This window comes from Camellia sinensis, chromosome 2, assembly GCF_055761805.1.
Source record: "Camellia sinensis isolate YWXY chromosome 2, ASM5576180v1, whole genome shotgun sequence".
Lineage (NCBI taxonomy): Eukaryota > Viridiplantae > Streptophyta > Magnoliopsida > Ericales > Theaceae > Camellia > Camellia sinensis.
In genome coordinates this window covers 67,386,741-67,458,829 of record NC_138962.1, presented here as the reverse complement: position 1 = coordinate 67,458,829, position 72,089 = coordinate 67,386,741, and the positions used below count along the sequence as shown (strand labels likewise).

General features: G+C 34.5%; 2 protein-coding genes and 4 long non-coding RNA genes across 6 annotated transcripts; 2 read left to right on the top strand and 4 right to left on the bottom strand.

The window, feature by feature from the left end:
• Positions 1-80: 80 nt before the first annotated feature.
• LOC145819586 (uncharacterized) lies at positions 81-1,841 on the bottom strand. The gene is made up of 2 exons (XR_014360336.1): positions 1,700-1,841; positions 81-562 (listed from the first exon to the last, which is right to left on the bottom strand). It is a non-coding gene; the product is annotated as an uncharacterized LOC145819586 (long non-coding RNA).
• A 13,227-nt stretch (positions 1,842-15,068) lies between these two features.
• LOC145819585 (uncharacterized) lies at positions 15,069-17,696 on the top strand. The gene is made up of 3 exons (XR_014360335.1): positions 15,069-15,210; positions 17,298-17,453; positions 17,573-17,696. It is a non-coding gene; the product is annotated as an uncharacterized LOC145819585 (long non-coding RNA).
• Positions 16,786-17,615, bottom strand: LOC145819584 (uncharacterized). Its single transcript, XR_014360334.1, has 3 exons — positions 17,483-17,615; positions 17,213-17,371; positions 16,786-17,132 (listed from the first exon to the last, which is right to left on the bottom strand). It is a non-coding gene; the product is annotated as an uncharacterized LOC145819584 (long non-coding RNA).
• Positions 17,697-18,515: 819 nt separating the features above from the next.
• LOC114279116 (AP2-like ethylene-responsive transcription factor ANT) lies at positions 18,516-21,850 on the bottom strand. The gene is made up of 9 exons (XM_082910579.1): positions 21,184-21,850; positions 20,354-20,436; positions 20,180-20,188; positions 20,001-20,089; positions 19,843-19,916; positions 19,705-19,755; positions 19,474-19,550; positions 19,156-19,249; positions 18,516-18,600 (listed from the first exon to the last, which is right to left on the bottom strand). Exons 1-9 carry the CDS (start codon positions 21,615-21,617, stop codon positions 18,516-18,518), a joined length of 996 nt encoding a protein of 331 aa, XP_082766705.1. The 5' UTR covers positions 21,618-21,850.
• Positions 21,851-25,529: 3,679 nt separating this feature from the next.
• On the top strand, positions 25,530-27,612 carry LOC145819583 (uncharacterized). The gene is made up of 3 exons (XR_014360333.1): positions 25,530-25,793; positions 26,651-26,710; positions 27,295-27,612. It is a non-coding gene; the product is annotated as an uncharacterized LOC145819583 (long non-coding RNA).
• Positions 27,613-39,101: 11,489 nt separating this feature from the next.
• On the bottom strand, positions 39,102-43,874 carry LOC114302584 (dynamin-related protein 4C). Its single transcript, XM_028247628.2, has 2 exons — positions 43,305-43,874; positions 39,102-40,872 (listed from the first exon to the last, which is right to left on the bottom strand). Exons 1-2 carry the CDS (start codon positions 43,795-43,797, stop codon positions 39,284-39,286), a joined length of 2,082 nt encoding a protein of 693 aa, XP_028103429.2. The 5' UTR covers positions 43,798-43,874; the 3' UTR covers positions 39,102-39,283.
• Between the last annotated feature and the right edge of the window lie 28,215 nt (positions 43,875-72,089).

Here is a 72,089-nt window from a genome sequence, read left to right as displayed (position 1 = left end):
TATTATGGATGTAATGTAATGTTTGAATTAACTCATTTATGGATATATTTTGTTCAAAAGTTGGAGAAATGTTGAATTACTAAAACAGGTACCACTACTGCATGGATATAAAATAAAAATATGTGCATCATCTTTATATGCTTGAATAGACAAGTTTATATGATTCTTGCTATTGTCTCACCAAAAGATTGCAATATGAACTCTGAAACCATGTTGAATTATTGGCCATGAACTCACCAGAAGAGGGAGGCTAATTTATTTTATCCTCAATGGTCCAATTATTCACAAAGTTTTCTACACAGACTCACATTCAATTCCAAAGTATTTTACTTCCCCATCTTGTCCAATATTTTGTGTCCTATAAGCTATAGCAAATCCGAGGTGCTTCGCATATTTTGCATAAAACGAATAAACTTCTTGCTTTGAGTTAAAACACATTCCCTTTCTTAGGTTGTTCAACTTCACCAATCTCATTTAATGATGGATTGTTCTCCGCTTATTCACCTTCCTCAGTCCCATTTAATGAAGGATTGTTTGAATCAATGTCCATTGAAGCATGTAGCTTGAAACCAAAATTCAAACAACATAACCACTAACCACACAACAAATAAAGTATAAATGCATGTAGTGAGATGATAATATAATGCAAATCACATGCAACTTGGGTGATTTTTCATACACAACATTTCAATTTTCCTAAGGTTCTCCAACATAACATAAATATGCTTGACTAAATATGATTGGAGGAGGTGATACAGCCATAGAGGAAGCATTATACTTGACTAAATATGCTCGTTGTGTGCATTTACTTGTATGCAGGGACCACCTAAGGGCATCCAATGCAATGCAAGATAGGTGAGTTAAGATGAACTATTTATTTATTTAGGCTGTTATAACATGCTTGTGTAAAATGTTACTATGGTCTCCAAACTTGTATTACTTATTTCACATGGTTGTTTGTCTGTGCATTTGTATTACTTATTTCACATGATTGCTTGTCTGGGCATTATGATATATGGGTAGGAAAGTTTTACCAAAGTTTGTTTCAGGGTGATTATTTTCTCTTTCCTTTCTTTCTTTTTCTTTCCCCCTCTTCTTTTAATTTTTCTAACAGATCATAACATCACATAATTAAGATTACAACATGTAATTTGACAATGTTTACAGAAGAATTACAACATGTAATAAAATCACAGAAGAATTATGGATGTAATTTGACAGTGGTTGTCTTTTCTCTTCAATTAAATTACATAATTAAATTTCATTTTATGGACATGTTGAATGCTTACGGTTCTCCCTCCATAATTTAATTAATTGAAGGTTTGCCCATCAATTTCATCTCAGGAACAATGATTGTCTTTCTCTTCAACTCATAACGTAAAATAAGGATAATTTCTCTATGGGGACTTTCATCAAACAATTGGCATGCATGACTACAATGGAAGATGTTTAACTGAGCCTCATTCTAGAACAACCAAAAAAAAATAATTACAAACATCACACAGTTGCCTCTTACAAATGAATTTTAGATCAACCAAAAAAAAAAAAAAAAAACAATCAAGGGATACAGACAAAGAGTTCAGAAAACCTATTGAATCATTCTAACCAATAGAGTTCTATATATCAGCAAATGTCAAAATTGTCTGCGATACAGAGATAAATAAATGGAAACATCAACACAAATACACAACTAACTTACCTAATATTTTACTTGAGGACGTCGGTGAACACCAGGTCGGTGGTCGTTGAGGTCGTCAATAAACAACCCAAGTCGGGGGTCTTCTGGTTCCCTCTCTCTTTCTCTCTTATCTCCTCTCTTTTCTGTGTTTGTTTTATTTTTCATTTTCATTTTCATTTGTTTGATATCCAAACCAGAACACGTGGGTTCCATGTGCATCACATTTTGGGAGGGGGGGGGGGAAACATCTTTTGAGCCATTCGAGCCACAACCCATACAGGCTCCGTAGCGAAACTGATGATGAAATTTTAGGATCGGCAGTGATTCGTAGCTCGAATCTTGTTGCTCGAGAGTGGCTCGATTTTTTTTTTCAGCAGGAGAAGGAGGAGCGAGGAGGGAGGAGGAGGAGGAGGAGGAGGGAGGGGAGGGGGCCATAAAAATGGTTGGATGAGGAGTCGAGGCCGGAGGCGGGGTTGCGCAGGGCTGCGACGAGTTGCGGTGGGCGAAGGCGGCAGAGGCGACGAGCTCCTCGCGATGAGGACGGCGGGCGGAGGCGGCGGAGGCTCCCTCTCTCCTCTTCCCCTCTGTTCTTCTTCTGGTTTCAACGAAGAAGAAAAAGAAGAAAAGGAAGAAAGAAAAAGAAAAAAAAAATCAAATTGCAAAACGACGTCGTTTTGCAATTCGAGCCGATTTCGAGCCACGATTTTCGAGCTACCAGTCTTTATCCTTTTAGGATTTCGTATAGTGTTTTTATTTTAAGATAAGAAATTGTATTCTAGTAAATTGTGCCACACAGTTAAAAAATAGATAAATTGGATGAGAGAGGAGCCTTCATAATTTTTTATAAGTAATGCTAGATATCATGAAAAAATATTATGAAAATGATCATGAAAGATTCTTCACCGTTAGATTACACATATAAAAAAAACTACACACTAATCAAAAGATGAAAAAACTTTATGAAACGTTTCATAATATTTTTTTCATGATCCCTAATATTATTGTTTTTTTATTGAGAAACATTAGTGATTGTCAAAAATATATGTTTATAAAAAAAATTAAATATTATAAATATTAATAATTAAAATTTTAAACTTTTAAGGATTAAATATTAATTTCTCCCGTTTTAGGTGGCTAGTGGTTGAATAATCAGCTGGAAAATACATCAATTATGACAATGTGATGTTTTGAAAAATTGATAAAAAGTTGATTTTTTTGATTTTTTTAATATATTTTATCTTTTTATAAATAAAAAATATAAAAGATGATGGGATCTAAAATAGATGAAAAAAATTTCGCTTTCCAAAACGCCTTAATGTCATTCATTTGGTGGTCTCCACTTCTGTTACTTCATCACATGAAAGTAAATGCACCAGAGACCTTAGGGGTTGTTTAGCAGGATGAATATAAATATATTTATTTAGATAAATATATTTATTTGAGTCATATTATTTATTTATATATATATATATATATATTTAATAAAAATTTTTAAAAAATATTTATTTAAATCATTCTAAATAATCTCTTAGTATACAGCTCTATTCAGCTAGTTTGTTGAGTTTTCTAAAACTTTTATTTTTTGTATTTTTTATTTTACAGAATTTTTTAAATATTTTAAGTAATTTTTTAATATTTTAAATACACCTAACATAAATATATTAAAAAAATATAATATTTTTTTAAAAAAATTAAAAATTCACTAAATACCAAAATTATAAATAAAAAAATCAATACATTTTTCATATTTTTGTGTATTTATTAATTTTTTAAAATATTTTTTTTATAAATATTTTACTGTTTAGATAACTCTAAATAAGATGCATCTAAAAAAATAAAAGAAATAAGATGCATCTACAATTTTAAAAATTAAATTCAAAAAATTAAAACAAAAAAGACACCTCGTCATTCTTTCTTCTATTGCCATAGTTATTTCAAACCCATGTGCACAAAACCAAAACTTTCCTCCCTCGAAATAAATCATTAATCACATTTGTATATCATTTTTCATCTAGGAAAATGCCTCGTAGCTCGATTTTTAAGGCTCGAGTTTGGCTCGACAGCCCAAAACGACGTCGTTTTTGGCTGTCTTTTTTTCTTTTTCTTTTTTTTTTCTTTTTCTTCTTTATTTCTTTCCCCTCCATTCGAACACAGAGACGGAGAGGGAAGAGAAGAAGGTCGCCCAGCCCGTCGCCCAGCTCCGATCATCGCAGCAGCCTCCTCCTCCTCTTTCCTCCTTCCTCCTCCTCTTCCTCCTTCGCCCTGCCTCTGCCTCCTCCTCTCCCTCTGAATATGCCCCCTCCAGTCCTCCTCCTTCCTCCTCCTCCTCCTCCTCCTCCCTCTCTTCTCCTTCTCTTCTCCACTCTTCTTCGAGCCACAGATTCAAGCTACGAATCGAAACCGTTTCATCTATTATCTTGTATGTTATTATTATATTAATTTAAGGAATACGGCCTCATATTTATTATGAATATGATAGTAACATATCACATCATAAATATAGGGGAGAAAGAAAAAGAAAAAAAGTAAATTAGAAATACACTATTGAGGTTTGTTTAAAATATAGATTAATTTCTTTGATTTGAAAAATTATAAATACCCCCTTATTAAAAAAATTTATTTAACAAAATTAATTGAAAAAATAAAATTCATAATTTCTTTCCTATACAATAATTAAATTACCGAAATTATTAATTGAAACATATTTTTAACATCATTAAAAATTGTTAATTGACTGAATGATTTATTAATAGAAGGCGCAATTTGTTATGAAATTAAAAATATCAAGGGATGGGATGTAAGTTTCAAAACCATAGGGACAATTCATATTTTAATAAAACATCAGGGGTATATTTGTGATTTACTCAAAGAAAATATATATTTTACTTCATTATATGATTTGAGGCCAAAATACCTAATCCCCTATGATTTAAATATATTAAAAAAAAAATTGTGATTTTGAATTAAAGTATCACTATTAATTTTTTCTTCCAAACTAACAGAAGAAGTATCACGCATACCATTTTTAGGGTGAGCTTGATTTTTTGAAAAAATTAAGTGAAATTAACATAATAAAAAGACAATTTTACTCCAAACCTCTCTAAACCTAAAATTATATTAAGATATTAATTAAAATAAAATTAACATATAAATAATAAGTGATTTAAAATATAAAATAATTAAAAATTAAGAATTGAACTAAGCTTAATTAAACTAAAATTAGATTAAGATGTTAGGAATTACAATAAATAATCAATAATTTATGATTAATTGTGATCTAAAATGTAATTAAATTAAAATTTTAGGAATTACAATAAATAATTACAGATTTAGGATTAATTGTAATTTAAAATATAATTATATTAAAAAATTAATAATTAAAATAAATAATTAAGAATTTAGAATTAATTGTGATTTAATTGATTTAATGTTAGAAATTATAAATGATGTGGATGAGAAAGAAGAGAGAAAGAAAATAGGGGAAATTCCACTAACCCCCTTCAACTTTTGTCTTATATCAATTACCCTTCTCAATTAAAAATTATAACAACTAAACCCTGTCATCTACTAATTGTTTTCAATTTGGACCTTTATGCTAAAATGTCCTTTTATCAGTTGGATAAATTACACTTTTCCCCCATTGAGTAACTATCACCTCATATTACTTTACCCCTTTCAACTATCACCTAATATCACTTTCAATGTGGACTTTCTTATATTTTTCATTTCATCACTAAATTATTTTTTAGTTTTTAAAAAAAAAATTAAAATTGGAAAACCAAACAACGAAAATATTTATGAAAAATTCTAAAAAAATGTTTACTAAAGACAAGAAATATAAAAAATAAAATAAAATAACCAATTTTTTTGTTTGTTTAGTGATTTTTTTAAAAAATTCTTCACAAATATTTAAATTTTAGATGCATTTAAAATTTTAAAATTTCTTACTACAATATGAAAAATATTACTAATAATAAAAAATACAAAAAAATATTATAAAAAAAACTTAAATTTTGTATTTTAAATTAAAAATCAAATATTGTTTTTAATTGAGAGGGTAGAGTGATATTGAGTAATAATTTAAGAGTGTAAAATGTAATTTACTCTTATAGTTAAAAGAGAGTTAAGGTTACACTTTAGTCCAAAATTAAAAGAGTCGTTTTTGTTATATTTGAATTAAATGGGATAAAGTGATCGGACGTCAAACCATAAGGATTAAAATGAATTTTATCCATAAATAAAATGTAATATGTAAATATAATAATGAATAACATTATTACAAAAATAAGTGAAGCGGTTAACAGCAACAAATAATCTCTCCAAAACTTGTTCTTGTCACTAAGGCCTGTTTGTTTGGGCGAATTGGATTAAGTTGAATTAGCATTTCCGTAATTAATAGTCTTAAGATTACGAATGTCTTTGGATTGTGTATCATATCCTATGTTTGGGTTGAGTTAAGATTATAAGGAGGGACTAATAGTTCGGACTTTGACTTAATCCTCCAATTTATATCCCACCTCCCTCTGTGGGATGGAATAGTCCATCATATATGAGATACCATATCCAGATGAATTATTAATCCATACTTCAATTGTTTAACTAATTATTATATTAATAATTTTATTAAACTATTAATTCAAATTTAAACCCACCCAAAAAAACTTGTAGGCCCCTCTTGTGGACTATTTAGGTTCATGGTTTGAAAACTAACGTTGTATCAAGACTTGGAAAAAGTAAGTCCACCTAAATAATGACTTGGAAAAAGTAAGTCCACCCATAGAAGCTCACGAAGGAGTAGTTGGTCGAGCAAGGATCCCTGCTTAATTTCTTACTTGATGGGTCATTGGGTTAATTTTTTAGTCGAATTTTAATGATGCGAATTGTTCACATTTTAAAATTTATCATGTATATCATATCTGTAAAAAATCAAATCGATCGGATATCAAAAACCACGTGAACTAAAAGTTTTATTAAACATAAAAATATTTATTAAATTTTTTTAATAAACGGTTTTTAGTTCTTTCGATATTTGATCAATTTGATTTTTTTTACAGATATGATGTACATGACAAATTCTAAAATGTGAACGGTTCGGATCATCGAAATTAGGCCCAAAAGTGGATCCAATGTCCCATCAAGTAGGGAGTCAAGTAGGAAAGTCAAGGAGGGGATCTTTACTCGTAGTTGGTCACCTAATTTGTGGTAGTGTTGAAACCAAGTTAAGCAAACATGAAGTCTAATATAAACATCGCCTGGGCAAAATCTCACTTAATTTGTTAAAATCGTTTAATTCATATCAATTTGCGTGTTGATCGTGGATTGATTTAATTTGCGGTTTAAAATTTATGATCTACTTTCAAAATCACTCCGTCATATCATAGTTAATATACATATATTATTTATAAAATATTAAAGTAAAAATCAATATAAGAGAGAAATGAGATACAGAATTTAGTGCAAATTAGGGTTATAATTACAAGACAAAAAAGGGTTTCCTCGGGTAAAAGTCACAAAACATTGAGAAAAGCTTTTTCGACATGTTTGCCCGCATTTGTCACAAATCCTGACAAAAACAATGTCAACAATGTCCCTAGCGTACGTTTAATGAATGCCGGGAAAGATCCTGGTGTTTTATTTGTGGTATTTAATAAATTTTGGTAATATGTTTGCCAACAGCAAGCTTACCATGGGTGTAATTCGTGACATTTTTCCAAAAACGCCAATAATAGTATTGGGGGGGGGTCATTAAACGCCGAGTATAATTATTTCTTTTACTAGTGTTTATTAATAAACGCCGCAGACAATAAATTCTTCGATGGGGTTTTTAAACTTAAACATTGATAAAGTATATTTGTTATTAAAGGCGTTTTATCATAAACGCCACTTTCAATTTTTTTATGTATTCTATTTATTTTTATAATTTTTCATTTGGATAAGTTAGCCGAACTGACATCTCCCATTAAAACGACATCGTATTACTAATTTAGATTAGTGGCATTTTCCCTAAACGACAAGAAAAATTATAACAAAAATGAGATTTATTAAAAAAAATGGAATGAATAATATTAAATGGAGGGGATTCAATAAACGCCACGAAAAAAATGCTAGGAAATCTCTTATTAAAGTTTTATTATGAGGAGGCTTTGACCAAATCCTCCTTTTTCTTGTACTATATATATAAAATATTATGTAGGTTAGTATTATATATTATATAAATGTTTGATAATTGTTTATGATTATTCATCAATTAACTAATAGGTTAAAACCGTCCAAACAGCCCAAACTACAGTTTGATTACGGATATCAAATTTGTTAATCTACCATCCAACGGTTTGGTTTTATTTTTTTTCAAACCTCATCCCGCCCACCTATAGAGCAAGAAAAATTATGTTTGATTAATTCAACTCAACTTACTATAATAAATTTAAATTTAAGAGATAAAATCACTTTATAAAAATGATGTGTTTGAGTTGCTAAGAATATTATTATTATATTTTTACCAACGAAATTAGTTATTTAGTGATAAATTACTATTATTTTAGGATCAAATTTTTCGTCTTAAAAAATGAACACTTGGCACCATATTGTTTTGTCTCTTGAAATGCATTTATTAATAACATTTTTTAAATTTTGTTGCTAAGGATTTTATTTTACTTTTTACTTTTTAAAATAAATTTTTAATAAATCTTCAAATATTTTTGGGTAAATTACACTTTGCACCCCTGCACTTTACATCAAATCCCACTTTGACTCTTACACATCAAATTGTGACATTTAATCCCTTGCACTTATGGTCAAGTGTCACTTTGGCCCTTCTGTTAGCCTCATTGTTAACAAAGGTTAGTCACATGAAAAACATATGAGGATAAATTACACTTTGCACCCCTGCCCTTTACACAAAATCTCACTTTAGTCCATACACATCAAAATTGTAACACTTAGCTCCCTAAAGGATAACTTCTGTTAGCCTCACTATTAACAGAATAGCCAATGTAACACTGGACCAAAAGTGCAAGAGGTTCAGTGTCACAATTTGATGTGTAGGGACTAAAGTGAGATTTTAAGTAAAGTGCAGAGGTGCAAAGTGTAATTTATCCAATATTTTTTGTGACAAACATTTTACTAAGGATAAAAAATTTAGTCCAAAAAATCTTTATATGTTGTTGTAACTTATAAGACTTGGGAGCCAATAGAAGATTACAATATAAAACCATTAATTTTGAACAACAAAGGATTGTTTTAGGAGTAGGTTAAAAGTTAATTTTTTTTGACTTTTTTTAAACTTTTTTTATAAAAAAAAAAAACGTATAAAAAAATAGAGAAATAATATGACTCAAAAAAGATTACAAATAGAAGATTACAAATATAAAACCATTAATTTTGAACAACAAAGGATTGTTTTAGGAGCCACTACAACATTTTCTTAATTTAGTGACATTTGAAAGTGTCACAAAACTATTGGTTTAATGACATTTTTTAGTCTTGTGGCATTTTGAACAAGTGCCATTTGTATCCGTGCCACGGTAGATACTAGTGCCACAGTAGATACTTGCAAGTGCCACTACACCATCATGGCTAAAAACTTTCAATGACATTTTGATGTCATGGTAGATATTATTTGTGGCACTATCAAGCGCCATTAAAAAAAGAGTTAGTAACACTTATAAGTGTCATTACAACATCAAGACTAAAACCTTTCAGTGACACTTTAATGTCATGGTAAGCACTATTTGTGACGCTATCAAGTGCCATTCGTGACAATAATTCATTGTAGAACAATTTGATCCGCTCTTGCGGAGACTCGAACCGCCAACCTCCCGCTCCATAAACCTTATACACCACACTCTTCCCACTACATCTCTATAGCACCACACACTACAAGAATTTACACATTTGGCGACCACTTTTGCCGACCAAAAAATTTTTGGTCGCAAAAAAATGACATTTGCCGACCAAAATATTAATTAGTCGCGAATGATCAATATTTTTGGCGACCAAAATGAGTTAGTCGCAGAAGGTCACATTTTGGCGACCAAAAATGAGTTAGTCGCAGAAATTGGTATACTTTTGGCGACCAACTTCAAATTTGGTCGCGGAAGGTTACATTTTGGCGACCAAAAAAATTTAGTCGCTAAATTTGTACTTTTAGCGACTAATATTTTAGTCGCCATTGATTGAGATTTAGCGACTAAAAAAATTTGTTGCCGAAGGTAGCTTTTTTGCGACTAATATGGTGTTTTGGTCGCCAAAAGTGTTTGGGAGGGAAATTTCAAACAGGGAGGGGGGAAATGAAATTTTTTGGCCACAAAAAAAATTTGGTCGCCAAAGTAAAAACGACGTCGTTTTGTTCCTGGAAAAAAAAAATTAAAAGAAGGCCCCGATCTCCTCTGTCTCCTACTCTCCCTCTCTCTGTGTTCTCTCTCTCAATCGGCTTGCAACTGCTCAAGAATTGCAGCCAATTCCAGTCCAGATTCCAACATTTCTTCCTCAATCTTCTCTCTCGTCTCCTGATCCTCGACCCTGGCTAGACGAGTACACCACACAATCTTCAATCGGTTCTGCAACAAACACTTAACAAGGCTGAAATTATCGAATTGGAGATGACCCAAAAGCTTGGTCTCAACTTTAAGATCATCATCATCAAAACCATTCTGTTCTTCTTCCTCGTCAAACACAACAGTAAAACCCATTCTCTTCCTCCTGTTCTTCTTCCTCGTCAAACACAACAGTAAAACCCACATTATCATCAATCATAACATTGTCTTCTTCTTCTTGGAAATCAGTGATTAGGTTCCCAAAGGAAACCATCTGATCGAAATCATGATTCGACATAGGGTTCAACAATTTCTCAATCTCCTCCCTCTTGTTGGGGTTATTGTTCTTCAAAACACCCAAAACCTCATCAGCGGCGGCGGCGACTGTTCCGGGAGGCTGACCACCGCCCAATTGCTGCTGTACGAGGCTAAGCATGGCCTCATAGGGAACCCTAGTTTTCTTCGTCTTGGGCTCGTAAAAAAAGGCCCAAATTTGATTCTACTGATTATGGCTCTGCAATAATACCATGGGTTTCCTAGTCTTTCCTTCTAAATTCTACCATGCGTGTATGCTATCATGGTTCTCGGACCCTTGGTTCTCTTGTTTCTTTCTACGATGATGTTACTGGTAAGGCCTTACCTTGGAACTTTTCTGGTCATTGTTTAAAGGAAACTCACTTGTAGGGTGACATTGTTCTGAGGGCTTTTCATCCCACTAACAAGCTACTGGTTAATTACTTGGTTTTCAATTTTTATGTGTAGTCTATCACCATCCAGTGTCTGGAGGCACTTCAATTCTTGCATGGTCTTGGTCTCATACACTATGATCTGAAACCTGAGAATATTTTGGTGAAGAGCTACAGTAGATGTCAAGTGAAGGTCATTGATCTTGGAAGCAGTTGCTTTGAAACAGATCATCTCTGCTCATATCATTGAAGGTCATCATGATATGTCATTGAAGGCAAAGTTGGACATTATCTTCCTTTCCCACTGTTCATTAGAAATTTATTATAGTATGTTCATAGTTTTTTCAATGTAGAGAAACCTTTACATGCTCTAGAAGATTAAATGTAATGTTTATACTTGATACCATTAAATGGATATTTCAATATTTGATCCATTCCTTGACATTGAAATTAAAATATTCATATACTTGAGTGGTTTCATTTTATGTACAACATGTATTACTGGTTGCAGTTCAATATCTATCATTTTTCTGTCAAATGAAGATGTTTCTCAAATTTTTCTAGAAGCAATATTTGAAGTAGTGGGATGCTTACTAATTCTAATTTTAGGTATATTGCATGTGATTTTATGTAAACCTCTATGATCACTGATCAAGTGAGATGTCCCCAACATAAGGTATGAACATGTATGATGAAGAGCCCTAATTTCTTACTTATTAAACAACACGGTTCTGTGAATGCAGTGAATTATGATGGAAGTGTGTACCTACTAATTATTAGTCCAGATTTTTGTGTCCATCTTTTTTGTTGTGCAGTTATTACAGACATCAATCATTTTTGTGTCCACCTCATGGCTAGAATTGCCAATGTGTCCTATAATCTGAAGGTGTTTTTTTGGTGGTGTTGTTTACGTAGCATAACTTGGTGGCAAAGTAGTTGATCATTACGATGCCTTGGCCACCACTTTTGTTAAAGGTTACGACATGACTTATTTTCATTTTGTTTTGTTTTTCCTCAAATTTTCATTTTGTTTTTTTGTTTTTCCTCAGCAATCAAACAGAGGGTTATATTGTCTTAAGGTTCTTGGGAAATTCTTGATTTATCAATTGTTTATGTTGTTTTATTTTATTATTGTTGCTGGTGAACAACATCTTTCACTTGGTAAATTGTTTAGAAACAGCAGGTAGAGTGTTGTTTTTGTATTTAATGGACAAATTCATGATAGAGCCTAGCCTTGGCAGATTATACATCTAGAAAGTAGAATTAGTGGGAAGGTGCTTAGTGCTCACAATTCGGTCATTAGCCAACTGCGATTTCTTTTTATATGTTGTGTAGGTTCATAGAGATGAATTTTTTTACCTTGTTCTTTAGTGTAGTTAACAGTGTTGTTGGCTCCTCATATTGATGCACTTTATGGATGATTCATTAATTAAACAGGCTTATATAACAATCTTAACTCATGACATCACGAGCTTTGAGGAGAAGACTCCACCATGGGGATGTCGATGGGAAAAGGCATGAACATTTGGAGACATCGGGGCTAGATGGCTTAAGGTGAGTTTTTTGGGAACCTTTACTTGGGAATCATGATTATGATGAGACATGCTCAGAGGTGAGTTTTTTTGTTTCTGTCTTCCTTCTTTAGTCTTTTAATCCTTTTATCCCTCTGTATTTTCTACCTGGTTTTTGGTTAACTAGGATGGAAGTATTGTGAATAAAAATGTTGTTTTATATGATTGATAGCTATCTATATTATAGGGATCCACACTTGCAGATATTTCGGACGATGAACGAAAGAGGGAACACCACCATTGGACACTTATTGTTTTCCCAGTTAATTGCACAGTGGGCACAATGGTTAGGTATGTGATTGTCTTATAGTTTCTCAGCTAACACATTAATGTTTTTTTACCCTATCCATTGAAAAGGAGGCTAGATCAATTAGTTGAACTCTCCTGGAATTACACAATAGCATATAAATAGATCATAAATTTTATCAGCTAATCAGCTTCCCTTTTATTTTATATTATCTGGTTCGAGGATCATTACCATGCAACTCTGTTGCTAAACTATATTTTTATATGACATGCAAAGACATTGAATTGAAGGGGGATTAATAATTGTCTTTAGTGTGGAGTGATATTTATAGTGCCATTAAATGAAATGAAAAATATATATATATATATATATTTATTTATAGTGTGCTATTCATTTTTCAAGTAGTTTGGGTATGGTTGCATCCTCAACAATTAAGGCGTAGAATTAAGTCTTTCGTCATTTCATGTACTTTTGATAACTGTATCTGGGAGAAAATCTATTTTTCCCTTTTCATATTTTGATAATGGGTATGTGGATTTCAACCAACCAAATCATACTTGAAGTTTTGAGTTTTGTTTTGTTTTGTTCTGTTTTGTTTGTTTGTTTGTTCGTTTTTTTTTTTAAAAAAAAAAAAACTCTTGTTCATATAGATATGTGTATTTCAACCAACCAAATCATACTCGAAGTTTTAATTCCTTTTTTTTTTTAAACTCTTGTTCATATAGATGTGTATGTATTTATTGGAAGAACCTTTATATAGGACATGTCATATGTAGTTATATATGACAAATTCTTTTCTGTTAGATAACTACATATTTCATATCCTTTTCTGTTAGATAACTACATTGGAAGAATCTTCATATATGACATGAGTTGATTGACAAATTCTTATAGGTCTCAGATAACCTTTAGGTGGTGTGGGGTGTTTGAAGACCTGCAAATGTGTTGATTGACAATTTCATTTGATTTTAATAGCAAATCTTGTAGTTGGATCTGGAACGCTTATTGGACGACTTTTGCCCTTTCCTTCTGCCACTCAAAATGGACAAACCAAGAAGCTTCTTGTACCATCACTTAGTCCTTTACAGGTAAAACATAAAGACTACCACTGTTTCAGTTGACTGCAAATTTTTGTTTCATTGTGATTTCAAGTTATTGGAAATGAAATGAATGCTTAATACCATATATGTTTGTAATAATGCAACACCAAGTTTTGGTGAAGCTCCTTATTTTAAACTGTCACATTTTTTATACGTCAAAAATACTCCCTGAAAAAAAAAATATGCAGCAACTACACATCACTTTACTGTAGTTTCAGGCAATCAAGGTCATGTCAATCCAAAGTGCATGAATCACAACTGATAAGAATCCCTACATCTAGGATGTCACTTTGCTTTCCTTTCCTCATGACTATGGATTTCAAAATGTTCTATACAGTTAGCCTTAGTGGTGATGCCCTATACCAATAAAAGACTTCCTACTTTCTTTTTATATTATTCCCCTCCACTTCCCTCCCTTTTCTCATACATCCTTTTGTTTATGCACTACCTTATAGCTGTAAAATGCCTCTTCCCACAAAGATTTGAAAATGGTTGAACATGCTTTTTGTTATTCTTGCTCCTTTTAAACTAAAGTTGCTAGCAATACAATAATTAGATATTTAATATATATATTTTTTCTGCGTTTATTTTCTTTTGCTGTTTGTCTCTTTCTCTCTCTGTTTCTCGCTCACTCCCTCTCTAGCCTTTGCCCTCGGTCTCTCTCTGTCCAAGAAACTGAGAAGTTTGAGACTCTGGCTATAGAATTGGAAAACGTGAAGGTTTAGCTCGTCACATATTTTTCCCCTTTCTTTTTCTTTCTTGTTGGTTGCCTTAAGCGCTACCTTTTTCAAGTGTGTCATCATTTCTTTGCACACCAATGAAGAGAAGCTGAGAAATTGATATCCCAGAGGGAGTGAAATTGAAAAACGAAAAGTTATAGAAAGCGATAAAGACTAAAGAATTTGAGGTCAACTGTAAATTATTTTTTTTGTAAATATAAACAAATTTGAGTTAATTTTTTCCATGTAATCTCATGGAATAGGGATTCATATGTTTGAGAGGTTCCATTCCAGTAGAAGATTCCTACAAGTAAGGTTGAACGATCATTTTGGGAAATGAGATTGTTTTATTTGCACAATGAGTTTTCTGTTTTAGCTTGTCCATTTTGTTGGCATGTCTCTTGTTACATACACAAATCTTCTCCTTCTTCTTATTGTTAATATTTATTCAGTATTATTTTTTAGTTTATGAAACCTTGTCTAGCTTCTTCCAATTCTATTTCCTTAATATTTACCCTGGTTTTATGTTGCTTAGGCTTTATTGCAATCGGAGAAACAACGAGCCGATGATTCTGAAAGAAAATGTGCAGAAGCCCTCAAATCAAATGAAGAAATGCGTAAGAAGTTGGAAGAAACTGAAAGAAGAGTTCATCAACTTCAGGAACCTTTGAACAGGTAGCATTAGTGCATAAACTCTTTAGGTTGATATATATTCACAGTTTTGAAGCTTTGAAATTGGATATACAATTCATCAAAGTGCACATGAGCAAGATACATCAAAATGTTAGGTCAAATTAGGTACTTTGTTGGTTACCATCAAGGATTCTGCCTTTATGTGGTTAAAATGACATTATTTTCTTCTTTGATCTGATATCTATGAGATCCAAATGCTTCAAAATTTCTTTTGAGGTCTGTTTGAGCGACTGTATCCCTTCCATTCTTCTTCAGACTTTACAAAAGGGAAGGTATATTTTTTTTTTCTCTACGTGAGGAGTATTGTTGGTTGTTGAGATTTCAAGTTTTATGGTTGTAAGTTGCTTGGTATATGTAATTGTAATCATAGTGGCAATATTGAATAGACTTAGTTTCCTGTGGCTGGAGTTCACATTTTGATTCATTGGTAATGGAAATACCCTAGCATTTTTTCTGTTCTTGTACTGATGTAAGATCAACCACCTAATTTACATATACCTGAAAGGTCAATGCAGAACTTGCTAACATTATTTAAGAAAATAGCAATTACAAGTTCTAAAAACACCAGAGGACAGTTCAGCTTTCCGCAGTTCTCATGCTGGGGGGAGTTCTTAGAGTGGATTTGAGGTGGGAGCAATCCAAGAAGCTTCCTTATGAATCTCCCATTTGTAGATGAGATTATTGCAATTTATGGATTTAGATGGGCCAAGTGACACATTGAAGGTGTATCTTTTTGTGTTTTCAGATGGTGTTTTTGTAACGTGTAAATGTTAGAAAGAGTGAGTTGATTCCAAGAGTGGAACCGACAAGTTTGGCAAGTCCTTTTTTGCTCTCTATTTGGAGAGGGATGAGGGAGGAAATTAGAATTATTTGATAGATCGGGAAGTGTTGTGTCGTACGTATCACATACATGAACACTTGACCAACACTAACACGCTAACACGTCAATTTTCAAAAGTGCAGGACACTACATCTGGGACATTTTAAAAATTTATATTTTTATAAATATATTATGTGTAAATATGTGAATAGTTTATTTTCATAAATATGCTATGGCTTCCGACCACCTTAGCTATGATACCTTGTGACATAATACAATGTAAAGAGGGAAAGATGCCATATTATTGTATATTATCCTCAACACCTACAATACGAAAATAATTAACAAATTAATGCTAATTAAATAGAGAGGAACCCTAATGACTAAAAATAACAAAAGTACAAAAATATTTCTAAACAAAATATGACATATGAAAACATCCAAGAGAATCTTTTTCACAAGTTCTGCTAAGTATTTTTTGGTAATCTGATAACTGCAAGGTCTGAGGTTCTACTTTTGGCAACAAGATGGTAAAATGGCAGATTTGTTTTTGTATTTTCTAACACTCGACAGATTAGTGCATTGAATTTCATCTATTAGTCAAATTAATTCATATGAAGTGGACTTTGGTGGGATTGTTGCAAGGAAATTCTAGCAATGAAGTTGTGCTTCTACATAGATAGGTTTCAAATTAACAATCATGCACTGCTAGTAACTTGGTGGCATGTCAAAAAATATGTCTCTCTGTATGTCTTGTGGGGTTATGGGAACATAACCTTTTTAAAGCAAATTTAGTGTCCTTGGGATAGCAATAGTGCAATTTCAGTGAAACCTTTTCTTTGATCTCTTTATCTTTTGCTTGTGGTCTTTTGTTTCCCCATACTTCTAAATTTTATCATTGCTTTTGTTGATGAAGAAATCAATAATTGCACATTTTCATAACGAAAAGTTCAAATTGTATATCTCCTCAAGTTCAAATTGTATATCTATTGCATATCTCCTCGAGTTCAAATTGTTTCTTAACGAAAAGTTCTTTCATCTTGCTTGCTTTCAATTGATCCAATCTCTTAACTTCAGCCTCCACCTTGAAACATTTTGAAACGACATCAAATCTTGCTTGTGATGATGATGCTCTTGAGAATTATTGATTACATATGTACTAACCTGCTGGATTATATCAAGGGTGAGGCTTCCAGGAGAGGATATTTCAACCGATGAAGCTGATCATAATAAATTAGTAATGTGACAGAACAATTGACGGTCTTCGAAAGGCGTATCCATAAGGTTCCACAAGTTTGTCAATGCTTTACCAAGATGGTGAAGCTGCAAAGTCCACACAAAATCCACGGAGAAGACAATTCATTATGTCGATGCTTCCTCTGAGCAACAGACAAGTCAGAGGATGGTGAGTAAAACAGCTTGAATAAGTTTTACCTTCTCTAGTCGCTTGTGTTTTTCTTCTTCAAGAGACTCTACTGTGCTGTTTAGTTTAACCAAAATACCGTCACTTATGTTCTTTGACAGTCCAGACAATTCATTCAGGCTTGGACTTCAGAAACAATTAAAATCATAATAAGATGCTAGGCTGCCTGAATTTTGTATCTTGCACTTCAGAAACATCTACTGGATAGGCTACCTGAAAAAGGTACAGATGAAAATATTAGCAGCTAGTATGAATACTTTCTGATCCATACAACACACCTTAACTATATTTTTAAATCTACTATCAGCTATTCATTATGGGACTTGTGAGCTCTAGAAATGTTCAAATAAAAGCAGGGGATTTTGTTGGGTTCTCAAGATGTACCTTAATCTTCTTATCAGTTGATGGGTTCTATTTGTATACCATTTGCATTAAGATTTCATGACGCACTGCTGGAAATTAGAGTTTTAGAGGCGTTTAAAAAACGCCGCTATAACTCTTAAAAACGCCGTTAAATCCTTGTGCGGCGTTTATCACCAAACGTCGAAGATGTGGCCGTCGCTATAACTCTATGGCGCTTTAGAAACGTCGCTATATTACTATAGGCGGTGTTTTTGAAAGTTCTCCTAACGGTAACATGACATCACCGTTCTATTTAGCGACGTTTTAAAAATGCCGCCGTATCTGTTTTTCAAAACTCCAACTGTTGGTATGCTATTTAGCGACGTTTTTAAAAACGCCGTGATAGCCCCTTTCTTTTTTTTTAAATTGTGCTAATTTTATGTTATTGAACTAAAGAAATACCTATAAAAAAACTAAAAAATAGCGATAAATTTTTCGTAGTCAGCCATATTCGATATAAGCACAGGCCCACAAGAACCAAATTGTAGATGGAAACAACCAAAGTGTCCATTTGCCACTGGCTGACAATACCAAACCAGTGGCTTAAAACCCATCTTTAAGCAAGCATTGGTGTCTACAGGTCTATTTATGGTTCTATCCACAGGTCTATCTATGGTTCTATCCACTTCCACTACAAAAACATTAGAGACTGTATGCTCTTCTTGAACTCATAAAGAGTTGTAGTTCACAACTGACACGAGTCAACTGCTCAGGATACATACTATTCCTGCAAAAACAGATCAAACCAATTTCAATTATAGAGATCATATGTAACATACCTAAAGCTGTTATAGAAAATAGATTTAACAAAAGTCAACCCTTCCTGATTCAACACAGTTCTTCATCCAACAAATCAAATTTAGTTGGTGAATGAAGCAACTTGTGATTCTACTATATTTTAGGTAAGCATCAAGATTTTTCTTTTAATATTTCTCGTAAAAAAAAAATCCATTAATATACAGCAGCCTCTGGGCCTTGAGTTGAGGACAAATCAATGGTGACCACAGTTCAATTTTCATGTGGGATGATTGAAATCCTGTATTGTGGTTTGGGTTCTTGACCAATTTAATGGGTATGTTTGATGAGGGAAAGAGCCATTAGGCTGAAATACCCGGAATTTACAACCAATTTTAGAAAAAAACATCACAATAGATAAAAGAAATTGATTTTACAAGTTTCTATACACATATCTTTTGACAAGAGACTATCCATGTTAAATTCCAACCTTGGATTCACAGAAGCTAACTTCATTGATAGAAACTACAAAATACAAAATGAATACACAATACCCATTAAGTCAAAGTTAGTGACAGCACTAACCCCGTGAAATTTTATTGCTGCTATGTCATAGGCCTCAGCAGCTTCCTCTTGGGTGCCTGAAAATTGCAGTTAAATCAGAACCAGATCGAAATGAAATCAAAACCAGTACAAGAACAGAAAGCCACATATTGCATTTAAATAGTTGCATATTTTTAGCAAATTATGTAGCAAAACCACTAATGTCTTGGCAGAATTTGAAATGAGAAGATTTTTTAGCAATTAGATGTCTACGGGAAAAAGTTTTTGCCCAAATAAATTGAGAAGATGCAAAGGAACTCACTGAATGTCCCTAGATAAAGGTCCTTGTTTCCTGCAACTCTGCCTATCCGAGCTTGCCAGCGTCCATGTTGATGATGTCTGTTGAAGATTACATCAGAATTAGAGACCCATAAAGAAGGGCAGGGTCTGGGAACGACGAGATGTACATCAAATATACTTCTACTTATAATTAAAGGAAGTGTGCCAATAAAAATTATAGATTAACAGATGTATGTGCAAAAAATAGTAAGACCTTGTGACTCCTCTGTACATTGAAGCACCCCTTGAGAAGCCACTGCTTTTTCTGCAAAGATCAATATATTAGAGATAAAAACACATCAAACAAAGAAAACAAACATTGTTGTCTAATATACAAGGGGATAGACTATACCTTCTTAAGTGAGCAACATATTCTTGTCTGGTCATGTTCTTCATATGTTCAAGTTCTTGTTGATAGTTTTCCAGCTAAATCATCAATATACAGAGTCCCATGTCAGTTACAAAACAATTGTTAGATGAAATAAGCTGATGAGAGGGTCAGAGAACCACCGGAAAATTGATATGGGTCGAAGGGCCCCAATACTTGAGTGCAGCTAAATCATAAGCTCTTGCAGCCTTTGCTTCCATATCATAACCCCCTGAAAATTAGTATTTGGCAATGATGATGCTATGAGAATTGAAGGAAAGAACATGCTTATTACTCAATCATTGTCAATAACAAGACTTACCCAAATAAACTGATAGTCATTATTGGTATCACCCAGCAATGAAGAACATGAGAAATGAGGAAAGAATAGTATATTAGTCACTTGAACAACAAAAGATGGCCAACAATGCAGGGCCTGGCAAAGTAAAAATCTGAAGGAGGCAATGTGGATGGATTATATGTTTCCTTCACTAACCTTGCCTTCCTTTCCTGCTTTGTCCCTCTTTCTTACAACTGTTGTCCCATAGATGGGCTTCATATCTACCAGTCCATCTATGCCTGATGGATGATAATCCACAGAGAGAAAATCAAAGTACTAAACATGAAAACAAGGGAAACACGACTTATAAAAATAAATAAAGGGTGATCCAGTACACTAGATTCCCGTTAATGCAGGGTTTGAAGAGATTAAAATGTACAAAGTCTTATCCCGTTTTTGGAGAGGTTGTTGCAGTGACTTGAACACATACCACCAGAGATGTCAACAGCAAACTTATCGTTAGGCCAAGCCACCCTTAACTCACAAGAATGAATGAGAGAGAAATTGAAAAAATGCAAACACAGCAAGATCATGAAGCAATATATTGCTTTTGGGGAAGTACTAGATAGGGAGCCATTTGATACTGAATTTGGAGTAAGGGTATTTTTGGTATTTATGCATTTGTGATACATTGCTCTAATTATATGCATGTGGTTGCGAGGGGCACCTATCTCTATATATTTTGTGTAATCTTTTTTATTCAGTGCAACTGCAGCGATCATGAATTTTTGGATCGTTTTTGGGTAATTTATGTAAATCTTGTATTATTGTATATGCATGTGATTTATAATTCTTATGCATTTATTCTTTTCTGTTTTTCTGTGAGCCAATCCTGGTTAGGTGTGACTAATTCCTAACAGGATAATGAGTGATGTAGGAAGAAAGGTATGCATTTTGTATAATAAAATAAAAAGATAGACAGATGCAATAACAAAGAACATCTAGCATATTACAGAAAAGAGATGGAAGGAGATTAAAGAACTAACCTTGTGACACCTCTATACTGTGAAGTCCTCTGTCCAAATGTATCAATGGACTTCCTATGGACAACCTGCTTCTGATTAAGCTTCTTAGACCCTCTTTTCTTTCCCTCCATGGCTACACACTCAGTAACAGTGGGTGAGATCTGCTGTGAACCAGTAACACAGCTTGATTGGGAGCCAGGGCTCATGGACAAGCTCAGTGACTGCAAATCCCTATACCCCAATGCACTCACAGACCCAGATTCAACCCCATTGTCCAATGCATGACTTGCAGGGTAATAATGCCTTGAAACCCAGTTCTTCATCACAGAGAAATCATCTTCTGCCATGTTTGGGAGCTGGAGATTGCAATCTGAAACCTGGGCCTCCTTAGTCCCCTCCTTGAACAGTGTTTGGTACACCTCATGGCCTCTAAATGCATAGTAAATCCAGCTCATCAATTAGTCTTGAAGGGACAAAGATACCATTTCCATGCACATGTCAGACATTCAAATACTCATGTACAAAAATTTAATGTTCAGGTGCAAAATGCATATATAGTAACTACATAATGAATTGATTTTTTTTTAATTATTAAAAAATTAAAAAATAAATAAAACACCTCCCTGGATCATAAAACTGGGAATGATCCTATGGAATTTGCTCCCTTTGTAATGGAGAGGCTTCCCACCTTTTCCAGTTCCTTTCTCCCCTGAAATGAAAGGGATCACTGCAAATGTAAATATGTAAACAAAGTTCCAACGTAATTCTGGTGAGTAGTTTTAACATCAAATTGTGGGCCTCATCCTCCGGCAAAGTTACTGCTTCAAATGCATCAAGGCTTGTAGGCAATTATCACTAGATGACGCAGAATTCCCCCCCCCCTTTTCTTGAGCCATACAGTAGTGCACATCTAAACAGTAAGTACAAGTTCAAACAAAAGCTATTTTACAATTTGGGTAACGCCGTTATACCAGAGTTATATTACAAAGCACCAATTGCTTTCAACATCTGGCAACTTTAAATCACAAAGCTCCAAAATTACCAAAATCCATTTATTTTTATTTTTCATATATCCGATTGTTTAATATCATTTTTATATTTTGTGTCAAATCTTACAATTCTCATTTCAATTTGCTTCATAATTAGCAAAATTAATATTTTAGTGCATTGTTGGATGTTCAAGGCACAAATATTATTCAAGCTTCTAATACACCCATACAATTTATGTGTGAATTATGAAAGAGCATTGTAAATCTAACCAATCAAAAGCTATGACCTGACCTTAGAAACTAAAGACTCCAGACATCACCAACATAACTCATTTAAATGTTCCGCTTATACACTGGAACAACACCTCCTTGGGAAAATAACATTTAAATGAACTTTAGAGATCGATGTGAAAACCAAGACATCCTAGCCAGACAGAGCATAAAACAATATAACAAAATAAGATTAAGGAACAACAAATCTGTATTGATGCAATTCAAATTCTAGCTGTCAATCCATAATTAGTACTTTTCTACATCTGAATTGACAAACTCAGAACTAGATAAATGATAAATACATACCATTTGGTATATCCTTAAGCTGTGTGCCTTGACCCTGCTGTTTACCAGGACTTCACCCTGGTAAACCGACGTAGTAAACTTCAACATCTGGCAACTCATTTTAACTTCAATTGACGAATCAAATTATGCTATTTAGCTATGTAAAAGTTCCCTGTCAATTGAAGTTTTACATGGCTAAATATGAGAAATGTAAACTTCAGCATCTGGCAACTAATTTTAACTTCAAATGATGCAATTCTACCAGTCAGTTGTATTACCAAATATGAGAAATGTTATATCCAACACCAACCGGAACTGATCCTGGTGTCTCTCTCATTGTTATTCAATTTACTAAATTTCTAACTTCACTCTTAATTATGTAAACAATTTTTTTCAAAAAAAAAGAAAAGAAAAAAAGAAAGAGTTATTGGATAAGAAGTCTAGAAGGAGAAAGTCACCAGTCCTGCAGACAAAGGGTTAATTACACTTTTATCTCCCCTCAACTATCAATGAATATTGCTTTAAATAATTTCCTCAACAACTTCAGATTGCATCTGCAAGGAAAAAGCACATCACAACATAAAAGGGGAAATCCCAAGCTGACGCTTTGTAGTTTGATAAAACAATACATAATATTAGGAAGAAAAAAAATACCATCTCTTGTTCTCTTCGGTGACGTCTGTAGATGCGAAGCCATCCGTTAAGTAGTACCTACAGTCACGAGATTTCTGTTAATGCCTGAATCATATCGACAAATTTAAGAAACAATTTCTTTAACAAAACCCTAATAGCAGTGATAAGACAAACAAAATATAGCACTGGTGGAAAACCATACAGCATAAATATATTACACAAATAGGAAAAGAAAGGCAGTAACAATCTAGAAAACTAAATCAGTGACAGAAACAGGGAATTCACAATCTACTGCATCTTCCAGCAAATCAGCCCATTCAGAGCCAAAAAAAACAAGGCTCAAAATAGAAGGGATTACTATATTTTTGTAACATCAATTGTGACTCTTCCATAATATTACAGCTAGATTAATACTACTACAACTTTGCTTTTTTTGAGTTTCTCATAATATACAGATGTAACTTTATTAAAAATTAAAAATGCTTGAAGCCAACAATGAGACTCTTTATTTATCACACAGACAACAGGACGAGCCCTTGCATTATCTCTAATCTTGTTTTAATTCTTTTTTCATAAAATGCACTAAAGACCTTTAATTAACTTCCTGATTACCAAAAAAATCAAAATTCTGTGAGTAATTAATATAAGAAAAAAACAAAATTAACAAAGAATTATTTGCAAGAAAGAGTAGATGGACAATAATAACATTCAATTGAATCAAAGTCTTATAGTACATAATAGAGAAACTGCAGAGAGACTAAACTCAAATAAATGAAGAAATTAATCATGAAATTACATACTGGAATTTAAAAAAATATTACACTCATTGTTTTTTTGGGAGCCCAGACGACATCCTTAGAACCACTCACATCTAAACAAACCCACATTTACGTATTAGAAATTCTTACATCTAATTTACACAACAATTAACAAGTAACAATCCCCCCCCCCCTTAATTAAAAAGTCCCCCAATTAACACCATTCATCATCGACATAAAAAATTTTAAAAAAAAAATAAAAGAAAGAAGGAAGGAAGGAAGGCAGGAATGAACGATATGGCAGATGCAAAAACGTGAGCTTGATCTTGAGACGATCTACAGCTTTATTTTTCCACGAACACATGATGATGTTAATTTTCCAAAACGACATTGATTGATGGATATGGATGCCCAAATGAATCAATGATTAAGTTGGGATCTGGTGTTGATCTTTCCGATTCCATCGTCGAAGTTCTGAGAATAAGTAACGGAGTCGTACCTGAAGGTTTGAGGGAGGTTATGATGAGGGCGGACTAGAAGCTTTCTGAGCTTGTAGAAGGCGTGTCTCCAGCTACCCGTGCTGTGGCAGCCCAGAACAGCAGTCTCTTGTTCGCTCATCTCCAGATCTCTAGCGAATGTGGGCTTTCTGGAGAGGATCCAACCGCATCCCCAATCCCACCATTTCCTGATCCAACCGCATCCCCAAACCTAGCAAATCTATATCAGAAAACCCTAACCTTGAGCCCTAGACCGATTTAGATCATAGGGATTCGAACAATCACAGAGAGATACGCTCAAATCACGAGTAGAACAAGATTTTTCAGATCAAACAACTGAAGAATTGATGGAGATCGAAGATCCGACGCCTCGAAGATCCGATGCCTCTATTTCTCTCTCTTTCTGAAGTCACGCCTCTGTTCAATCTGAATAGAAGAATGTCATAGCCTTGAGTTGAGCCACTGTTTAAAAGAAATAACGGGGCACAAAACGAGAGATGGTTTAGTTTAATTTTTTTGGAATTTGAAAAATCTGGACAATTTCACGACGTTTTTTAAAAACGTCATAAAAAAAACGTCACTGTATGTCCTTTTTCTTGTAGTGACGGGAAGGCAGTGGTGTAAATGTATCTTATTATATTATGCTTACATATACACTGCAGTAAACCCATTGATTATGCTAGATCTTGTGTAACATAGCAACTACATAAAAAAGAAAGGTTTGTTCCTGAAGAAATGTGAACTTTCACAGGAGTTCCTGAAGAAAGGTTTGTTCTATTATTTTGAAATCTTTATTACTATTATTATTATAAATTTTAAAAAAGAAAAGCTGTTTACTCCTTTTGTGAGGGTAATTTTGGGAGGCAATGAACTAAGGTGTTCTGTAATTGTTCTTTTTCTAATAACACTTTCTTTGTCTATGTGATTTGCAGCCTGGCACTTACCTTGATCAGAAGGAGAAGCTCATCAAGTACAGTGATTTTGTCAACAAAGAGCTTATATTGTTTTCTATGGCAGATCTTCAATGGTCAATTCCTTCATGTACTTTCAGTTGAGTTACTAAGGTGTTCTGAAATTTCATAGCGTGTTGCTACTAAGGCGTTGCTACTTCTGCAGATGAGACTTATCATAGCATCAATAGTGAGTTGAGAGAGTTGCCTGCAGTTGAGCTGTCTACACTTCCTTTAATACTAAAGGTTGAAACTGATTCCTTGTTTTCAATTTTTGGTTATTATATTTTTAATGTTGATTTTTATGCTGCTGGATTGAGTGGTTAACATTAAACATATATGGTTAAAAGCCTGCTGATTATTAAAAAGTTTGTTTTCGTAGTTAACTGAAGTTTTTCAGATTCCTACTTGGGCAGCGTATTTGATAACTGTGGTATAACTGAGATCACTGAAGTGAATATAACGCTATCAGAGGCTTGTGATTCATGTTTTAGACCCTTGAGGAACACATGAACATTATTTAAACATATATGAAATATATTACAACTTTGAATAAAATAACTGGAAATCTAATAATAATAAAAAAATGATGTAATTTTATACATATTCTCCTTCTTTAGATTTTAGAAATTAGTGTTACATTGCATTTTGTTATTGTCTTTGTATAACATATACTCACTTATATATAACGTCTAAATAAATATATAAAATTATATATTTTGCGCGTGTTCCCACATGTTGTATCCTATATATTTTTTAAAATTTTCATCTTGGCGTGTCTGTGTTGTGTATGTCATTGTTTGTTCTAAGATGTTATGTGAAAACAAGTAAATTGACTCTTGTTTTGGTTAAAATTAACTTAAAATGAATGCTGAAATGTTATTGGAGGTAAATTAGGGAAAGACATTTATGTGCACCAAAAAAAATCATGTTTTTATTCAATTTTGTGATTCACTTTTCCCCCATGCTCATCTCTTTTTCCTCATTATGGAAAAATTGGTTGTCATTTTTATTTTTTGAATTTCTGGTGTGTGTATGCATATTAAATATTCATGTGTGTACATGTAATAGTTAACACAATTTCATCACCTTTGGTCTTGCAGACTGTGGTTGGGAGTGGTATCGCTGATCAGATTCGTCTAGCAGAACTCATATTAAATGATGTAAGTCTTGTACATCTTTTTTGTGATTTTTGTATTGTTGATGTGATAGGTTATACATGAAAAGAAATTGAAAAATAAAACTGATGGCCTGATTTGTTATTGTAATTTTGTATGAGGTTTATTTTTGTAAGTTTAATATTTTGGGGTCTTGAAGAGGTCAAATACCTGGCGGCAAAATCCTATGCTCCTTTTCTACTTGGCTTATAACTTCGATTACTCTTGTTAGATTTTTCTGAAGAGGAAATTTTATAGTGTGTTCAATGAACTAAGGTGTTCTGAAATTTTATAGTTGAGTTACTGCAATCGACTGGTCTGTTTGACATTTTTACATCATGTACTTTCAGTTGTCAATTTTGTTTTTTACTTTCATACTATTTCTGTCTTCTGTGCATATGTAGTTTTGAGGGCTGAATCTTGGCTAAATGAACTACTGCCCGAATCAATGTTTTTCCATCCTGTTATTGTTATTGCTGTTAGTTTTTTTCTCTGTCAAGGCACGAAAAGGAAAAATCACAGCTCATTTATATGACAAGGAGTCTTGAATTTTGTTCACAACTAGTATATAATTTTTGATCATCATGCAGGTGGATTCTGTAGTTTACCTTGTTGACGCGTACGACAAAGAGAGATTTGCAGGGGCCAAAAAGGAGCTGGATGCCCTACATAAAAAAGAACAACAATACTCAACCTTGTTAACACCAGATTTTTTTTTTTTGAAATTGATGCTGATTATGTTAAATTTTTGTTGGAATGAATTGTTTTTTGGTTTTTGGGGTTTAGAATAGGGTTTTGTGAATCGTTCCTTGTTTTTGGAATCAATGTTGCTGCTGCTGAGTTATGTGTTGAAACTTGGATATAGAAAATTTTATAATAAGACTTGTTTTGATTATGAATTCGCTAAATATACAGGTGTATTATTTTCCTACTTTGGCGACCAATTTATTTTAAATTTTTTTCGCAAAAAATGATAATTGCCCACCAAGAGTTTAGTCACAAAAAATACATCTATTGCCGACCAAAACAGCTCTTGGTCGTGGAAACTCACTTTTGCCGACCAAAAGTTTTGGTCGCGAAAAGTAACAAGTGGCGACCAAAAAATTTGGTCGCGAAATGTGATAATTGGCGACCAAACTTTTTGGTCGCGAAATGTGACAATTGGCGACTAAGAAATTTGGTCGGGAAAATATCACTTTTCGCGACCAAAGTGTTTTAGCGACAAAATAAATTAGTCGCGGTAATTAAATATTTAGCGACCAAAAATTTAGTCGGCAAATCCAACTTTTGCCGACCAACGAAAATTTTGGTCGCGAATTACTTTTGCCGACCCTCAATTGGCGACCAAACTAGTGACCAAAAATTTTGGTCGCGGATAACTTTTGCCGACCAAAAATAGACTTTTAGCGACCAATATTTTTGTTGCTAAAAGTGTTAATTCTTGTAGTGACATGATTATATATGCAACATATATTATTTATATAAGACATACATCCATATTAATATAAAAGTATATGTATAAACAAAATTATTTTATTGAACATAATTTATGTAAAATAAACTATTTACTAGCAAAATAAAAAAAGATCACTTTTAGCCACTAAAAATATTTTTTAGTCGCCAATTCTATACTTTTGGCTATTGATTGTTTTTTAGTTGCTAAAAAACTTAACTTTTGCCGACCAAAATCGGATTTGGTCGCCGAAGATGCACTTTCAACTACCAAAATTTTGGTCGCCAAAAAATTTAATTCCCACCTTAGAATTTTAGTTCTCCCGCACTAAAAATGACCACTTTTGGTGACTAAACTTACTTTTTAGTCGCCAATTGTAGACTTTTGGCTACTAAAATTTTTTTAGTCGGTAAAACCCATATAATCAGCGACCAAACTATTTTTAGTCGCCAATTGTAGACTTTTGGCTACTAAATTTTTTTAGTCGCCAAAAAGCTTTACTTTGGGCTACTAAAAATTTTTTAGTCACTAAAACCCATATAATTAGCGACCAAACTTAGTTTTAGTTGCCAATTGTTGACTTTTGGCTACTAATGCTGTTTTGCTCGTTGAAAGTATAGCTTTCAGCGACCAAATTTTTTTTGGTCAGGAAATTTAGTCGCCGAATGTGCTTTTTCCTGTAATTTATATTGAGTTTAATTTATTTATTTTTAATCATTTACTGCATTTTAAAAATTTAGAAAATATATTAGCATTTTTTGTTTTTTTAAAAATGATTATAAGTTTGGAAAGTTTTTGGCTTAGTGGCATTTCTCAAAATGCTATAAAATATTTGTTTATGACACTTTTCACCTAAGTGCCATAAAAAGTAATTTGCACCTACCTAGTGTCCTGACATTTTTTAAAAAATGCCATTGCTACTAAAGTTTAGTGGCATCTGTTGGTAAATGTCACGAACATAATTTTTTGTGTCATTATTTTATAATATGCCATAAAATTGATGTGGCATTTCTTTATTGAAATGCCACTAGAGCCTTATATGTTTGTGGTTCTGTGGCATTTTTCTAAAACATTTAATGCCAATTTTTATTTTTGTGGCATTTTCTAAAAACATGCCACTAGTGTAGTGTCACTAAAGTGTAAATTTGTTGTAGTGACATTTTTGTTGTAGTGAAGTGACACTTTTTTTAATTGAAATGCCTCTAGAGCCTTGTATGTTTGTGACTCTATGACATTTTTCTAAAAAATGCCACCAAACATTCTTTTTGTGACATTTTTTAAAAACATGCCACTAGTATAGTGTCACTAAAATGTGTTTTTGTTGTAGTGAGTAGGATAAAAGTTCATTTTTTTTGACTTTTTTTAAACTTATTTTATAAAAAAAAAACGTATAAAAAAATAGAGAAATAATATGACTCAAAAGAGATTAAAGGCCAAAAAAGCTACCTCTTTGCCAAAAGAGGCCAAGGGACGATTAACTAACAACAGGTTTTTCAACAATCCTTGCGCGCACGTGCGGAGGGGGGGTTGTATCTAGAGGTATAAGGTTTGTTTGGTTTGTATGTCAAGATATAATTTTTGAGAAAAAAAAAATTCAAAATTTTGTTTGGTTCAAATTTTTTGAAAAAAAAAAATTTAAATCACTTTCTCTCTCCTACACATTAATCAATCATTTTTTCTCTCACACACATCTACTCAACTATAACAACATAACAAATCATCCCAAACTTTCAAATTCCAAAACTCTTTTTAAAATGGAAAAAACAGGGTAGCTTGAATTGGAGCGAGCTCGAATGGCCGAATCTAGGTAGTGCTAAAACATATATTTTATTTTTTTTATTTTCCTTCTTCCTCGAAACTGATTTCAATGAAGGAGAGAGAAACAAAGAGGCAAGAGAAAGAGAGAAGGATGAAGAGAAAGAGAGGAAAGCTTGATCTTTGGAGAGGGGAAAGCTTGTTTTGATTTTGATTCTCTCAGATCCAACTTTTCTCTCTCGTTCCTCTCTCTCTCAAACAACGATTACCACACCGTCACCACCAACAATCTAACCACCCCCATCAATGATCGACTCTTTCTCCCTGATGTTAACCCTCATCCTACTCACCTTCTCTAGATCTAGTTCATGATTTGGGTAGGCAACGGTTGGATCATGCAAGTAGATGGTGACATTGTAAGATTATAGGATCTATATACTAGAATTCAAAACATTATGAATATAAGTAACTACTAAAATATAAACTTAGATATATACCGTTTGATTCCGTTATTGTCTTAAGTTTTGCTTCCTTGAAAGAATATGTCATTCACAATTGGAAAAGCTTAGCACCAGCTCTTCCCCTCCTTCTCCTAGTCTTTTTGTTGTCTTTTCAATGGGGCTAACAACCCTTTGATCTACATATATATAAATATATGTAAACCCTAATAAGGATAGGAGAGGGGACTGGGCCTAAATAAAACAATTACTGGGCCCTCCCATTAAGGAACCCAAATAACTTAAAACAGGCCTTACACCTCCATATCACATATCCACATATAAAATAATATATACACTAAGATGACCATGGCTCAAACTCTATGAATCACAATAATAATTTTGGGCTCATACCGGTCAACCTATCTGAATCACGTTCAACCCGTTTTTCACAAACCAAACAAAATATAGTCAATGACAGCCTAATTGAGAATAAATTCTTACATTCTCCCACATAGGCAACATTGACTACTACTTTAAGAAAATATTTTATTTAAGAAAAAATGACTCTCAGGTTAAACAACTTTAGTGACTACATAAACATGATTCAGAATAGAAACATCTCAGCAAGAATCTCGTTCAATGAGAAATATTAATATCGAACTGTAGCGGCAATTATGCTATTGAACAACATAACACCTTTCACAATTACAAACACTAATATCTCACCAACATGGATTCCTATATGTGATAAAGTGTAGTGTGGAATTTCAGTATAATTGATCCAAAAATTATATAACATGCTAATTCCACATTCAGTCCTCTGTATGGTGTTGACAAGACCCTGCAAGGAATTTTATTCCATTTTACACTTCCAAAAAAAGCCTTTATTCCTCTAAACCGAGGTCTTTCATGCTTTAAACCAAGCATCATATTTTATGGATCCATATACACTTCTAAACCGAAGCATTAATCTTTATATATATCTCAAAATTAAAATATAACTGTAAGAGCTCATATTAGAGGTATACATATATGACAATTACCATTTATGTGTACAAACACATAACTATAAACAAAATGTGAATAAACACATTAAACTTTATTAATTGAAATATACCATAGATAATATTCATGGGTAAAAAAAAATTTTAACCAAGCACATAAAAAACTGTAAAGTACCCATATGCTCAATATATTTAGCAAACTAAAATTTGGCCTAAACCCTATATTTAGAAGATCAACTAGTATGTATTCTCTAACATGTGCTCATAAAGAATATCGTCTTTAACGACTCTCTAATTCTGAAGTACTTTAAAATTATGTATTTAACACCATCAGAGTTTTTGTTATTCTTCATAGAGAAAATTAAAACCATATATCATAATACATCTTTATAGGTTTGGAGATGAAATTAACAATTCCAAGCTCTGAAATAAAATTCTTTAATTACATAACTCAAGTCGAACTCTAAAACATGTTTGTATAGTGAAAAATTATAAGAGATTTTATGAAACTCTTTCATGAAACAAGATCTCATGCAAACATAAAAAATGTAACCAGTAACAGAGACTATATATCATCTGAGCAACTTCCAAAGTCAACATTTTACAACCAATAATATTAACATGATTAATTCTTCTATAGCCAATTGTATAATCTTTAATTCTCTATAAATATCATGACACTTTGTCTTTCAACCCAATGGTCGAGGCTTAAATTAAAATAATAATTGTTTAACAAACTAATTGCATATGCACCAAGTTTAATTCAAACTTCATAATTCATTAAACTCTCACAACACTAGCATACAAGACATTCCTCATGTACTTTTTCTCAAAATCATTTTATGAATACTGAATGTTACTTAATTAATCTCGATCATTAAGAAGAGCAACGTAAAGCTTTCAATTCTGTATATTAAATTCAATAAAAATGTGATCTAGGTATGCTCTTTGAGATGAGGCAAATAATCCTCTAAGTTATTTTTCAAGTATCTCAGTGCCAAACACATAAAATACTTTATCAAGACATTTTATATCAAAAATTTATTAACAACAATATCTTCACATCAAGTATTAATTCGAAATTATTACGAATAAGTAATATTCCATCGGTATAAAGGATCAAGAAAAATAAATTGCTCCCACTAACCTTGAGATATATGTATAAATTAACAGTATTATCCATAAAGCCAAGTAATAATATTTGGTGAACCTTTAAATATCATTACTCATAAATTCGTTTAAAACCATAGATAAATTTGTTTATCTTACAAATCAAATTTATTTTGTTTTGCGAAGCAATAGATAAAAATGTCACAATACCACTATAATCATTATAAACCTATATTTATAACATTGGTAAGAACAATACCCTTTTCAAATCACAACCTCTTGCAATAGCATTGTATTTATTTATTTATCTTTAAAAATACTCATTAGATTTCAAACTTTTAAAAAAAAGTATAACATTATCTCATATCTAATTAATAATGTCTACCAATTCATTTACCATATTACAAATCGCCAATATCTTCATCATACGTAACAATCATCTCTTCAATCTCTTGATATTGCTCATTTAGAAAAATAATATAATCGCAAGGATCTTTTAATTGTATGAGAATGTCTAGAAGGTTGCACGTGTTATACATGTTCAACTTTTATCAATAGACTGAATAGACACTTTAGATTCTACTTGCACTCTCACTTTCTCTATGTGAGAATGAACAGACCAATTTATTATAATAGGCACAAGTATACAAGAAGATTTATATATTTAAACTGTTCACCAATCTAATAACTTCACATTTTAAAAGCTTAAAAGATTCTTATGTTAAAACCAAGATAATAGAACCATTGACAACTTACAAAGTAACAACAAATAGCTATAGGTCCCATTTTGATTTCAAATATATATCATAAAATTTTTTACTTCTGTACAATCTCAAACTCAAAAGTTATTCTAAATTTCTACTAGTTCACAATTCAAAAGTGTTTTTTTTTTTTTAAAAAAAAAAAATATTTTTAAATCAGTATTATATGTAAAGTATACACAAGTATATATAGGCTTCGTTTGGGAAGTGGCTATTTTTTAAGCTTTTTGGCTATTTGGTTATTTTAGTAGGTTATTTTAGTTTTTGTGTTTGGGAAGATGAGATGAATTTTTATTTGAGTTGTTGTATTGAAAAATGTGTTGAAATGATGTTTAAAGTTAAAATGACAAATTTGTCCCTAACTTTTTATTTTTCAAAATTAACTAAAGGGGCAAAATTGTAATTTAATAGCCGACACATAGCTGTCCGTGGCACAGTACCTACACTGACAATGTAGGCTGCTGCTTGTCCTCTAGCTTTTCTTTTTTTTTTTTTTTTTTAATAGAAAAGGTTGAAAAGTAGGCTTTTTGGCTTATTTTCATTTTGAGGCTATAATAGCCTCATCCTACTCTTCCCAAACACCCCCATAGTAATTAAAAACATTCTATCACAAAAACACTCGTATAATTTAAACATGTTAGCATACACATCATCATTTTACTAGAGTCCAATTATGACGCTCAAGTACTCAACTTTCTTTCGAAGTTACAACCATGATATATTTAAATTGATTCCACAATTTTGTAAAAATTAATAAGAGGTTACTACATTAACCAAAATTATCTTGTTCACTATAATATCCATCTTCAATTAATAATTTTAAAATCTTCACCAATATGTTTTTCAACATAAATGAGATAGACAAATGCATGACATCAATACTCATTTATAAAATTAATAGAATAATTTCTCCCACACACTTTATGATAATTATCATCCAAGTCAAAATAAAATCTATTTCAATTATTATTATTATTTTATTTATTACCAAAATTAAAAATAATAACAATGCTTATTTTGTTGATATTAAAATTGAATTTTATCTCATGGATGATACAAAAATAACATTTTTTAAAATAAGACCAGTACTAAACTATAACTTAAATAACTTGACTAGAAAATAAAATTCTAACTAACACAAGCATTTTTTTTAAAGCAGTTTAAAAATAAATAAGGAGATTCCGAAGGTGGGAAGAGCATCATAGCTCACAAAAAATTCTAAAGAATTTTTCCTACTTGAGTTAATAATATATAAAGAGATTTGCGGAATATTCTGAAAAGGAAAACATAAAACACTAAAGAGAGATAACGATTTGTAAAAGTCAAAGGTATTATATAGAGAAATGTAGAGTATAATTTAGATTTTCTTATAAGAATCACCTAGTGAATATTTTAAAACTCTACTTTCTTAAATAGTTAACATTGAATATAATTTCAATCTTTTACACTATATTGAGGTCTTAATATAAATGGTTAAGAAGATACATTCTCGAGTATGTCAATATCTAAACCAGTTAGTCTTAAAGCTAACTTAATATTTTTTAACCGATTCATAATCAAAACTTTAATGGAGTAAATTTGATTTTCGTAAAAATATCTCTTTTCATTGCTTTCAATTCAATATAATATCATTAAATTATATATGGACAATAATAATCTCATAATCACAATTAATATTCTCAAATATTTAAAATGTATCACTCTTAAATTGAATATATAGAAAGCATGTTCTCAACTCCAACTTTCAATTATACATAGGCAATTAGTATAATCTCACAAGAATATGCTGCGAATAAACTTTAGCAATATTCTCAGATGTGCCAGAATGTATCACTATATAAACACCTTTGGGTTGAATATATAGAATACAATCAACATCTTTAAACTTCAATATAATCTTAATTAATTATACATGGGCAATAATTATAATCTCACAACAATGGGCTGCAAACAAACTTTAACAATATTGTTAGATGTTTCAGAATGTATCATCATATAAATATCTTTGGGCTAAATATATAAGGCACATTCTAACACCTATAAACAAGTCAACTAGCAAGAATGATTTATCAAGAAATTATCTCCTTTGGGTAGATAAATTCTTTCGAAATCAATAAAATTTCCCTTACTAGCGGCTCACACTACCTCTAAAATTAATACACTCAATCAACCCCCTTTGGGTAGGTAATTGAGTGATATAATATTAGAAGAGCTTCCCAGAATCCTTATTGAAAAATCACTTTAAATCTCAATAAGTTAACCATTTCGGCAGTATCACCCATATTGATTCAAAAATCTTCCAACTGGGACTATAAAAATAAATATTTGTCCACCTTTAAAACTTTATTTATTTATTAACAATAATGCAATCTGTAACCTATCAAAGCATATATCATATTACGAATCACTACTAAACAGTTACTCAAAAATAATATCTCACGGCCAACCAAAATTCGCATATGAATTTACAAAAATTACACAAAGCGATATACATGATATAAAACTCTTAAACAATCTAATGTTTATGTAAAAGTCATAAAAACGAATATGTTTCATATGTTTTGCAAATATTTGATTAGGTAAGATTTGAAATATATATATATATATATCAATACAGATTCAATATACACATGTCCATACTTCACAATTTTTGTAAAACTACCAGATCTAAATTACTTCTTTTTTTATTTTATTTTATAAAACACAATTGGAAGCAAACTATCAATACTCAAACAATTGAAAAATCTAGAAATCCCCTAGATGTTGATTTGTGATTATGTATCAATTTTAAGCAGAATATAACAATCCCAATCAAACAATCAAACAATCAAGACAAAGAGACACAACGATTTTAACGTGGAAAAAACCACAATTGGACACCTCCAACTGTGATCAAAAAACCACGGGCAACAGCCACAAGACAATCCACTAAGAAGAATTAAAGGAATTACACAGGTATACTCTCAATTACCTAGCGAATCCACAACGCCTAATTGAACCAACCTTTAAGTGCCTCTTCCAACCCCATCTTCACCACGGAATTGTCTTTCTGATGAGCCACTCCGGATTCCACCAAAGCTTCAGGCTCGAATTCTTCAGAATCCACAACTGAAGAACAACTCTCTCTTTTGTAGAACAAAACACAACCTTTGATGTACTCTTTTTAAAACATGAGTTGAATACTCAATAAAACATCAAAGAAAACTCCCAAAGTATCCCCAGATATAAACCCTAGAAACCAAAAAGAAGATCTGGAGAAGCAATCCTAAAATCTGACCCAACACGCGAATTTATAGAATCTGTCCCGCGATCTCCGCTCGAGCTCAACACAGCCCGCTCGAGCGAACTGACCAAAAACTGCGTGCGAACAAACTGAGATGCGCTCGAGCGTAGGAGAATCCGCTCGAGCGTAAAATCACACCTTCCAGTATTTTTACAGGCGACTGCAGAGATGCTGAGAGCTTCCAATCCCCGCTCGAGCGGACAGGCCAAAACTGGAAAAACTGGAAAAATATAACATGATCGAACAGGCAACTTTGAATGCATTTTTGCATTTTGCTTCGGGCCGCGAGCTGACCGGGCAGCTCGACCCCCGTAATAATCAGCGAAGTGGCAATCTTGAAAATATTTGCATCACAAACTTCTCTGAAAGGCTCAATTCGGGTTGGATTCGCATCTAAACACTCATAGCCTCACTGAAATAAAATGTGCGAAAATAAATACAACTGAAAGGAGTTTTGTCAAACGGGTTTGCCAAGAAATAAAACCTAACAAGTATGTACTCGTTACATTGAAAAAGTTTGCGTGAAATTACTAAAGTACAATTTTGAGATGCAAAAGCATCATTTAGTAAAACAAATATTAATTTATTCCTTATCATTATATAAAATAATTTTACTAAAATAATCTACCATGATTTTGATTCTAATATAAACTTGCTCTGATACCACATATAAGATTATAGGATCTATATACTAGAAATCAAAACACTATGAATATAAGTAACTACTAAAATATAAACTTAGATACATACCGTTTGATTCCGTTATTGTCTTGAGTTTTGCTTCCTTGAAAGAATATGGCATTCACAATTGGAAACCCTTAGCACCAGCTCTTCCCCTCTTTCTCTTAATCTTTTTGTTGTCTTTTCAATGGGGCTAACAACCCTTTGATCTACATATATATAAATATATGTAAACCCTAATAAGGATAGAGAGGGGACTGTGCCTAAATAAAACAATTACTGGGCCCTCCCATTAAGGAACCCAAATAACTTAAAACAGGCCTTACACCTCCATATCACATATCCACATATAAAATAATATATACACTAAGATGACCATAACCCAAACTTTATGGATCACAATAATAATTTTGGGCTCATACCGGTCAATCTATCTGAATCACGTTCAACCCGTTTTTCACAAATCAAACAAAATATAGTCAATGACAGCCTAATTGAGAATAAATTCTTACAGACATCACTATCGATCGCCGATTCATGTATAGATGAAATCTATGCATTATTTTCTGGGAATCTCATTCTTCTTCTCTTCTTGCAGTATACTTGGCAGATATTCTTCAAAGAATTCAAAGAATATGTGTACAGATTTCAATTTTGGGTGATTTATGAGGTGGGTTTATGAAATTTTGGATATTAAGTGTTGAAATTGAAACTACCAGCATGAAGAAAAACAATGTTTTCAAATATACGAACCATGTTTGGACCTATGCCATTTCCAACCTTTCATCTTTCTCTCTGCTCTCTCCGATGTTTCTTCACTTTCCGTTGCTTTAATGACTGTTCCATACTCACAAAGCCATTAAAAAAGTTTTAGATTTTTTATTTTGTTTTATTTTTTTTCTGTGTTTGTGATGATATTCTTGGAATGTTAGAAACTTGATTTTGATTCTGAGTTTGGTTTTAGAAAGAACAAGAAAGAACGGAGGGAGAAAATGAAGGAAAAAGAGGGAGGGAAGAAAAAAGAAAAAAAAAATGCTAAAGCAACGTTGTTTTGGCACTTCGAGCCATTTGGGATAGAAATAATTCGACTTAGTAGCTCTATTTCAAAATGTACAACTAAACAAATCAAAAAAATTTATAAACTCTCTCTCAAATTTTTTTAAAAAATTTATCTCAAAACACAAACCAAACACATCCACAATTTTTTTTTAAAATATAACAATTTGTTTGGTTAATTTTTTTTTTAAAAAAAAAATTCAAAATCATTTTTCTCTCTACTACATAACAATCAATCAATCAATCATTTGTTTCTCTCTTCCCTCTCTTTTTCTCACATCCCACACATCAATCAACATTCAACTACAAAAAAAAATAAATAAATAAATCATCCCAAACTTCAAAACTAATCTCAAAATATACAACCAAATAAATTTTTAAATTTTGTTTACTCTTTTTAAAAAAATTATTTTAAAAAATTGTTTCACAAATATAAACCAAACATGGCCGAAGTTTGTCTTTATTTCTTATTAATGACTCCCAAGACTTGGAACCAAAATTCTAAACTTCAAACTTGCATTTCATTTCACAGCAACCTCCAGCTCTCGGGCCTGATCTTAGCGTTCAAGTCACAAAAATAGTCTCTCAAGTAACGAGGGTAAGGTGTATCTTTTTCCCACCCAGATATGATTTATCATTTTAAGTCTAGCATTAGATAACAATTTTGGGTTTGATCAAAAGATAACAGTTCCTTCAAATCCTGAGCCCACTGAAATTAGAAGATATCCAAATAGAAAATGGGGATATGCATTTTCACACTACTTGTTTGTACTCCACAAACTGGCCTCAATCCATGTTTTGTACAGAATTAATAACAAGGTATTAGAATTCCAATCATAAGCAAACTATTCATGTATACTTAAAAAAACTTCTTATATAATTCCAAAAGATCAACCTAAACAAACAAGTTTCTTTAGATTATAGGCAATCAAGCAAAGCATAATAAAGCAAAAAACAAACTGACACAAGAAAACACAAACTGATCAACAAAAAAAGCTTAAACACTGAATAGTACTAAAATTCTGAAGCCAAGAGCCTAATCAACATTGACAGTGATTCTATCCATAATTTGGGCAACCACGTCCTTGGACTGCTTGAGCAACCTGATACTCTTGTTCAGCCTCTCACGCTTCATTGCAACTGGTGGCGGCTCTTCTAGCATCCTTTCAATTCCATGGCCTCCATGCGAACCCATGACCTCCTTCACTATATCCGTTTGCATGTTCCGGTTCACCAACTCATTAATACTTAATAGCAAGTGTAAAGCCAAGTTATCAATAAATCTTCTCAGAACTATCTTCCAGTAAGCAGTGATCCGCATTTTCAAGTCAAATGCTTGCTCCCTAGTGCTTGAATAAAGCCGGAGATGCCCAACCTCAATCTTCCCAAAACCTTCAATCGTGGTCTGCGGTGACATATAATGATTATCCATGACATCCCTGAAAGCATTCTGATGAGCCATAAGCTTAGCCCATTCTGTCATGTACTCTGGACTGCATGTATAATCAGCCAGCTTCTCCATCTCTACAAGCTCCGTCGCACGATCAAATGACTTTTCCTTCATTTTCGCTATAAGATTTTGCGCTGCTCTTCTTGTAGAAGCCATAAGTTGTGGGTAACTATCACAATGATACATCAAAACACGAATCACCACAGATTCAATGTAGTTCCACACTTTTGCCACGAAATCAACAGGCGTGTTTGCCATCTCCTTAACTTTCCCCCGCAAAATTATCAGAAAAGCAGCCCGGGGAAGAAAATTGGGCAGCCAAATTCCTTTGGTTTCATCCAAAACCCGAATCTCATCCATGAGAAAATTCTCAGTGGACTTGTTCCCGTCACTCTTCTGAAGTTCTTCAGAGTACTCGTTTAGCATTTCAGCCAACCTAACAGTACAATGCATGTTTTTGTCATCTGGGTACTCATCAAACTCACCCCTTGACAAAATTTTCCTCAAGGACTCCATCGACAATCCAATAATTCGCATGAATGCTGTCATTGCTTCAGCAACAGAAGACAATTTCTGGGGCATTCTGCTCAATTCTGAAAGGTGTGACTTCGACTTCTCATTGATCTTCCTCACAATATCAGGAAAACATTTGGATAGCATGGTGGCTTGAATTTGGACAAGTTTCTGTGCAAGACGAGGAACACCCACCATAGATTTGTTGATCTTGGAAAGAAGTGGATGAGATTGAAAAAGCCTTGCTTCTTCAACCCGAGCATCTTCATAAGACTCATCGCCAATTCGATTCCTCACACATACATAACCAAGTCCTATGTTCACATCATCCGCAGTAACTTTCTCAAGCAATCCTTCAGGAGCTATATCAACCTTTGTCACAACAGCTAGAGTCCTCTCACCGGTCTTGTCAACACGCTGCGACATCCTTATCGACTCGCATGTTGGGAAATCAACTGTTGCAGATAAAACATTCAGAATAATACTCTCATCTGGTTTGATATACTCCATTATGATCCTCGAAATCTGCTCGTATATATCTTCTGGTTGGCCGTGAACAGGGACTCTGGTGATTCCGGGAAGGTCCACCATTGTAAGATCAGGAACACCTGCCTTTTTCACAACCAGAGTCATGGGGGTGTGGGAAATCCCCTTCCCCTTACCTGCAATCAAAGACCAACACAGGATTTCAATATAGAGTAGCCAAAATAAACACTAATCAAAAATTTTAAAAAAATAAAAATAAATTACAACATTAATGTGGACAGAAATTATGATTTGTATTTGACATCCACTTTCATAAAGGTAGCCATTTAAATTTTTAGAAATTTAAATGAGCCAATCACTTACACTATGCTTGCATTATGAATTTATATAAAAATTTGAAAAAGAAAAAAAAGGTAAGACAAATATAATTCAAAATTAACAATAATCGTAACAAATCATTAGAGCACCTCTTCAAACTTTTTAAATGAGCCATGTTAGAGCATTTTCCATGCTGAATAAAAAATTTCATCAAATTTTAATAAAAATTTGATGAAAAATTTGATTAGATACTGTTCACTCTTTAAATATATCAGATTTTTTCACATCTCCGATTTTTCAGGAGGACATCCGAACGGATGTTCTAGAAATTGTCTGGACATGAACAAAAAAATCTATCAAAGTTGCTTTTGGGTGCACATCAGGGACGACGTCCAGCCCAACAATAACTACTTAAATTTGATAAAAGATGAAAGGCTCCGTTCATTTAATGAATTTTTTAGTTTTTCCCTCATTTGATATGAATTTGATGCCAACAGTGGAGCAAAAAAAGCGAGCCTATTTCATCAAATTTAAATTTGATGAAAAATCTAAGGAAAGGAGATGCTCTTAGCTATTATAGCTATGTTAGTTATTATAATTAGTATGATGATATTTTAGTAAATCTAACATATTGATCATATTTTAGTAAATCTAACATATTAGCAATTATAATAGCTATTTTAATAAAATTCTTGAAGCCTAAATATATTTGAAGAGCCTTGAGAAGCATTTTAAATATTTTGTGTGCATAAATAGATAAAATAAATACATAAATAAATAAATAAAAATTAAGCAAAATAAAAAACATATATTTTTAATATTTTAATTAATGAAAAATGAAGAATATGATTGAAATTGCTCAACATCTCCATTAATTGAAGGCTTAAATGTCAATTGACATATACAAATTTGACTTATCTTTAAAAAATACTCCACCAAAAATGCCAAATTTATTATTTTATTCTATTAACCTTAATCTTTTTTATTTTGATTTTTTGTGAACCTTTTTATTGGACCTCATTATTAAAATAATGAAAACAAAACCATTTATTGTGATGCTCTCTATTCATAAAATGGAAATATTCTATTACATTATCTAACCGTATGTATAATAATCTTTTTTTTAATATAAATTAATTATAAATTTTTATTTTTATTTCATAACCATTAAGGTAACGTTTGGTAACGTTTACATTTTTAATTTATATTTATAAAAAATTTATAAACTAATTTTATTTATTTTTGAAAAAACATAAACCGTGTTTGGTTTGAACAAAATGTTTGAAAATTTTTAAGAACATAACCTAAAAAATATATTTGTTCAAACTTAAAATATTTATATTTATTTTTTTATTATTTATGACAATGAAATCATACAAATTATAATTGAAAAAAAAAATTAATCAAAAAAATTTAATTGGAAAAAAATTTATTGAAAAAAAAATTATTTGAAAAAAGATTAATTGAAAAAAAAATATTTGAAAAAAGATTAATTGAAAAAAAATCTATTAGTTAAATTTTTAAATTTCTATTTAAAAATCAACATATACTCAGTTTACAACTTTTTTTCAAATTTATAAATTGAGACAACCATTTATAAATCAAAAAAATTATCATATAAGTTTTTATAAACTAAAAATTAAATAATATAAACTAAAATTATAAACTAAAAATTAAAAATTATCATATAAGTTTTTATAAAAAAAAATTAAATATAAATTAAAAATTAAAAACGAAATAATTGCAAAATAGGACCGAAATATTTATTGAAAATCTTCCATTAGATATGGTATGTCAAATTTAATATTGTTAAGTCATGTCAATTTGATGGACTGATTTCTTTCGGGTGCCAAATCAGACTGAAGAGGTATTGTGGGGTCATTAGGCTCATATTGGTCTTATTTTAATAATTTTAATTATTTATATTTATTTATATTTTAAGATTTATTGAGTTAGTGTTTGTTCGTGTGTTTGAAGGCACAGTAAAAATAAAATAAGTGAGGAAAAATAAAAAAATAAAAAATAAATAAAAAGAGAGAAAAATAAAAAATAAAAAATAAAAAGAAAAGAGAAAAGAAGCTGAAAGACAGAGAGATTGGGGGAGGGGGAATAATTCGAGCTCTCAAACATTATTAAAAAAAAAATACATGACAGCTAATCAATTAGGGTCATGGGATCACCTATTTTAGGGATTTCAAGCATTAATCTAAAAAATGCTAGAGATATCCATTTTTTTTTTTTTTTTTTATGTAAATTCCTTCTTGTCTCATGGCTCAGGGTCGATCCTTACCTGCAATTTCATCGGTGGCGACTTTAATGGCTTCGGCGACATGGGTTTCATCAGTGGGCACTGTTTTGCCAAGAAACTCTAAGTAAAGATCAGGTTGAGCATTTGAGTGGTGTTGGAGCCTCATTATGAGTGGCACTCTGGTACAAATGCCTTGGCCGCGTGGGAGGCTGATTCCGGCGAGGGATTCAAGGACGCTGGACTTGCCAGCAGATTGGTCGCCGACGACGACGATGGTGGGGAGTTGAATGCCCTCTTCAGCCACCTTGAGGTGGCGGAGCTTGTCGACGGCGTCGAGGAGTGGTCGAATGCGGTCGTTGTAGGAGGACGTAAGTGGCGGAGCATCTGCACTTGGAGTAATTAGGTAGTCAGCTGAAACTGAAGAAAGAGGTGTTGGGTCTTCAATGGCAAGTGATGAGAATGATGTTGGGACGAATTCTAAGGAGTTTTCTTCGATGTCTATGATGTTGGGACTCTGTTGAGAATGGCTAGCCATTGAGAGAGAGAGAGAGAGAGAGAGAGAGAGAGAGAGAGAGAGAGAGAGAGATGGATGGTGGGGGAGTAGAAGGGGAGCGCGCAAAAAAACGGGGAGTGCGCAGGAGAGGTGTTTTATAAGTAGGGGTGAAAGAAAAAACCGGTAAACTGTTTGGACCCATCGAATCGGACGAACCAGTCGATTTTGATCTGTTTTTTTTATTATTTCGGTCTATCCGGTTATGTTGAAACAAAAAATCAAAATTCAGGTTGATGTTCGGTAACCATAATTTGAAAACCGTATATACCGAACCACACTAATATATACTCCCTCCTTTTTTTATTATTATTACTTACCGTTCATTTATTTTTTATTATTCTTTTCGTGCAAGTCATCTATCTATCTCAATTCCAATAATCAAAACACCCTCTCACATTGTCCAATGTTTCACATTGCTCAAAATAAATAAATAAATAACTCTCTCTCTCTATCTAATTATCGCACTGCTTAAGAATGAATCTCATAGTCTTTGATGTTTCTGAGAGTGATTGCAACTCTCTACAAAAACAAATGTTCTGTCTCTCCTCTCTTCTCTCTATCTTTTTGTGTGTGTTCATCAATGGAAGATTTATATGCTTCATCTTCTTCCTACGAAATATTTTGTAAGTCTTCCGTCTTTCATCTTCTATCTTCACATTCTTCATGTGAAGGTTGGATCTCTCTCTCTCTCTCTCAAAACCTTCTCATCTTTTTCTATCTTCCATATTCTATCTTCATCTTCATGTGTTCACTAATGGTCTTTCACCTTCAAGCAAAGATTTTGTTGAAGATCGAAGAACCGATGTGTACTGAACGAACTGCACCATCCCAACGTAAAACCGCTTGGTGCGGTTCTTACTAGTAATTCGGTCTGTTCGGTGCAGATCAATGGAAAATCGAAGGGTGCGGTTCGGTGCAAAAATACAACAAAACCGAACCGCACCGCACCACACCACACCAATTTCACCCCTATTTATAAGGATGTGGTATCCAGTACGGACTCGTATGGAATGTGATTTTAAGCATGTAAATTAAGAGAAACTTGTTTTGAGAGATAGGTTAAAAAGGTTTTTTTTTTTTAAATTATATAAAAAATACAGGGATAATGAGACTTAAAAAGGTTAAAAATTTAAAAAGTTGACTTTTAACTTAATTGTCAAAATATACCTAACACCAATTATCTTTCAATTACTTGTATTTTAATTACTCCCTAACATGTTCTAGATTTTAATGGACTGGAAGGTATTGTTGGGTTCTTAAGATCCATTATGGCTGATAACCCGGTCAAATAGTTATCGATATTTGATCAACGTGATTTTTTATAGGAATAAAGTACTCGACGAGTTCTATACATTGAACAGTTCAGATAATTAAAACAAACCTGTGGTGAGCCCCCATGGGCCCAAAAGCACACTCCAGTCTGATCCCAGATTAGAGAGAAGCTTGACCCGTTTCAATAAGTTCTATTATTTGAACATTTGATCCACCAATTATATAGCGATCCTAGTTTTCCCCTTCATGTATTGTATTCCGAATTCGGGTCCCGTGGTTGGTTATGATTGTTTATATTCTGTTTCCGTCCTTAAATTCCTTGCATTTGAGTTTTAGGAAATGTTAGGCAGGTTTGAAACAGGTTGGGTGTGATTTGAAACAAATGACTGTTGTCCAGTTTTGATTTTTTCGCTCGAGCGAGGCTTTTGTCACTCGAGCGAGTTTCGGGTTTTAGTTCCTTCGCTCAAGCCAGGGTTCCTTCGCTCGAGCGAGATTTCAGTGGGATGTCTCTTCGCTCGAGCGAGCATTCTTGCGCTCGAGCGTTCGTCTGCATCTTGGAAAGACCTAAAGGTTGGTATTCTTTGCTCGAGCGAGGATTTTATCACTTGAGCGAGCGAGCTGTATGTTTTGTGTTCCTTCGCTCGAGCGAGAACTCTTGCACTCGAGCGTGCATCTGGGTTACAGATCTGAAGATTTGTATTGTGCGCTCGAGCGATGCTTCTTGCGCTCGAGCGAGGTGTTTGTTGTGTCTGGTCACTCGAGCGACTACTTCTTCGCTCGAGCAAGCTTCGCATATATCAGATCACAGCAACAGTCTTCTTCCTCACTTTTTGATTTCCTTTTCTTCTCAAACCCTAGATCCGACACATTCTCTCTCTACATACACATTCTCTCTACAAATACACCTAGTTGTAGTGGTCTTCTACCCTAGTCTCTTTGTAAAAAAGGTAAAGCTTGGTGTGGGCTTCACTTTGATTCGAAAAAGTTTGTGTTTGGAGCATTTTCGAGTTTCCTCATCTTCTCCATTGAGTCTCTTCTTTTGAGGTAGGGATAAACTACTCATCTTTATGAGTTTTAACATAAATTTTAGTCATTTTGATTAAATGGTGAAATTATGATAATTTTGAAAGTTAAGGTTTGGTTTGAAATTATAAAATAGGGGTTTTATATTTGTGGGACTCCATGTGTCTTTGAGACCTTGTTAATGTATTCATTGTATATGAAATGGATGGATTTGGCCTTGAGAGCAATGTTTGAGAAATGATGAAAAATGTCCTAATTGGGATTAAATCAAATGTTTATCAAAATAATGAAATTAATCATGCGAATGCATAATTGAGTGGAAATGATGAAATTGGGGACCAAATGTGATTATTGGTATAGTTGGATTGAAAATCGCTTACCTATGGAAAGTGTATTAATTTATCTATTTGATGAATTTAAATATCTGTTTAGAAATAACTGTTTGGGCTATCGGTGGAGGATAGTCGTGATTGTTGTAGAACTGCATGATGATTAGGTATATTGAAACTAATCAACTGAGTTATGTCATTGAATATGACTGTTGGATTAACACATTGAATATGTGCTTAAATTGATCATTGTATATGATGAAGTGTTTAAATACATTGTATATATATATATTTGTGTGGGAGGAGATATGAGATGTACTCCACTGTTTAGGAGGAGATAGGGGATGGACTCCATTGATAACTAAGTTGGCCGGAGTGTCCATGGTGAAAGTCCCGAAACCTTATATCTATCTTAATGATGTTGACGAATTGAAGTGTTGTCTTTATGAATTGTAGTCTCATTTCAAATCATTGATGAATTGAAGTATTGTTTTCATGAGTTGTAGTCTCATTTGAATTACTTGGATAAATAAACCATGTCGATAAAGTGAATTGGAAATGATAATAAAAGTGGGTTGTCAGAAAAATATCTACATTGATGGATTATAAACTAAATGGTGTGTATCGATGCACATGTGTTGAACAATTATCAGATGCTGATGTTTTAGTTATTTCTCATATTATGTTTAGCATATCTTTACTGGGCTTTGGCTCACCCTATATGGGACATCATTTTTAGGTACAAGCGATATACTGCCTCAAATGATGTAGCTTGGGAGGTTTAAAAGTTGAAGGCTTATTTTTGTAGTTATCTTTTGTATTACATGTAATTCAAGCCAAGGGCTTAATATGTTAAGAGTTAGAATTCTCTTTTGTTGTAACCAAGTGTTGACTTGGAAAGTTGTAAGCCAGTAGAGCATTTACTTTTGTTGTCAACATGTAATACTTTTTGTAATGAATACTCTGATAAATGAATATATGTTTTATTTCTCCTATTTCTATGGTTATCATGAGTGATTAGGTGATGTATTATTTTGAAGGCGTTACAACTTGGTATCAAAGCGTACCGGGTTTGAATACTTTGGGTACGTGGGAAGTGGTTAGTACCACAATGGGTTTTTCTCGCTTGCTAGAGACTTATGTATGATGTTATGTGCTTACGTGATAACATGTTTATGTGACTATATGGGTATGGGATTTACTTTCTAGGATATTGATCAGGTCTATGGGTTTCTGGGAGTCCTGTTGGAAAGGCACTTGATCACTGCTATTTCTGACCGGAACTCTAGCAACGCCACAGGACGGTCATTATTCGGAAATGAAATTCGTAAGTACTTATGTGATTATGTGCTTATGTGGGGTGAATTACAGTTATCTAACATATTAGGACGCGAGTGAAATAGCTTCGGCACATTTGTGAATGTGCTAATGTTCTTGTTACCTTTATTAGGATGTCCGAACGAGGACGTAGTGGTAGGCGTTGTAGGCCTATGAGGCAGGAGATGCCTATACCGGATGATATTCCGGCACAGAAGGAGGGTGTTGGTCAGGCCAACGTGGCCGAGCCAGTGGGTCAGCAAGCCATGGGCGCCTTAGCCTACGAGATGGCTGGAGCATTGAGGGAGTCTATGCGCATTCTCAGAGCTGAGAATCAAGCCCAGGCCCATGTAGCTAAGACAGGGCCTTCTTTTCTGAAGAGGGAGTTCTTTCGGTCGAATCCGAAAGAGTTTTTGGGTGATCCAAAAGAGCCACTGAAGGCCGATGAGTGGCTTGAATAGATGATGAAGACGTTTGAGATGTTAGGCATCGAAGACGGAGGCTTAAGGGTGACCTTAGCGTCCTTCCAGTTGAAGGGAGACGCGGGTCAGTGGTGGAAGTTCGTGCGGGGTCGTATTGGAGGAACTTTGGAGGCTTTCGTTGATGCCTTTCAGGAGAAGTTTTTGCCTCTTACTGTTAGGGAGAAGTTGAGAGATCAGTTCTGTCAGCTCAAGTAGTTGAATACACCAGTGGCAGAGTGGCAGAGTTTGAAACCACTTTCACTAGCGTGTCTAGGTTTGCGCCTGAGTTGGTAGCATCTGAGGAACATCGTTGTCTTGAGTTTGAGAAGAAGTTGAGGACCAGATTCAAGTTTCGAGTGGCCCGGTCCATGATTAGGGGGTATAGGCACCTTGTGCAAGCTGCAGCCCATCTTGAGACCATTATGCAGACAGAGGAGGGAAGGATGAGAGGCACCAAGAGGAGTCAGGATGGCTAGGGGGATGGGAGAAGGCAGAGGGGTTCTAACCCTCAGCAATCCCAGGGGACGCTTGCGAGATCTACCTTTCCAGTGCCAAGTTCAGGTTCTGGAAGAGGCAGTCAAGGAGACATTACTTGTTACAAATGTGGCCAACTGGGCCACAAGTCTCTAGCTTACCTGCAGAAGGGGGGAGGGCAGCGTACAGCATCATCTTCGGCTAGTCCTCAGAGCCAGAGTTAGGGCAGAGGCCAGCCGCTCGCTTGTTATCAGTGTAGACAGGCGGGGGACCTGAAGAGGTTTTGCCCGCAGTTGAGTGACACATCTGGTGCATCGGGTTCGAGGCAAACGCAGAGTTATCAGCCAGCAGTTCAGGCCTCGAAGGCCAATCAGGGAACCTCTTCGGCTCAGTCTGTGCAGCAGTCTTATGCTCCGAGAAGTGAGCATGTAGATCAGAGACCTACAGGGCGCGTGTATGCGGTTATAGTGCCAGAGCTTGTACCGGCTCTATCTATTGTGAAAGGTACCTTTCTATTTTGCAACTCGGTTGCTAATGCGTTGATTGATACGGGTGCAGCCTATTCTTTTATATCTTCTGCTTTTGCTTCTATTTTGGGATTGGAGTTGGCGCAGTTAGCATCTCCTATTTGTGTTGTACCATCTCTTGGGGGTGAGTTGATTTTGAAACAGAGGTGTCGGGGTTGTGATATAGAGGTCGCTGATCGTCGGCTTTCTTTTTCCTTTGTAATAATGGCTATGTCGGGTTTTGATGTAATTTTGAGTATGGACTGGTTATCGTCATATCGGGCTGTTATTGATTGCTACCATCAGAGGGTTACTGTATGTGTAACAACCCCCATACTGTTTAGTGATTAATGACCGATTGATTACCGATAATCACCGATTACTGTTAAACGGAACTGATAATGACTGATAACTGACTGATAATTGAACTGATTAAAAGTACTGAACCGACTGACTGAAATTGGAAACCGAATTGATTGAGTAGATGTTAGTTAAATTGCATTCTATCTGTTTGACTGTATGATTATCTGTTCATACTTATATGTTTAAACTGCTAATTGAAGGCCTTATCGGCGGCCGAATTAGAAATTGATCGGTGTTTTATGATCAACATAATTTATGTAATTTTATGGAATATTTACCTGAAAACTGATTAGGTATGATTAAATTAGGTTAAAATAAGCTAATAAAAGAGTTGGACTTATTTACCATTTTGCCACATGAGTGGCCCACTACTTGAGTCATCTTTGATTCTCATTACACTCACATAACACATTTCATCAGCCCTTGTGTTGCCTCTAACCGACCATGAGAGGAGAGTTAGAGAGAGAGAGAACTGTTCTTGTTGATTTGGCTTGAATTGCTTGGAATTGAAGTGTAGATTGCTATATTGAACCTTTAGACTTGCATTCGAGGAACCTAGGTATGAATTTCATCTTTTGATTTTGTCTTTAAGTTGATTCATGCATGGTTCATGTTAATTTGTAGAGCTAAGTCATGATTTGGTTCATTAATGGTGGATTGAAGCTCATCTCTTGCATGCATGTTAGTATTGTTGCATTTTGAGGTTGATTACATGGACATTAGTACATGCATGCTCATATTGTTGTTATAGACCATGTTTTCATCTGGTTTTGAAAAGAAATGAGCTCATTTGAGCAAGCTTTGGAGCTTTAATTTGGTTTAAAACTCATCCATGCATGTTTGAATGTTGTTCTTGAAAATGGGTTTGAATATGGCTTTAATTGACTCACCTTTGGGGCTTGAATTCATAAATTGAGCTTTGAAACGTGTTATACATTGAATTTAGTTATGTTTTCCAGAATTTGGGCCCAAGAGGTCGAGTTTGGAGTGGTAGAATGCTTGGTTTGAGCTTGGGAGGCAAATCTGGAAATTCCAGATTTGGCTTCCTCGCTCGAGCGAAGGGTTCCCCGCTCGAGCGAGCACCTTTGCCCAGGGCTCCGCTCGAGCGACCATCGAGCGACCATCGCGCGTAAAATCGCAGCATCCAGTATTTTTACTGTTTTGCAGACCGCTCGAGCGAAGGATTCCTCGCTCGAGCGAAGCCTTTGATTTTGGACTTACGCTCGAGCGGAGAAAGTCCCGCTCGAGCGAGGCTCCTAGTTTCAGCAAACTTTGCGAAATGTTTTCTAAGTGTATTTTTGCATCCTCATCCCATCCTAGGCATTCTTAGGCCTAGTTTAAGACATTTAGATGAGGATATCGTTGTAGAACACACCAAGGCAAATTAGGGATTAAGTTATGATATTTCCCAACTGTGTAGCTTAGTGTGTGTTCAACCTGTGAACTGTGTAGGGTTGGCAACTGGGGAGACACGCTCTAGCATACTGTAGCCCAGAACTCTGTGAGTAACAATTGTGTAAAGATATGTTCAACTGATATCTTTTGAATGCTGAACCGAACTGTTTACAGAACTGGTATTTCTGAATGAATGTATGTCCTTTATTTCTGAACTGTACTGTGGCATCCTTAGTACCTACTGTTTACTGTTACTGTTACTGTTACAGAGATCTCTGTCGGTTCCCTCGTGGAACCACTACTGTTTACTGATGGCCATCATTACTGTTCGGTCTTTTAAGACCTACTGTTACTGTTATGCTAATGGATGTACCACATATGACTGTTTACTGTACTAAACAACTGAAATACTGATTGAATTGAACTGTTTTCATTACTGTAAGGACATTCATTCTAAACCCCTTTACGCTTTATGTTATTCACTGGGCTTTAGCTCACTGCTCATATATATATGTAGGTGTACAGGCACCAGATCGGAGCTAGGAGCGTCAGAGTAACTCCAGTTTTGTCAAGCCAACCTTTGTGTCTCACTGTGAGGTTCCGAGTTGCCATGCTATGGCTTTGGGGTGTTTTGTTTGTTTCCCCCGTCTGTCTCCATACTGTTTGGATTACTGTATAGATTGTCAATTACTAACTGTACTGTTATCAAGGGATTAGGTCCCTGTACTGCGTGACTGTAAATTCTGTATAGACTGTACTGTTTGTATATGTATGAATGCATGAAAAAGCTTTTGGCATACAGACTGTCACAGCTCAATGGACACTATTTACTTACTGTATTGGCTTCTGCCAGGCCCTGTACTCTGTTTCACTGTATTACTGTTCTGCAGGCCTTCGGTAATCCCGGATTACTGGCCGGTTACGGTGCTAAACCCATAGGGCCGGGTTTGGGTCGTGACAGTATGTACCTTGAACGAGGATTGTTTTCATTTCTTGGGAGAGCGAGTTGGTAGAGTCTTGCCACCAGTGTATGATCCGTGAGGGCGGAGTGAGCTTAGTTGGCTTCTCGCTAGCTGTATGAGTAGTGAGTGTGATGAGACCCAGGCTAAGTTGCCGAAAGTGATTTGTGAGTACTCGGACATTTTTTCCCGAGGACCTTGTTAGTTTACCACCTCATCGGGAGATCGAGTTCTCTATTGACTTAGTACCTGGCACGACACCAATTTCCATGGCACCGTACCGTTTTGCCCCAGCCGAGTTGAGTGAGTTAAAGATTCAACGCCAGGAGTTGCTAGATAAGGACTTCATTCGCCCTAGTACTTCACTGTGGGGAGCACCGACCCTTTTTGCTAAAAAGAAAGACGGGGCTTTGAAATTTTGCATCGACTACAAAAAATTGAACCAGGCTACGGTTAAGAATAAATACCCTATACCTCGTATAGATGATTTGTTTGACCTGTTGAAAGGGTCCCGTTATTTCTCTAAGATAGACTTGAGATCGGGCTACCATCAGTTGAGGGTCAGGGAGGAGGATATCCTAAAGACGACATTCTGTACGCGATATGGCCATTATGAGTTTCTAGTGATGCCTTTTGGGCTCACCAATGCACCGGCAGTGTTTATAGATTTGATGAATCGGATCTTATGGGAGTTCTTAGATCACTTTGTGGTCGTCTTTGTGGACGACATCCTGATTTATTTACCTTCTGAGGAGGAGCACGAGGGGTCAAAGATTGGGCATAGCCTAAGAGTGTTTTTGAGATCCGCAGTTTTCTGAGATTGGCCAGTTATTACCGTCGGTTTGTAAAAGATTTCTCCAGGCTAGCTTCACCTTTGACTAGATTGACGCAGAAAGGGGTCAAATTTGTATGGAGTGAGACTTGTGAAAAGTCATTCCAAGAGCGTAAAGTTAGACTTACCACCGCTCCAATCTTGATTATTCCGAAGAGAGGTTTGGGTTATACAGTGTATTGTGATGCCTCGTGAGAGGGTTTGGGTTGTGTGTTGATGCAAGAGGGGAAAGTAGTAGCCTATGGCCCGTGGTAGTTGAAAATACACGAAAGGAACTACCCTACTCATGACCTAGAACTAGCAGCTGTGATTTTCGCCTTGAAGATTTAGAGGCACTATCTGTATGATCAGAGATTCGAGGTGTTCTCGGATCATAAGAGTCTGAAATATTTGTTCACATAGAAAGACTTGAACTTGAGGCAGAGGAGGTGGATGGAGTATATAGAGGATTACGACTTTGAGTTGCACTGTTATCCGGGAAGGCCAATGTTGTGGGCGATGCCCTCAGTAGGAAGTCCATTAGTGATGTGGCTTGTATTGCCATCCGGGAATGGGAGATGTTGGGTACTCTTGGCGAGTTCAACTTGCTTCTGGGCGAGTCTGTTGAGTCTGCGGCCTTGATTTCTGTAGTTGCATAACCTACACTTGTGAATCGAGTGTTAGAGGCGCAGAGGGGTGATTTGGAGGTAGAAACCCTTCGGGAGAAGATCTCTAGTGAGAAGGTGGAAAAGGGTTTGACCGTGTATCCTGACTTCAGTGTGAGGTATCGAGACCGCTTGTTTGTGCCGGAGTCTTGCCGAGAGGAAGTACTCCGAGAGTTTCACCATTTACGCCTTGCAGTGCATCCGTGTCACGACCCAAACTCGCCCCTATAGGTTTAACATCGTAACCGGCCAGTAATCCTTGAATTACCGAAGGCCTCTAGATAGATTAACAAAAATAAAGGGGCCAGCAGAAGCAAATAGATAAATATAATTGTCCAATGAGCTGTGCTGACTTGTATGAAACAGAATATTTAAAAGTTTATATACATATCCGATAGTCAACCATACATTATACCCACACACATTACAGTATCTTAAGTACAGCCAACTTAATCACATCCAGTCTCAAACATATACAAAACCAAAATGACTGAACACAGGACACTTCGGGAACCTATACGTGAGGCGCAATGGTTGGCTGACACCAGAAACACAGTTCTAGGCAAAAGCTTTTGGGCTCAAACTCTGGAATGCTCACCTATATACATATATATACAAACAGTGAGCTAAAACCCAGTGAATAACATTAAGGTAAAGGAGTTAGTGAACGAAATCCGAACATATCATAAGCGGAAATAGATCATAGCATAATCATTCCCATATCAGAACATAATAATGGTACATCCCATAGAACACATCACAGAACGTCTTTCGACTAGAGTAATCGGTTCCGGATATCGATTAAACACATATCACCACAATGAAGTGGCTTACGAGATCTCGTAATTACTTGTATGTCATGGACCGTCTCCCATGACTTGGGACTATCTATGGATGCCATAATAGATTTCAAACTTGGAATGTTCGTTCACATAAACAGATAACATTTCAGAAATCATAACTTATCACATTTCATTTGGAACATAATTCATATCAACATATCTTTACAGAAATGTTACTCACAGTGGTCCTAGTAAGCGGTCAATCAATCCTCGAGTCTAGACCTACAATCACAAAATACATAACACAAGCATGTCTTATCATTACACATTCAAGTGGCCATTAAGGCTTAGCTTTCATTACATTGATTCTTGTTCTTCTTTAACACATTGCTCAAAACACACTCTTGAATCTCATAACTTAGTACATTCTTTACTTAGTATGTTTCTAATCTATAACCTCATTACTATGGCTTAATTAAGGCTTAGGAATGCCTAAGATGCCAAGAGGATGCCAAAATGTATGTTGGAACACTTAGTAAAATTTCTGAAAATAAGGTCTCCGCTCGAGCGTAGACTTCCTCGCTCAAGCGGACATGCAAAATGAGAGGGGTCGCTCAAGCATGACTTTCTCCGCTCGAGCGACCTGCAAACTTGGAAAAAGTACTAGTTGGTCGAAATCCACGCTCGAGCTACAACTCCCACGCTCGAGCGTATCGACAACATGCAAAGGGTTCGCTCGAGCGTCCAAGTAGTCGCTCGAGCGGAGAGCCCATGTCTGAAAAAAAATACTGAGAGCTCGCATTCTCCGCTCGAGCATAGGTTTCCTCGCTCGAGCGGACTGTAAAATTCTGAGTTTTTCAAAACAGGGTTTGAGCTTCAAAATGTGATTTTAATGGCTATACTCATGCAAAGCTTGATCAAAACACTTGGAAGGCCTTTCTAAAACACCATTACATGATCATTCTCAAACATTTAGCTCAAAACTCATGGATTTAGCAAATTTGAACTCCAAAGCTCATGTATGGCAGATTTTCAAACTCCTTTCTTTTGTTCTACAAAACATGCAATGAAAACCATAAGCTCATGAAATTTTGAAACATGAAACATGATAATTTCTTGAAGATGATGAGTAAAACTTACATGCATGCAAAGATTTCAAGAGCAAAACCCAAGACATGAATGAACAAGGTATAATCCTCCATAAACATGCACACAAGCCATTTTCTTGCTCAAAAACCCAACTTCACTTCAAATTCCAGTAATTGATTCACCAATTTCTTAGTACAAGATGCATGGAAGGTTGTCTACAAAACAATAGGCTCTAGACTCTTACCTAGCTTCTTGATTTCGAACAATGAGAGATGGTCCTCCTGATTTCCTTCTTCTTCTTCAACCTCAAGAGTTCACTCTCTCACTCTCTAGTTACACACTCTCTCTCACATAAGAGACCAAAGAGACAACCTACCACACCCCCTCACTCAGCTGAATATACACAACACACACCTCACTTTGAGCACCATACACGTGCACATACATGCACACTTCCAACACACACACACATGGGTTTTAATCCCCTACACTTAACACCACAAAATGCCTCAACACATCATACACTCAATCACATCTTGGATCATTAATAGGATTAGATTAGGTACCAATCATGCATTATTTAAATCAAACATAAGTAACCTTAATTTATTCAGGTTAGTGCGAAATTCAATTAATCCAAATTAGTTCCCATCAAGGTTCAATTTAATCACATGCGATTTTTACCGAACCGAATCAATTCTTAATAAAATTTGCCATGCTGTTCTAAAATTTCCAAATAACACGTTGATGTAATCAATTTTGATTTCGGATGCCGATAAGGCTTTCAATTTACATCTTAAAGCGAAAACCAAACAGATATTTCTACATGTAACAGTTAGGAGGCCAAAATCATGTAAAATTCCATAATAATCCCATAATTTATTTTATCCGCTTAATTAACATCCTTGATTACTGACTAATGGCTAATTGCGGGTCGGGGTTATTACAATCCGGGAGGCACTAAAATGTATCGTGATCTGAGTCGCCAGTTTTGGTGGAGAGGTATGAAGAAAGATGTGGCAGTGTTTGTATCGAAGTGCCTTACTTGTCAGCAAGTGAAGGCCGAGCATCAAAGACCAGCGGGTTTGTTGCAACCCTTGCCTATAGCCGAGTAGAAGTGGAAGCACGTCATGATGGATTTTGTCGTGGGTCTTCCGAGGACTCAACGGAGTAGTAATACCATTTGGGTGGTAGTTGATCGGTTGACTAAGTCGGCGCACTTCATTCCTATGCGCGTGAGAGATTCGGTAGATCATCTTGCCAACTTGTATATTTGGGACACAGTGAGGTTGCATGGGGTCCCAATGTCGATCGTCTCAGATAGAGATTCGCATTTTACTGCTAGGTTGTGGCAGAGTTTGCAGAGTACCTTGGGCACTAGGTTGACCTTTAGCACGGCTTACAATCCTCAGACTGACGGGCAGTCCGAGTGTACTATTCAGATCCTTGAGGACATGCTTCGAAGCTGTGTCCTTGACTTTAAGGGGTTGTAGGAGAGGCACTTACCCTTAGTGGAGTTCACCTACAACAACAGTTTCCAATCGAGTATTTAAATTTTGGATTTTTAAATTTCTAAAAATTATTTACAAAATATATAACCAGAAAATGCCTAGATATATGAACATTTTGCTATTGAAAAATTCTAAATTTAAAATAAAATAAAGGGCAAATTACAAATAAATCTCTTAAGATTTTCTTAAAGTACAAATTATTTCTTGTGATTTGAAAAATTACAAATACCTCCTTATTAGTATTTTTTATTTAAAATAATTAACTAAAAAATGAAATTCATAATTACTCTCCTATACAATAACAAAATTACCTAAATTATTAATTGAATCATATTTCTAACATAATTAAAAACAGTTAATTGACTTGATGATTTATTAATAAAAATGACAATTTGCTATGAAATTAAAAACCTCAGGAATAGAATATAATTTTCAAAACTATAGGAGACGATTTATATTTTAGTGGTGTTTTGGGAAGTTAGAAAAAAGTTTGCTTTTTGACTTTTTTTAGTCTATTTTGTCTTTTTGTAAGTAAAAAATGTGAGAGGTGATGTAACCCAAAATAGGTAAAAAACTAAAAGCTGAGTTTTTATTAGGTTGCCAAAACACCCCAATCAAATCTCAAAATTTGTATTTATAATTGGATAAATTACACTGACACCTCCTGAAGTTTATATTTATTACAGTTCCCCCCTCACCTTTTGAAAATTACATCTCCCCTCTAAGGTTTAAAGTTTCATTACAAATTCCCCCCTCAGCCCTTTTAATTTTTTTAAATACCAATTTTACCATTATTAGATAAATTACATTGACACCCCTCATATTTTGGAAATTACAATCCCCTCCCTAAGGTTTAAAGTAACATTACCAATTGTCCCCCCGGTTAGTATTTGTTGGGAAAAAAATTCTTTGAAAAAAAAAATTAATTGAAAAAAAAAATTGTTAGTAAAATTTTTAAATTTTTGTTTAAAAACCAACATAAACTCATTTTTTTAATTTACGTTTTTTTCTCAAATTTACAAACTGAGACAACTATTTATAAACAAACAAAATTATCAAACAATTTTTATGACAAATTTTTAAAATTTTTGTAAATATAAATTGAAAACTGAAAACGAAATGGTTACCAAACAGGTCTTAGATGGTAAAAATATCATAAAATTAACAAATAATTAAATAAGTTACTAACGTAAAATGACTTATCAAAAGATTCTTAAGATATGTATGGTTTGATTTTTAGATTTTTTTTTTTAAAATTAAAAATTAATTTGGTTAAGAAATAAAAAATAAAAAAAAATATTTTTTAAACGAAATGAAAAATATTTTTTTATTTTTTATTTCTTAACCAAATTAATTTTTAATTTTTGAAAAAAATTTCTAAAAATCAAACTATACATAATTTAAGAATCTTTTGATAAGTCATTTCTTATGTTGGTAACTTATTTAATTATTTGTTAATTTTACGACATTTTTACTATCTGAACCCTATTTGATAACTATTTCATTTTCAGTTTTCAATTTATATTTACAAAAATTTAAAAAACTGTCATAAAAACTTGTTTGATAATTTTGGTTTATAAATGGTTGTCTCAGTTTATAAATTTGAAGAAAAAATATAAATTCAAAAAATGAGTTTAAGTTAGTTTTTAAACAAAAATTTAAAAAATTTATTAAATATAAGCCTCTGTTTGGCAAGATGGTTTTGAGGCTTTTTTGGCTATTTTAGCCACAAAAAACAAAATAGGCTATTTTAGCCATAACAAACAAAACATCACATCCAACCCATAATCATTACATTCTTCTCTCACAAAAAAAGCCAAAAAGCCAAAAAGCCCTTCCCAAACCAAGCTTTTTAGCCCAGGCTAAAATAGCCAAAAAAGCCAAAAAGCCAAAAAGCCAACCCACTTCCCAAACGGAGACTAAATCTCGGAAGATGTTAATATAATTTACCTTTTATAATTTATTCTAAAATAAAATAAAATAAAATAAAATAAAAATAAACTTGACAGAATAATGTCACAATTTGAACGAATCATTGCCGGATTTCAATTCGAGACTTTTCTGTACAAGGAGAAATTATTCGTTTCGGCATCACGTCACGTGCACGACGTCACACGTCACTTGGACAATGTCACTTGTACGATGTTGTGCTGCAAACCAATGAAAGGGTGCCAATTCAACAGAATGGCAGTGGGGCCCACCATGTTTGGTTAGAGCATCCACAATGGATACACTAACGCGTTGATTAGTGTCAATTGCCAAGTTTTGACTAGTAGTGGTGTGTGTTTGGGACTGCAATGGAGTTGTTAGTGGGTTTCGTTAGCGTCAGTTGCTAAATGATTTGTTAATTGCAGCTAGCGCTTTAGCTAGCGCAGGGAAGTATTTTTTGTCTTCGGATTGATCGGCCGGTTGACCCGATCAACGGAATTTTTTTTTTTTACTTGTTGAGATTTTTTTTTTGGACTTAAAATTTAATTTTGGACTTAAAATTTTTTATTAAAATTTATTTTATTTATTATATACATATATATATATATATATATTTAACACATACCTTAACAGACCCCTTAATACATCCATTGCACCACCACTCACTCTCTAAAATTAACAACTCTTAACATATCTTAACAAATATTTTTAAATTCTATTTTTATCACTTTTTATAATATAACACACTTTAATAAATAATTTTGACTATCCTATTATGATGCCCTTAGTAAGCCAAACGTTTAGAAAGAAAAATTATTGGTTGATCCGTACAGTCATGCCAGCAAATTACTTTTTTAAAATTTGTCTGTCACAATCAAACCAAAGACACCGACAAACTTTCGTGTGTTCTTATATTTTTTAATTATTTAATATAATATAACAAATTTTGGGCTCGTTTGGTTTGATTTTCTGAAAAAATTTTGAGAAATTTTCTCTACAAATAAGTTTTCAAAAATAATCAAACCAAACAAATTTTCTCAAAAAAATTTCTCAAAACTTGTAAACCAAACAAGTTTTCCAAACAAATCTCTCTCTCACACATATCAAATCAATCACTTTTTTCCAAAACTCTATCTCAAAATAATTTTCCAAAACATCTTTTAAAAAAAACCAAACCAAACATGTTTTCGTACTTTTTATCTCTAAAACACATCTCTCAAACACAAACCAAACATACCCTTTATTTTTTTTACTTATTGATGTTACCTGTACTGACAACTTCTCTCGTTTACAAGACGGACGTTAGTGCTCTGATGTTTGTCCTTTCAACTGTTTGACTTCTTTCTCATTTTGTTATTTTCTTTACGCTTTTCCTCCTCCTTTTCCTTCACTTCTATTTTTTATTTTTATTTTTTTTACTTTTCTTTGGAATAAATTATAAATACACATCAATTAAAGTATAAATTATTTTTTATAATTTGCAAAAAATATAAAAAAAATTATTTAGGATTCATTTGAAAAAAAAAAAAATTTAACTTGACTTTTTAAATTTTTAGTTAATTTAGCCTGGTTAAATTAGTTTCGTTTAGAAAAAAGTTTTTGATTTTTTAATTTTTTAAGGAAAAAAAAGTTAAATAATTATGATTTGGATGTAATATTTTATCTGATTGACTTATTTAGCCTATTTTATTTTTTTGTATTTTTTTAATCCTAACTAACTTCCAATCGAGAACTTAACAAAATTGAGTAAAAAAAATAAAATTACTAATTGCTCTTTTATACAACAAAATTACTTGAATTATTAATTAAAATATATTTATCACATTATTAAAAATTATTAATTGACTTATTAATATATTGATAAAATGGGTCATTTATTATGAAATTAGAAATTTCTAAAGGCGAGATATAATTTTTAAAATCACAAGAAATAATTCATATTATAAACAAATTTCAAATCATAAGAAATAATTCATATTATAAACAAATTTCAGTAGGAGTATTTATGATTTATGCTTTTCTTTAACTACTTTTCTAAAGAAAAATGTTTGGTTTAGTTTTGAAAATTTTGTTTCAGAAAATTTTTCTAAAAAATCTAAAATTAATTTAGTGAAAAAATATAAAATATAAAAAATAAAAAATATTTATTATTTTTAAATAATTTTATCTTTTGAGAAGTTATAAATAATTTTAAATTTAAAATATTTTTTGATATTAATTTTTATTTTTTCAAAAAATTTTTTTTTAGAGAAACAAACCAAACAAGGCTGAAAAATCTTATTATGTGTACCCTTTTAGCGGTGTATACATTATATATATTTCATCAAAAAAATATGTAATTTTATCATAAAATTTTGTAATATCAATCACAAAATACGAAATTTTATCACAATTTGACGTAATAAAAAATGTCATAACTAGGATTATTTTGGGTAGGGTTTATATGCTAATTTTTTTACTTATTAAAAAATATATAAAAAAATAAATAAGTAATGTAAGGGTGCTTTGGGAACTTAGTTAAAAGTAAAATTTTGACTTTTTACCTATTTTGAATCACATTACTTATCTATTTTTTTTATATGTTTTTTCAAAAAAAAAAAAACTAAAATGAGTTAAAAAGTTAGTTTTTAATTAACTTTTCAAAACAAGAAAATAAATCAATAAATAAATAACTTATTTATATTGTCTTAAAAATAAGTCACAAACTTTTTTTTACGCACCTATTTTTGGGAAGTTGTTTTTTAAATTTTTTTTGAAAAAATATATTAAAAAATAAAGTAGTAATTTAATCTAAAATAGATTATAAAAATCAAATAATTAAAGAAAGGAGATGCGAAAGAATAAAGAAAAAAATAGAAAAGTACAGACAAATATAACCGGAGAGAAAAGCAGATGCGAAAGCATAAAGAAAAACTAGAAAATGAGAGTGAAGACAAAGACCCTGTTTGGTAGAGTTATAGGAAAGTGCTTATAACTTATAACTATGAATTTAAATTGATTTTTTACTTATAAATTAAGTATTTTCTGTCCCACTCAAAGAATAAATTGATTTTTTTTTCAAAAAACTATAAGGTATAAGTTATAAGCTAAACCAAACACATCAAAATAACTTAAATTAAGGTAAAAATTAAAATAAGCAGCTTTTAAACTGTACCACACGGCTAAAAAATCCGTCTTCAAAGGTTTGGCTTAATAAATAAGTTATAGACGAGGTGGGCCCCACTGTCATTCTGTTGAATTGGCGCCATTTCATTGGTTGCTTTTGGAGAAACGAATAATTTCTCCTTCAAAAATTATTGGGCAAATTACAAACACCCCCCTCGAGGTATGGCGAAAATACAAATTCCCCCCTGAGGTTTGAGAAATTACAAATTGCCCCCTGGAGGTCAAATTTGCATAACAAATTAGGGGGGAATCTGTATGAAAATAAAAACCTCAGGGGGTAATTTGTTATGGAAATATAAAACTCAGGGGGCGGGATGTAATTTCTTAAACCTCAGGGGGGAATCTGTATTTTCACCAAACCTCGAGGGGGGTGTTTGTAATTTGCCCAAAATTATTTTAGAGCTCTAAAACAGTGACTCTAAATTAGCATTAAATTAACCTTTTTCTTTCCTTATTTTGTCTTTTTCTGTTTTTTTTTTTTTATAAAGTGGTTGCCAGCTCAGTAGAGCTGCTCCTTCTCTTTCTCATCGTTCACCAATTATATATTCACCATTGCTGATCTACACATCTCTGTCATTGTTGACTAATCATTTCCACTGTTGCATATCCAACATCCTTACAAATATATTTTTTATCATTGTTAATTTACATTTTATCATCGTAAATCTATACTTAACCATCGTTGATATATGCAATCATTCTATCACCATCCCCGTTTTTGTTTTAAATTTATTTTTAAGTGATAAATTTATCATTTTTTTTATGTTTTATGTATGTAAAAAAGGATGATAAATTCTTATAATTGAATAAGTGAATATGAGTAACGATAGTGAATATTAATAAATAAATTTATAATGATAAATTTGTCAATCTGATCAATAAATTTATTGTGATAAATTTATTAATTAAGATTTATAGTTAATAAGCTTGGTTAATAAGACCAACCGGTAATATCTCTTAAAATAATATGTTATGTATTTTTATAATAAATGTACATGTTGCAATAATTTTTTATTTAAAAATGGCATTACGTGTTTTTTTTATATATAATATTACGTATTTTATAGTTTTATTTTGCATTTTGTGATTACAAAATATTTAAATTAAAACAATGTATAAAATTATCATAAAAATACGTAATACTATTACAAAATGCGTAGTTTTATTTTTAAACTATAAATTAATGTAATTTTTGTTATTTTTAAAATTATCTTAGGTCGGGGTAGTTATATGAGGGAAATATGTTTTTTTTCATTTAATCTTGGCGGTCGATCGGCCGATCGTCTCCCCAGACAACATGTGTTTTGCTGACAGGTACAAATTTATCGTTGGAGTGGCTGATTTCAAATATATCAATTCGTCATATTTTTGCTCAAAGCTGATGAAATATTTGATTAACCGTTGGAGATGCCTTAACTGAAGAACAAGGTGTTCTTTCCTCACTATTGAAGAAAGAATAAAGTATTCACTTGTCTTGTCATGTTTATAATTTTAACAAGTCTATTTATTATGATTTACACATGATTTTATCTTGTGGAAGATGGATTAATTTTTTGTTTAATTTTTGTGTTGGATAATATATTTGAAATGATGTTGAGATATCAAATGACAAAAACATTCCTACAAAACACAGTGAAATTTCCAAACAAGGCCTACAAAAATAGGGACAAAAATGCCATTTTGCCCCCTATCCTGAGAAATTCTATTTCTACATACTTGATTAACTCAGTGCACATCTTTTCTCTAAATTTTTTTTATTACATTTCTATCCTTCAATCAAATTACTAACACACTCCTCCCTCCCTCTCTTCCTTCCAACTCAACCCTAACCTTTGAAAGATTGATGGAAGGAAAGGAATATGTTCAAAGGCTTCCCTAATTGTTAACGTTAAGCATCCTACTTTAAATATTCAAATTACTTTTGATGAGAATCACAAAATGGTAGCAAGAGAAGTTCAGAAAAGCATTTTTTTATTTTATTGTGTATTTGTAGTTTTTGAGGACCATAAAGTGTATTGGTAAATTTCTTATTGTTGTATGGTGAATGCTGCAGAATAAGGAAAGCATAGAGCATTGTACTATTCAACTTTATTATCGATTTATAACTATTTGTGATTTAAACATAAGGAGCTACTGAAATTGTGGCTTTAGCAGGTTTAGGGTTAAGATTTGTTGGAGAAGATGAGGATAGTTTAGTATTATCTAAAAATTATTGATGTGTATAGAGATAAAATTAAAAGTTTTAATTTATGTATGGTGTAAAGTGAGTAAATGATGTATGTACGGGAAAGAAATAAACTTTCTCGTATAATCCTATTGATCAAGTCCGCGCTCCTCCAAACGTCGTCGCTTTATTCCTTGAAAACACAAACGTGAGCTAGCCGGCGGGTGTGTGCCGGATACCTCGTCGATGCCTAAGTCAGCAAAATAGACAAATAGACAAAAAGCTCTCTGTGTTCGGAAATCAAAGTTGTGTTACCTCTCCATAGGTGATGTTATGAGCTTTTATAGGTTCCGTGTGGCACAATCCTAGTAGGACTCTTATTCCTCCCTGTAGAGTCCTCCTAGGAATCACATTCCTGAAAGATAATGTTTATCCTCCAACACCCCCCTCACTACTTAAACCAAGTGAGATGGTTTTACCATGGTCAGAACCCAATATAACCGAGGTAAGGATGACTATGCTAAGTCATAGAGTAGACCGAACTAAAGCCAGTTCGGTTTCTTCCATTCACTACTCTTACCTTGGCTTCTCCTCTACAAACCATGATGCGTTCAGACCGAGCTAAGAAATAGCAAGGTTTTGATCGAGCTAACCGCAGCATGCCACGACTGGGCTAACTCTGAGTGTGGTGAACGGGTTCTGTAACACTCTCTTGGACCGGGATAACAACAAGGCCTTTTTGGGGACCGGGCTAACGCCAAGGCCCTTTTTACTCCGCCTTTCTTATTGTGGCCCACAACGGCCCATTACCCAGCTCGGCCCAATTTGTATATAAATTACCCTCTCAATTGCCCCTTAATTCCATCTGCACAGCATGATAGGGATTACTTGTTATGAGCCAAGCTAAAAAACCTTTAGTATTCCAACCAAGCTAAAAACTTTTAGTGTTCCAACTGGACTAAATTCTTTAGCATTCCAACCTGTAGACACCCCATTTTTGACCGTCCTCAAGACTTGGACGTCACCGTTTGAACACTCGGTGATCATCCATGTTTGTGTTTGTTTGGAGTTCCCGGAGGCCTCGGCTACGTGCCTTGCCTCAGGATCTCCGAACTCGACCGTTTAGTGTCTGGTTTTGCACCAAACACTTGCATCTTGCCTTTGAGAGGCAGGGTAGGGCTTGTAGACCATCCCCACCCACCACCGGCAGTGGCTAGAGGCCACCGGTTGGTTTTTACTGCCATCGGCAATCTTTTCTGCCGATCGGCACCTTTTGTTGCCGGTCGGCATTGTGTTTGGCCGGCCGGCCACTGTTTTAGATCAGTCGGCCACTTGTCCTGGCCGAGACCTTTTCTTGAGGGAGCTTGACCCTCTTGAACCTTTTTTTAGCTTCTCCAAGAAGCTTGACCCCTTTTAGCTTCTCCAAGAAGCTTGACCTTTTTTTAGCTTCTCCAAGAAGCTTGAACCTTTTGACCTTTTCTAGCTTCTCCAGGAAGCTTGAACCTTTTGACCCTTTTAAAGCTTCTCCAAGAAACTTGACCATTTTGAACCTTTTTGTTTAGCTTCTCCAAGAAGCTTGAACTTCTTGACCCCTTTGCCTAGCTTCTCCAAGAAGCTTGGCCCTTTTGCTCCAAGCTTCTAAGAGAAGCTTGGCCTTTTTGGTCAAAGCTTCTAAGAGAAGCTTTGCCCCTTTGGTTTCTCTATATAAAGAGAGCCTCTCCTCCCCTTTAGGAGGTTAGAAAAATCTGATATAGAAGAGATATATATCACTCTCTCTATATATCTCCCTCTCTCTCTACATTTGTGTTGGTTTTGAGGGTCCAAAAGGGCCTTGTTCTTGGCCTATTTGCACTACACCCTATAGCATCATTCCACCACTTCCATTCCAGCAGCAAGGGGAGGAATTCCAGCAGCTTAGAATCATCAAAGTTGGTCCAAGAAGCAACAAAAGCATTGGTCTTCAAGGGTGAGTAGCATTTCCCCCTTTTTGGTCCATTTCTTGCACCATTTGTAAGCCATACATGCTTTTTGATTTGAGCTCCGACCAAAACTGAAAAGGTCATTTTTTTGAGCTCATTTTCTTGTTTCATTAAGGGCTCAACCCGGTTTGAGCCCTCCATGTTGCACTTGCTTCAATATCCTCCTTGAATGCCATTTTCTTGCATGCTTTGGCAGCCTATCATGCTTCTGTTTTTGGTCTTTTTACAGGCCTAGAAATAGTCTTATTTTGACCTTATTAACATGTTTCATCAAGGGTCTTTGGCTGTTTGATGAATATTTTGTATACCTCATGTTATAGCCTCTTTTGAGCCTCATTTTGCATTGCATTTCTAGCATGTTTGTATACTGTTTTGGAGTTTTTACAGTTCTGTAAATATGCTTATTTTTGGTCCCTCTTCAATGTTGTAGAAGGGAATTTTTCAGTTTGGGCTGTGCATATACCACTTGCCTCTTTGGCCACCTTTTGGCCCTTTTTCTTGCATAAGAGCTTAGCCATATCTATGTTTGTTTTTAGGGTTTTTACAGTTCTGTAAAGTGGCTTATTTGTGGCCCCTCTTCAATGTTGTTGAAGGGCCCTAACCTATTTGGAGTTAGCAGCTGTGAGTTGCTTCATAATCTCATGTTTAGGGCCATTTTTGCATGCCATTGTTGCCCTATCTTTGCTTGTTGTTTGGCCATGATTTATACTGAAAAAATGATGATTTTGGGACTGCCTTGCTACTGTCTATTCATTGCATGTCCATATTGTGCATATTTGGTATAGCTATAGGCCATTTCGGGTGCCAAAAGTCCATGTTTCGGGACTATTCCATGCATCGGGTGTGTTTTCGCCTCATTTCGGGGCTGTTTTCCCCCACATTTCAGTGCTGAAATCCCATTGGCATGTTTGCATATCATTTTTCATGCCATTGCCTCGGTTTGTGTGTCCGTGTGCACGCATTTCGAGGCACTTCATTTTCATCCATCGGCCTCTCACGTGAGTGTGGCTGAGGCTCTCTCATGTTAGTATAAGTCCATGTTGCATTCTATATGCCATTTTAGCCATTGCATTGCATATGCCATTGCCTCAGTTTGCGTGCCCGTGTGCACGCATTTCAAGGCACTTCATTTTCATCTTATGGCCCCCTATGTGAGTGTGGCTGAGGTCCACTTGTATTGGTGTAAGCCCATCTTGCATTGTGTATGCCATGTTTCAAAGCGTTGCGCATGTTATGTTGTTAACATTGTGTATGCCATGTAGTTGCATAGCATGCTTGTATTCTTGTTTGCATACCTAGGTTGCATTGCATTGGCATGCATGCCTTGCCTCTTGATCATGTGATAGAGGTTGGGCTTTATGTGTTTGTTTGGTTTGCATGACATTTGAAACCAAAGCGCATACTTGGTTTCTTAGACCATCACGCATCGAAATGTGCAATTGGTGGTCCGAGAATCAAGGAACATACCCCTTTGAGTCAAAAGCATGATAAGGGATGTGTTGGTGCACACATTTGCTTGAAATTTCATGCCATACACTGCCTGTCCTTTGTTGCTGTCAAAACTGTCTTTTGCAGGAAGTTTCTGCCGACCGGCAACATTCAGTGCCGACCGGCCATTTATTCAGTGCCGATATCTTTATCTCCAGCCGATGGATATTGTACACGGCCGGTGGCCATTCCTCCCAGCCGATGATGTTCTGAAATGCTCATAGAAGGTTCTCTGGGACTTTGACAAGTTTTCAGAGAAGAAAAGGCAGTGAAAACAGAGGCAGCAGTGCTATGGCAACGAGTTTCCGGGCAAGTTGGATCGAACGTGCATTATTCACGCATCTCGAGGCAGGGGCTGCGGCCATCTTCCTTTGGCACCTTTTTTTTTATTAGACTAGAAGTCTTGTAATAATTATTTGGGCTGTATTATTATTTTGGTCCCTCCGAGTGAGGGCGTGTCTGTAATAAGTGTGTGTGCGTGGTGTGCATGTCTTTCAACCTCCACTTCTTTCTTTCCTTTTATTTACCTGCTTATGATGGTAGATTAGGGCACATTTATTTTAGCATACCTTATGCTATGCATGCGTGCATTCATGCATTCGTTGACATGCACCGGGCTCAGTACATCATACAAACTACATTGTACTTTTCAATTCCCAAATTGAATACATGTTGCTTGTAGCATTTTATATGCCATTTTAGGATAGCCGAGCCTGTTTAGATTGCATCTTTGCATGTGTTGCATTAGCCATTTTTAACATGAACTAGGATCATGCATATGATTACTGACTAGTTTCTGTTTTGGCTCGGAGTACTAGGTAAGCTTTTATGCTTTAGCATATTGCACGCGTGTGAGTGTTGCCATGACAGTATGATTACCATGAGGCTAGCTGCTTATGTGATATAACTGCTTGAATGCCTGTGGATGGAGGTTAAATTACCTAAATTGGAATAATGCATTAAAACTGTGAGTTTTAAGCCCACTAGATAGTGGCAAAATCATCTTCTCTAAAAGCCCACTTGAGGGTGGCAAAATCTGTATTTTAGCCTACTTGCGAGTAGCCAACCATTTTCAAAACAAACATGAAATGTTTTGTTCCAATTTGGGCGATTTGGTCTATACTTGTTTGCTGCGCGCATAACATAGTAATTCTAGGCTAACAATTGGTTTAAGAACACATAAAGTTTTCAAAAACGGATATCACGGTTAGTAGAGGCCGGTCTTCGGACTGGGCGAAAGGGGGTGCTCATAGCTGACCTTCCCCGATCGTACCCAAGCTCCCGAGCCGAGACAACTCCGGTGATGACGGACATGTGGCCTTCGACACCGAGTCAGGGTTTCCTAAATTCTCCCATAAAAAATATTTAGGTGGCGACTCTGTATCTGACAAAGCAGTCCATGTTTGGCACTACTTTTTCAAAAATCTGTTTCTCAAAACGATTTGCCAGATTTGGACTCTTTGGTTCAGATTAAGAACCGTGACACAAATCGAGAGTCCGAACTGTAGCATGAGGCCCACGGGCGCGTCTATAGTTTCTGGCGACTCTGCTGGGGAATTTTAGAGAGCTTGACTCAAACTCGTGATATCCTGTTTTGATTACACTTATGTGTTTATTTGCATTGCATGTGCATTGGTGCACTTAGGACACCGTGTTTGCCATCTGCCATTCCTGAACGGTTTGCCGGAGGCTTGTCTTGTCAAGGCATGTCCGTAAGGCTGACCGGTTATGGGCTCTGACAGCATGGGAACACAAACCCCGGTTTACCGGGGCACCCTTTTTGACCATTCGACCTAGTGCATATTCGGAATCCGTAGTGACCATTCCAAACTAGGACAGGTTGCTTACCCGTTTATAGGTTGTTTGAAACTGCTGCGTGCGTAGTGAAGCCCTAGCTCCTGACAAAATAGGACAGGGAAACCCTACCCCAACATAGGGGTGTTTTTGGCTCTCACTTACTTGTTATGTGCTTTTGGGGTGCGTCTCCATACGAATGCATATATCAGTTTACAGGGTTTGGGCATCAGGCCTGCGGACACCAGTTCAGTATTTTGGGATTCAGTTTACCTGTGGGTATCAGACTCAGATTTGGGGCAGAATTTTGGGGCAGAATTCAGTAGGAGGCACAGTCATTCAGCTCTGCTCATATGGGTTATCGTGAAATCGGGCTGAGATGCTGTCTGTTTTCCCTTTTGCTAAGTAGTCTTGGAACCATAGCATCAGAAGGGTCTGATATCCCCTGGGTACTCTGGACCTGTGTTGTTATGTGATCAGGGGATGAACCACCTGTGGGCGGCACTCAGTTTACTCTAGATGTGGCGTTTGGCACGCACTGTTTCGAGCATTTTACGAATGCTAGTTTTTGTGTTTTCTGACTTGGGTATTGGGTCAGTCTTCTCAATTTGTATTGAGTCAGTCTTTTCATACTGAGTCAGTTGGGTCTGTCTTGTTGTATCGAGTCAGTCCTGTTTTGTTAAAGTCGGGTGATTCCGGGGGTGTTACTTCGGATATCACTATTTTGCTTTGTGTTTGTCCTTTTGAGTCTGTTTCTGCCAGGGAGCCAGTTGTGCCAACTGATTTGAATGAACAGCAATGATTTTCACACTCTTGTGTTTGCTTCTGCCGTGTGCTAGTTGTGCCAGAAGTATTGAATGAAATGACAGTGCTCTTCGCTTGCCTTTTCTGTGCCTTGAAATCATTGTATCGACCTAAGTTTTTTTCAAAACTTTTTTTGAACACTGCGGTGAAAACGAAGAGGAAGGAATTCCTCGGGATTTGCAAAAATTTGATCAAACTGAGGGAAAGAGAGGCATGCTAAGCCCTTAATGAATGAGATCATGTTTGTTAATGTGAGTACTGAGAAGGATCCTGGCTTGATCCAGATTGGTCCCACATTGTCTTCAGCGGGAGCGATTTGTCGCTTTCTTAAAAACTTTCGAAAAATGTTTTGCGCAGTCCTGTGAAGACTTGTGTGGAATCGCTCTTGAGATTGTGCAGCCTAGGATCGCTCTCGGCCTCAAGATTCTGTCCATTTGTTTTCAAACCTCGGACTTAAATTCAGAATGTTCAATGGCCAACCGCCATATGAGGCCTGTGTGGCCAGATTCGAAGCAGCCCTCGGACAAGAGGCACCAAAGTCAGATCAAGAAGATCAGATCAAAGGAAGCTTGTAAAGCTAGATCAGAAGCCCCCCCTCAAACTAGGGGCAAAAATGTCAGATATGTTCGAAGAGCCGAAGATGGATCCTTCAGTAAATCAATATAACAGCCACTCTCCTGGATACAGATGGCTTCAAAACCCTAAAACCATTTGGCATGGATTTGTTACACTTTTACCCTTTGAGAGGCTCGCTGGGCCGAAAACCCGGAAGGGCGACCCAGGCAAAAGTTAGAGCAAGAGAAAAATACAAAAAAGAAAAAAAAATGCAAAGAAAAGAACAAAAAAGAAAATCAAAAAAAAGAAATGAAATGAAAAGAAATGAAAAGAAAAGAAATGAAAAGAATTGAAAAGAAAAGAAAAACAAAGCTCGCAAGGTCGAAAACCCGCATCGGGCGCCTTGGCAAAAGTTAGAGCCTAAAAAGGAGAGGTTAAATACCCGAGTGTACCTTAAACCCGAACTACGTAAGGCTTGATTCCCATCTTTGGGATACGTAGGCAACTTCATTCTGAAATCCAGCCCTAAAACACTTCAAATTCAACTATGTCCATGTGATGGTTCTAGTCATCTTTGTCTTTTCTGTATCCGGGAGTTCGGTTGTAATCATCGCTCTGAGGACTGATTACAATACACTACGGGGCCATTCAGACAAGGGGCAACTTTCCGTTACCATTCAATGCGCTGCGATGCCGTGCAAACAAGGGGCAACTTTCCGTTGCCATGCAGCCCTTTTTCGAGCAAGGGGGCAATTTTCCTCCAAATCCGAGGTTGTGCGTCTCAAGAGTAGGTTCCTTGCTTGTTAAGCATTGGCTGTTTGCAAGAATAGTTTTTGAGAATTTTTACTGAAGTTGACTAATTTTCTTGAAAATTGTTCCATCTTTTCCAAAAACTGGACCATTTCTTGGACCCAAAAAAGGAAAATTTTCAATGCTCATTGCCTGACTTGCATGATTTCAAATCAAAAATCGAACAAGTGTGTTAATCTAACTCTCATATTGGTCAAAAATTATTTTCGTAGAAAACCAAAAAATGGTCAAAATGATGAACTAGGGGCACAGTTGAGTCAGGCTTCCTGTCTTTTCCCTGTTGTCAATGCATTTGCCAGAAAGGGTACTCTACTTGCCAGAAAGGGCACAACTGAAGTCAACAATAAAGGACTGAAAGCTCTCTCATCCTCCAAGCAACGAGGTATCAAGTCAAGTACGAAGCACGAACTGGAATGGGGCGAGATGTTCCACTCCCTCATCTGGACAGATCTAACCACGTCCAAACTCCCCCAGCAGGGCATCATCAACCAATGTTAGCTGCAGATTTGCTACACACCCAGTTGTAGCACAACCCCTCTGTGGGAGGAATTTACTGTTGTGAACAAGAATCAAAAGCTGGTAGAATACCAGGGGCAAGAGCCCACAATTTCTAGCTTATCCATCAACCA

Excerpts from the sequence above, each read along its gene's own strand:
- LOC114302584 (XM_028247628.2), bottom strand. The coding sequence starts at position 43,797 with ATGGCTAGCCATTCTCAACAGAGTCCCAACATCATAGACATCGAAGAA. Across the intron at positions 40,873-43,304 it reads CGCCACCGATGAAATTGCAG|GTAAGGGGAAGGGGATTTCC; the intron begins GTAAGGATCGAC and ends CTTTGATTGCAG.
- LOC114279116 (XM_082910579.1), bottom strand. The coding sequence starts at position 21,617 with ATGAGCTGGATTTACTATGCATTTAGAGGCCATGAGGTGTACCAAACA. Across the intron at positions 19,917-20,000 it reads CGACCCATATCAATTTTCCG|CTGGAAAACTATCAACAAGA; the intron begins GTGGTTCTCTGA and ends TTGATGATTTAG. Across the intron at positions 19,250-19,473 it reads CCTTTATCTAGGGACATTCA|GCACCCAAGAGGAAGCTGCT; the intron begins GTGAGTTCCTTT and ends TGCAATTTTCAG.